This window comes from Barbus barbus, assembly GCF_936440315.1.
Source record: "Barbus barbus genome assembly, chromosome: 10".
Lineage (NCBI taxonomy): Eukaryota > Metazoa > Chordata > Actinopteri > Cypriniformes > Cyprinidae > Barbus > Barbus barbus.
In genome coordinates, this window is record NC_136738.1 from 18572963 (window position 1) to 18633910 (window position 60948).

Consider the following 60948-nt stretch of genomic DNA (forward strand, 5'->3'; position numbering starts at 1 on the left):
CATGGCATCACAAAATTAACTCCCGGTCCTCCTCGGAGGGAGGAAGCGCGGAGAGTTTGATGACCTGAGCTCTGAACGGAGTGGAAAGTACCTTAGGTACGTATCCATGCCTTGGTTTTAGGACGACCTTGGAGTCGTTTGGCCCAAATTCCAGGCAGGCGGGGCTCACAGAGAGCGCCTGCAGGTCTCCTACTCGCTTGACTGACGCTAGTGCTAGTAGCAGAGCAGTCTTCAGCGACAGTGACCAAAGGTTCGTGGACTGGAGCGGCTCAAAAAGGAGGGCCCCTCAGGGCCCTCAGCACAGTGGGTAAGTCCCATGTAGGGACAGTAAGGGGCCGAGGCGGATTCAGCCTCTTGGCACCCCTTAGAAAACGGACGATAGCATTGTCCCTGCCCACTGATTGGCCCGCAATAGGGGCGTGGAAGGCCACTATTGCCGATACGAACACCCCGAGTGTGGAGGGAGAGCGTCCTTTATCCGGCAGTTCCTGCAGGAAGGACAGAATCACCGCCAACTCAGATGTAGGGGGGTCCTCACCGCGGTTTAGACACCATTTGGAGAAAACCGCCCATTTAAGGGCATAGAGGCGTCTCGTAGACGGGGCTCTAGCCTCAGAAATGGTATTTAGCACTCGCTCTGGGAGGCTGGTAGGCTCCCGTTGAGCGGCCAGAGGTGAAGCGCCCACAGTTTGGGAAGAGGGTGCCACAAACCATTCACCTGAGAGAGGAGATCTCGTCTCAGGGGCACGGACCAGGGGGCTGCGGTTAGCAGCTGGGTCAGCTCTGACATCCAAGGCTGGTTCTCCCACAGGGGGGCCACCAACAAGACCTTGTGTCGTTGTTCCCTGATTCGCCTGATGACCTGAGGAATCAGAGCGATCGGAGGGTATGCATAAAGGAGGAGGTTGGGCCAGTCGTGGGCCAACGCGTCCTTGGCCTTCGAATAATAGGCTGGGCAGTGAGAGTTGTCTTTGGAGGCGAAAAGGTCTACTTCGGCCTTGCCAAAGATTCTCCAGATCATTCGAACCGTCTGCGGATGGAGCATCCACTCTTCTGAGGGGACGTTGCTCCGTGATAGCATATCCGCTCCTCGGTTCAATCTGCCCGGCAAATTTGCTGCTCTCAGCGAGCGCAAGTTGAGCTGAGCCCACTCCAGAAGTCGCTCTACCATAAGGAAGAGGCGCTTCGAGGAGAGACCTCCCTGGTGATTTACATAGGACACCACTGACATGTTGTCTGAGCGGATCAGCAAATGTCGTCCCTTTAGCTCTGGCAGGAAAAACTGGCAGGCTCGACACACTGCTAGCATTTCTAAGCAGTTGATGTGGAGGTTCTGCTCCGCCTTCGACCAAAGGTCGGTTTGCCTTCGCACAGCGCCCCCAACCCATGTTGGAGGCGTCTGTTGTGACAACTTTCCTGCTTCAGACCATCCCTATGGTCACACCCTTTCTGAACCATCGTGGGTTCTTCCAGGGGACCAGGGCTGTTACACAGGCCTGGCTCACCCTGATATGTAGGCGATCATGTCGCCATGCGTGGGGTGGAACCCGTGGTTTCAACCAGCGCTGAAGGGGCCGCATGCGAAGCAGGCCCAACTGTAGCACCGGCGATGCTGTGGCCATGAGGCCCAGCATCCTCTGAAACGCTTTGACGGGGCGAGCGGTGCCGCTCTGGAAGGAGGCTGCGAGCTTTTAAATGGCCAGAGCGCGTTCCAGCGCTAGCACAGCTCTCATCTGAGCTGAGTCCAAAACTGTTCCCAGAAACGACATCCGTCGGCTGGGAAACAGCGCGCTCTTGGCAAAATTGACCCTGAGCCCCAGGCATTCTAGGTGGCTGAGGAGGAGGGCTCTGTGTGAGAGTAGTTGTACCTCTGACTGGGCCAGAATGAGCCAGTCGTCGAGGTAATTGAGAATGCGGATTCCCATCTGCCTGAGAGGGGAAAGAGCCGCGCCCATGCACTTCGTAAAAGTGCGTGGGGCCAGGGACAGTCCAAAGGAAAGGACCGTGTACTGATAAGCCACTCCCTCAAAGGCGAATCTCAAGAATCGTCTGTGATGGGGGGGCTATCTGGACGTGAAAGTATGCGTCTTTCAGGTCCAGGGAACAGAACCAGTCCTCTGAGCGAATTTGCGAGAGGATCTGCTTCAGTGTGATCATCCTGAACGACCTCCTCACGAGGGCGCGATTCAGGCGTCTGAGATCGAGGATGGGCCGGAGGCCGCCATCCTTCTTGGGAACGAGGAAGTAATGGCTGTAAAGCCTGATTCGCTCTGAGCTGGAGGAACCATTTCTATGGCTCCTTTTTTCAACAGCATCATCATTTCTGAACGTAGAACGTGAGCGTTCTAGCCGTCTACAGAAGAGGAGACCACGCCGCTGAAGCGCGGGGGTCTGCGAGCGAATTGGAGTGAGTAACCTCGTTCTATTATCCGTATAACCCATTCTGACACTCCGGGGATGGCCCTCCAGGCCTTGGCCCGCGTGGCAAGGGGCAGGATAAACTCGAGTGGCAGGCCGCCAAGCGGGGACCTGAAGCTCGTGATAAGAGGGAGAGGAATGTACTCCCTTTTGAAAATGTTTGTGTTTTATTTCCTTGCTATAACAGCGATCAGTTGTGTGGGCGCTTTTTGAAAGGGCCCAGTGTTCACAACAGTATTTACCACAAACTCATTGCCATCGGCACCCGGAGCTAAACGGGGTGTTTGGAGGCATGACAGAGGCCATTTGGGCCGTGGGCACAGCCCAGAAGCGTCAGGAGTCTGAAGCTGTCAGTTATAATCATAGTGACAACTTGCTTTCGATCTGCCTAAAAGGATCAACCACTCTTAGAAGAGGGGTATTAATTACCATTGTGTAAACACACCAGCAGATCAAAAGTGCCGCGCGCATCCTCTCAGATCCGCTCGTAGCGGACGAGGGGAGGGGCCATCTTCACTGAAGCAGGCGAGCCAAGATCAAAGAGTGAAACGCGGGGCTGCCCTGGCGTAAATTCACTCAAGCTTGATCGCGCGAACCCTGGAGCTTGCAGTTTCTTCCCCGAGATAACTGGGAGAGTAGAAACACTAGAGCAGGGGAGGCGTGGCCACCTTCATTGAAGAAAGGGACCGTGAGCGCGGCAGGGACAGACTGAAGCTTTCATAATGAAAGTAGCGCTGGCAGATCAAAGAGCTGCAAGAGGCGCTAATACTTAGTGTAAACACACTGGCAGATCAAAGACTGTATGCAGAGTGAAAAACGCGGGGCTATGCCGGCGCGAAAAATCACTCAAGCCTTTTTTTTTTTTTTTTTTTTTTATCCGTCTCCTTCTCCGAGCTGACTGGGAGAAGAGAAACGCGAGAGTCGGGGCCGCCCAGTGCAGCATGTTACAATGTGCACAGAAGGATTGAGCCACTCAATGTAATGAGGCGCGCTAATCCACACGCGCTGGCAGATCAAAGCGCTGTATGCAGAGTGAAACACACGGGGCTATGCCGGCGCGAAAAATCACTCAAGCCTGAACGCCCAGCCATGCGATTTTACCGTCTTTTTCTCCGAGGTGACTGGGAGAAAATAAACGTGAGTGGGTGGCCGCCCAGCGCAGCATTTTACAATGCGCGCAGAAGGATTGAGCCACTCAATGTAATGAGGCGCGCTAATCCACACGCGCTGGCAGATCAAAGCGCTGTATGCAGAGTGAAACACACGGGGCTAAGCCGGCGCGAAAAATCACTCAACCTGATTGCTCAGCCTCACTCGCTGTTCCTGTCTCCGAGTTGACTGGGAGAAGAGAAGGGGGGAGGCGGGGCCTGCTACATAGAGGACCGCGAGCAAATCAGAGTAAAGCCCGGCTTTCGGTGAAAGCAGGCTGCCTGTGTGAGCGCAGTCTCAGTGACGCACACACATAACTTTCCACTCCGGTCCGCCAAAGAGAATAGAGCCGCCCAATGAAGGAGGAGCTCTGATTCTCACGTGTGAACACCGGCGGATCCGAGCGCTGCAGGAAGCTCCGTGGCTCTGATGTTTCATTCTCCGAGCTTTGCTGAGAGAGAGGAAACGGGAGAGCGGAGCTGCCTCCACAGAGACGGACAGCGAGCGGGAAGAGCGAGACTCATACTCGAACGAGCTGTCTCAGTAAGCGCGCAGTCAGTGCGTGGGCGAGACCCAGACAGGCGGCACGCGCTCACTGCTCTTTGCATCGTGCCGGATCCCCTGCACGAGCCACACTCGCTGTTGCGGCATTTGCAACAACGCCGATAAATATGCATTTTTATAGCACTCACCGGATGGCGGCAGCGAACAGACCGGGGCTTCTGCGGGGCTGGAGCGCGGTGAAAGCGGCGTCTCAGCTGGCAGGAGGTCTCTGGCTCAGCTGCGAGGCGTGTCAACGGCGAGGCGGCTTCTTGGGATCAGCGAAGGCGAGATGTCGTCGCTGAAGGAGAAGAAATCTGAGGATCCTATGGCCAGACGGCCGATTATATAGCCAGATAACCCCGCCCATTCTGGCGGGATCTGGCGGGCTCCGTCGCCATAGGCTCATGCAGCTCCGCTGCCGACACATTGGTTCGTTTTTAACACACTGCACGAACCAATGATCGTGCAGTTTCACTGCGTGATTGAATAAGGCTTCAGTAAAGGAGAAAAAAGGCTTTTTCCCATAGCGTCTTTAGCAAGACGCAGTACGAGTGGAGTATCGATAGGGAACTATTATTTTGACCCATACAATGTATTTTTGGCTATTGCTACAAAATATATCCCAGCGACTTGGTCCAGGGTCACATATTTTCCAACAATTACTGTATTTTTGAGAAAAAAAATCTTACAAACCCCATACTTGAACGGTAGAGTATGAAGGTAAAACAAATCATTTTGGCATCTAATCACTGGCATTAGAACGAATGTCCTGCCAAATCAATCCATTATTCAGAATATCTGATATTATTTAACCTTGACGTTGCCCAAACCATTCCCATAAAACATGACACAAGCAATATTATGTTTTAATATACTTTATTTTAATACTTTAAAGAATTTAAGAGCCCAAGGTCACATTTAGATGCATTCATCCAGAAGTTCTGTGTCCTTATCCAAATATTCTCAATGTAACATTTTTTGATAGTATGAATTGGCTGTAAGATATGATAATAGCCCATCTCTGGCTGGGATCTGCCACACCTGAAAGTTCAAGATCTTTTGTGTCTCTCTAAAGAGAAGCTTTCACACTGTTTGAAAACCTGGGGTCACAATTTCACAGTCGGACCATCACGAGTGGGTCTCCTTTTGACAACTCTGTTTTGCATCATGTGACTTTAATCAGATTTCACACATCGTTTTAAATGAATCATTAACATGCGAGGAGAGAACATGATTTGCTTTTATTATTACTCATGCACTCTTGTCGAAGTGATCATTGTTTTTTTTCTGTCACACTCTCAATCTGAGAAAAATTGTGAACTTTTCATTTTATGTTTTAAGAAACTTTTTTTTTTTTTTTACATGCTTAACATCTACCAAACAGGTGCAGAATCTGTATGCTGCCACAGTAGCCTATTTAATGAATGTTTGGAGAAATAGTAATGCAACCGAGGCTGTCGCTAAACTTCACTGTGCCCATGATACATTTGAATGTTCCCGCAAGGACAGTAAAACCACACAGTTTCTGTGAGGGTTAACGTAGTTCTGTATAAAAACAATAAATGTCAAAAGAGTCCCTATAATGTTAAACTTGTGTGTGTCAGTTAAATAGTCAAAATTACCTACTAAATATGGTAAAAAAAACCTCACATTTAATGATGTAAGTGGGAGAAAGTTCCTCTAAAACATTCTAATTCAAGTTAGCAACTCATGACAATATACAAACTAGCCTCTCAGTAATTGCTTTAATGGTCAGTCTACTTATAGGTTATGCCATCACCTCTGAGAACGCTGTCAGAGTCTAGCGTCAGAAAACTCACTTTGATGTCTCTCAGTGTCCATCTCTCATGTTAGCAGTCAGACTTGTTCTTGATATTTTCTACTGCGTTACATGGGCGCTCTGCGGCAAATGATGAAAACAGCTTTCATTTTACATCAGGTATTCTCACCTTTTATCAGATAAAGCATTTGTCAAAAACTGTTCACGTTGAGACGCTTTAATGTTAAATCTTCAGTTCAGGTTATTATGCTCGGCTGAGTTTTTTGTCAGACCTTGAAGTCACTGATATTAAAAACAAGTGCCTGTACTTCAGCTCCCATTAACAAGCACTTTCACATGCATTTTAATCATCTGGACTTTAAATAGATGTTTTAATCATATTTCTATATGTTAAGCACACTCAATGGGAAAAAAAGAGGAAGTTTCTTGAGGGAATCTCTGGAAATCCAGTTAATTTGCTCCCTGGCTAGAATTAAGCCCGGAGCCATCATAAATTACCATTTCATTAAGATTCAGAAGCCAAACAGATTTAAATATTCATGGATTCCCTCCTTTCTCTGATTAGATTTTAATTACACGATATTGTCTTAAACAAATGAGGGACGTCCGCGTAAAGGAGCTATTTGTTTTGAAGGATAATGAACACCTGAAAGGTAGAGCTGCTTCAAAGAGCAGAAGCATTTACCCACCGAGACACAAAGGGCCCCTCCGAGCCCTGTGTTTTGTCTTGTTTCTGTCAAAGAAAAAAGACAGAAGGGAAAAAAAAGAGTCTTATACCCCAAGCACTCTGCGTCATACCTGGTCAGAACCTGGTTCATTCATTTCCTCCCTGCCTTTGTTGAAAATTTAACGACCTCTAGCAATTATTTAGTATGTTGCGATATGGGACTCGTGAACATGATTTTTTTTTTTTTATGATGCAAGTTACACCCATTAGCTTCTGGTTCTTTTCCCCCAATGGGTATTCCGATATGTATATAAATTTCTCCATTTTAAATTCAAGGCAAGAGAAACATGATGCACCTGTCGTGACCAAGGTCAGTGTAGAGGTTGCTGTAGACACAACGTTTGCAACAACATTAAGGGCATTTACTTTCTGTTACCAGAGCTGTGTGATTGTTCACTCTTTTTTTTTTTTTTTTTCTTTTTTTTTTATAAAAATTTGATTTTTACTTCCCGATTAAATATTTACAAAGCTCTGCATGGCCATTAATTTGTATAATAAAATGCCTTTTTCTGGTGTCATTTCAGCTTGTTTTTCAGGCATGATACTGTGATGTTAAACCAGAAGCAAACTAATGAACGCTTTCCGACTTTTACAGATTACTCTGGTTTGATGCCAGGCTTCACACAAGCAATATCCAAAGGTTACAAATAATTGCTGTGATACAGCATTTTCATCTTACTGCCACAAATACCTCTCTTCACAACAGAGATGTCAGCTCTTCGCTGTAATGGCCTCATTAAATTCACTTGCAGGTGAGCAAAGTGTACAATGCTGTGAAGACATATCAAAGCCGCAACGTGTTTGCCACAATAACACTGTCCAAAATCGCGAACAAGCACTTAAATGAGCATGTAGCTTGTTTAGAGCAATATGTATGAAGTATTCACACAGAGCTGAATGTCCAGGGCGGCCACATCCACCCATTACAGATACAGTACTACTTTCCAAATAAACAAACAAATCGCCTGCTCTTTTCCATAAGGAGGTTGTCTCGCCCGGCCAGCACTCTTGGTTTCAAGGAATAATAGGCTGTGATGAGCGGAGATAAATCAGCTCATTCAGGTAATTGTGCCTTATGGGGATTTGCAGCCCCTGTGTAATGGCCCTCTTAAACACACAGCATAAGATGACCATGGCTGACTCATCAGGTTTGAGCCAACTGCACACATTTTCTTTCTCAGAATTTATCCTCTGCTCGAAACTGTAAGATGGTTTTACTGCACAATGTGTGCTTGAGAGACTGTGATTCATGCAGAGCGAGTGAGAAGGTGGATACTTTGAGTTATATGTTGAGAGGCTGTAATGGACTTTAGTTTACAGATGTAATTACATCATTTTTTAAGATAAGATCATGTAAGACATGTAATAGCATTGTTTTTTTTCATACATTGGTCAATTTTGAGATTTTGGCCAGTTTGGTTTTTCATAAAGTGTTGTTACAGAGTAGTGGTAAGAAAATATCAGAAAAACACTTGTGTTTATTTTATTGCAATTAACCTATGTGTGTCTGTATAGATTTCAATTGCAATACATATTCAAACGTTGTTTTCTCAAAATTAGTTTAATGCATTCAGTGAGAAATCTCCACTAGAAGCACTTGCATGTAAACTTTACAGATTTATTCCTATCTATATTGTGAAGGTTTACAGAGGAGTTTATTCTTATATATATATATATATATATATATATATGTATATATATATAGTCCTGATTTTATATAACATTTTATTTCTAAAATATATAGTACATTTTAATTTCTGATAAAGATAAAAAGAGATTTTCAAAATCCCCTTTGTAAAAACCTTTAACACATCAATAAAATAAAACAAATATTTTGAACCTGTCTTTATCCAATGTTCAGATTTTATTCTGAAAATGTATGCAAATTACTGCATATTTAATAGCATAATACTTAATTTGCATATTTAAACAAACCTTTCTTAACAATTCCTAATGTGTTCTATTAATTACATTTTTTTTTTACACTATTCATTTGGGGTGTCTTAAGTGCTGTCTGCACTGTTTTCAGTTCACTTAAATAATTATGCAAATTAGGCAATGATACAAACATGGCCAAAAAATTTGCACAAGGCAATTTGGGATCTGAGTATAAGGTTAGGAGGATGCAGCAGACTACTGCAGTCGAGATCGGGTTGATACTTAACAGTGACTGAAGAGCATTGCACTGCCACTTGAATCAGGTTTTTTTTTTTTTTTTTTTTAAATGACAAGAATGTGCTCAAATACATCATACATACATACATACATACATACGGGCAATTCATTGGATCATTTTTTTTTTGATGAATTACTGCTGCCATGATCTACAGAATACGTGTTTCGGACCAAGTAAAAATATATAAAGAGGCGTGTTTGTGATAAAAACATGACACTGACTTAATTTAAATGCAGCAAAGCACTATTTAAGCACAATTTGTTAAGATGGTTTGTAGAATGTTATTTTTATTTATTTTTTTGTGATAAAATATTGGCAATTATTTTAGAGTTTAGTAGCCTACATTTGAACCTACACACCAATGTTTATATTAATTCATTACATTGGACCCTCTTTTGAACAAAGAATATATGGCCATTCTTTTCCTTAAAGGAATAGTTCACCCAAAAATGTTAATTCTGTCATCATCACTCATCCTCATTTCATTCCAAACCTGTAAGACTTTTGTGGCCTAATGGTTAGAGAGTCAGACTCATAATCCAAAGGTCGCGGGTTCGAGTCTCAGGCCGGCAGGGATTGTAGGTGGGGGGAGTGAATAACCAGCGCTCTCTCCACCCTCAATACCACGACTGAGGTGCCCTTGAGCAAGGCACCGACCCCCAACTGCTCTCTGGGCGCCGCAGCATAAATGGCTGCCCACTGCTCCGGGTGTATGTTCACTGCTGTGTGTGTGTTCACTGCTGTGTGTGTGCATGTTGGATGGGCTAAATGCAGAGCACAAATTCCGAGTATGGGTCACCATACTTGGTCGTATGTCACTTCACTTTATTCTCATATATATTTACAGAATCATTTTTGGGTGACCTTTCTCATTAAATGTAGCTTCAGTACTTAAAATTATGTCATAAAGAACCCAAAAGTTCTTAGTGCAGTGAAACCTAACCATTCTTCAAGAAGAAATGGCTACAGTTTTCCGAGGTGGAAATCTGCTTTAGAATGTCCATTAGAGGTTCAGATCTGGTCACTGGGGAGGTAAGGAAAAGTTATTTTCTCAACTTGGTGCTTATAAAACCAAATTCGCGGTTTTTATGGGGGCACCATCGCACTGGTATATTGAAACATCATGAGGTAACTGTGTTAGGAACATATCATGTACCTGATCCTGTAAAAACCTCATATTACGTGGCTGAGCAAATATCAGATATAATGACTTTGCCAAGATGACTACCCACACTAGTACAGATCCCTCACCACATTTAACAGCTAACATCCTTTGTCCAGACGTAAATCTGTCCGGATGTAGGAAACAGCCTGCGAGCCTTGGTTACAAACGGTTTCCTTTTTCATATTGTGTTTATGTTATTTCATACATCCCCTGTACTGTCTAATGATCTGTGGTGAGCAGTTTGTTTCCTCAAGAGAGTTAACACTGTCCTAGAATGCTGACTCAATATGGAAATTTCATCAGGCGTTTACAAATGGCACTGCGCAAGTGTCCTTTAAGGACCATTGGCTATTTCTAAGTATTTTCTATCTCAATTTGTTTCTGAAAAGACAATAAAAGACTGCCAGAGAATCGCTGTCACTGGCATCATTACTGTGATTTACAGTAAATATCTGCACACTGAAGATTACTGTCATTTGCAGCAGATTGTTTGCACGAACAGGTGACATTTTGAGTTTAAGATTGAAAATCTGCAACAACACTCTTAATAAAATAAGTAAAATTAAGGAAAGGTTCCCCAAAGAACCTTTTTTGTGTGTGAAGAACATTTTAAAGATCTAAAAAGAACCATTTTCTACTATAAAGAAGCTTAAAAGTTCCATGGATGTAAAGGTTCTTCATAGAACCGTCAATGCAAATAAAGAACCTTTATTTTTAATAGTGAAGGGTAAAAGAATATGGTCTATGCATGTGAAATTTTAAAAACAAAATGTAACTAATCTTTAGATAAGACTATAAACAAAACATGACAACAAGAATATCATCGAAACTATCTTTTTCAAAGTGAAATACCAGTTGAGTTCATCTGAGTTGTCCTTTGATCATCTTGATTTGAAAAACTGAACCAAAGAAGATTAATTTCATTCATGTCTGATAAGCTGCTCTCCACCAACCTGAGTACGTATAAGTCCTCTGACAGAGGAGGATTCAAAGCACCTTGGCTGTGGATTTAAGCGAGTTCAGTAAACGGAGCCAGGCCATGCTCTCCTGTGGAGCTGCAGAGGGCATCAAGGTTGCCCAGAGTCACAGTCATTTTCAAGATGAACAACCTTGTCCTCATGCTCTAAATATATCTGCTGGATTTCCAGTTGTGCAGAGCAGCTCCCTCAATCCACCCCCACTAAGGACAGATGTCAGCCTTCTGTGCCACAGCTCTGACCCTGCCAGTGACACACAGCTGGATGGAGCCAGCAGATCTGGAACAGTCTCTGCTGAGCTGTGGCTGGAGATGCAATGTTGTTTTCAGCATTATGTCAGAGAGGAAAGAGTGCGATCCCAGTGCACCGATGGCTGAATTCAGAATGAGGAGGGGAAAGTAGGTTAATGGAAATCACAGTGTACTTCACCTCTCATCTTCTCTTCCTCTCGCTCTCATACAGGTTTGTAAAGACATACAGTGTGGTTCATTATGGCTACAGTTACTCTTACAAATCTCTCTTATTTGAAACACTGCAAAATGCAAAGTTTAGAGATTTACATCAGAGGATGCGTGAAGCCCTCTGAAGCCAAATGCAGCTGTTTTGCTGCCCAGTCAGTCAGTGACTTCACAGGCAGCATGTTTGTATGAAGGAACCTCCTAGGGAAACTGCTTCATATAGACTTACATGGTGTCATAATGTAATGTCTAATAATCAAGAACAAATTCAAGTGCGCTTTAGTAACCTGAAAAACAACATGGCATTTTTAATTGAATTCAAACATCTACTAAATGACATGTGTTAGTTTATGGCAGTGGTGCCAAATCAAAAAAATCAATGGTGCCTTCAAAAAACTATGAAGGCATCTTAGTAGAAAAGGATATTATAAAAACTTTGGATTCAGAATTGATGCCATACAGATACAATCAGACAGTTCTCAAACGCATATGTCTGCAGGAGTTAAATAGCATCTCAGATAATCAAAAATATGAAAGGAACCATTTTTATTCTACCAATTAAAATATTTTTTTATTGCTGGAAAATAAAATAAAAAGATGGCTGAAAGAAGTCACGTATGCTTACCAATGCTGTATTTATTTGCTCAAAAATACAGTAAAACATTAATATTGTGAAATATTATTATACATTTAAAGAACTGATTTCTATAGTAATATATATTTTTTTAATTTTCGTGATGCAAAGCTGAATTTTCAGCAGCCATCCAGTTTTCAGTGTGACATTATCCTTCAGCAATCATTGTAATATGCTGATCTGGTGCCCAGAAAACATTTCTTGTTAATATTAATGCTAATAAAACAAGTTGTGCTGCTTAATATTTTTGTGGAAATTGTACTCCACAAATATGAGTAAAAGTACAAAAGCACATAATTGAATTTGAACTCTTTTTGTTACACTATAAATGTCTTTACTGTCACTTTTGATCATTTCCTGCTGCTTACTGACTCCAAACTTTTGAAGAGTATAGTGTAAGTGCCCTTGTGGTAAAAAAAAAAAGAGCAAACTTTGAAAAAGATGAATTGGGAAAGCAGCTGCTAATAGCAAAAGCCTCTGTATTGAAACTGTCGCTTTGATATTCAGCACTTGGCGGATTTAACAGCCTGTCAAGCTTTAAACTCAGTTGGGGACAGTCTTGCGACTTTATTCCCCTCCAGTGTTATTTTAGTAAAATCAAAATGTTACAAAAGCAATTTGTGCTTGGCAAGAGCTACTGTACTTTATGTAAAGAGAGATTCTGAATACTCAATCATCAGAAATGTCACAGAGGAGCGTTCTGCTAGAAAAGTGGAAAACTGATGTGCTGATGGCTTCTTTGTGTTCATTTGACGTAGTTTCTGTTCACTTTTGTATTGTATTCTTGACAAATCCCTGTCTTATTTCAAGTCTGCTTGACTTCCGCACACCTGAAAAAGCTGCATTATTGACGTACCGCTCATTGCAGTAGATCATTTCTCTCTTGTCTAAATTATGCTATGTTAATGTTACAGGCTTTTCAGTCTAATATTGGGGAGAAATGCACCCTTAAAATATAGCTACACAGAAGACTGCTGCTCTAACTTTTCAGGGCACGTCTTAGAAAATGACAGCCAGGTGCAAATTAAAAGAACAGTTAACCTCAAAATGAAAATTTGCAACAAATGTACTACCCCCCCACCCCACCCCCAGGTCATTCAAGATGATGTTTCTTCCTTGTTCCTTCTTTATCACATCAGATTTGGAGAAATTTTGCATTACATCACTTACCAATAAATCCTCTGGAACGAATCCAATGACTCCAGTCCATCAAGTAATGTATCGTGAAGCGAATAGCTGCATATTTGTAATGAACAAATACACCATTAAGATGTTTTCAACTTAAAACCATTGTTTCTGGGTAAAATACGACTCCTATATCCATGATATTGTTTTTTTCCAGTCAAAAAGGCGTCCTGTCTGAATCAGGATAAAATATGCTCAATAAAAACAGAGCTGTTTTAAACAAATATGTCAGCAGATTGTGATGTGAGAGGACAACAGAAGATGGACTTTTTCACTGGAGGAAGCGTTATTATGGATTATTGACTATTGTAGGTATTTTTGCCAGAAGCTATGGTTAACATTTAAAAGTATTAATTATGGATTTGTTTCTTATGAACACAGCTTTTCACTTCACAAGACGTTAATTGATGGATCGGAGTCATGCTATTGTTGTTTGGACTCTCATTGTAATGGCACCCATTCACCTCTTCTAGCATTCTTCTTCTTATTCCTCTATTCTTCTAGCCTTCTTGTAGCCTTTTTGAAAGTATATTTCCACTTTTTTTTATAGTTCGCTGTTGTCAAAACTCTGGGAACATGTTTAAAGTTTCGAATGTTTTCAGAAGCAGTTAAGAAATGATGAAGTGATGTGACTGTAGGAAACAAACATTTGTGTTGGAGCATTGTGGGAGGCGATAATTGTGTTCTCATGCACACTTCACTCCTGTTTGTGGATGATTAATCATAGAGGTGTCAGTGTTGATTATCAAAATGTAAGAGATGGCAGGCAGTCTAGCTGTTACACAAAACTGTCCTTTCAGATGTTAAATTTACGTAAAAAAAAAAAAGAAAATGCAGCAAAAACCTTTAGTGGTGAGGTGTCATTAATCAAGAGCGTTGGATGTAGGAAGAGGGGGGTGAGAAGGTGAGATGAGATTTGGTGCTCAGGGCTTATTTTCAGCCTCTATCCTTGAAGCAAAGAATTAATCAAAAGAAAAATATCTTTCACTCGTGTCGGATTCTCGTGGTGTAGCTCACCTCCAAAGTGTCTGGCATTTTCATTTTGTTGCATCAGCATCTGTACTGGCCTTTGAATAACGTGTACATTTTTTGGTAAAAATCTTCCAGAAGAGATCTCATGGAAACATGATATATCATGGTGCGCATCAACTCTCCACGTCCCACTGCAATACGAACTGTTTGCATGAGGTAATATTTCAGTATTGTATTTGCACATTCTGGTTTCCCAGGAGTGAATAACGCAACACCTGTACTAATTACTCCCCCGTGAAGGGGAACTGAAACTATCAATGGCCCGAGGCCTGGTTGTTTGATCCAAAAATCACTAAACTGAGCACAGCATGAGCTCTCTTTACTGCCAGTTGCTGTGAGCTTAAAGGAAATAGTTCACGCAAAAATGAAAATTCTGTCATCATTTACTCACCCTCACGTTGTTCCAAACCTGAATGACTATGTTTTCTCTGTGGAAAACAAACGATTTTAGCCAAACCAGCACCATAAAAGCCCCATAAAAGGAAATATGACTCACTGCATTCAAAGTCTTCTGAGCCATTTGACAACTAAATTTAACTTAAAATCTTGCTTGACAGCTATATTTTCTTTTACTTTAGCGTAAAGAGCAGCTCAGACAATACGCTATAAATAAGAAAGTTTTGAAAGACACAAAGGTGAATAAATGATTACACACTTTTCATTCTGGGGTGTACCATTTCTTTTTCTTTCTTTCTTTCTGTCCTTCTTTCTTTCTTGACTTATGAATAAAATTGAGAAATTGAAAAACAGGCAGCTGTAACAATAACAAGCAATATAATTAATTTTATTTGTTGCCAAACGCATTACTATAGATAAAAATTAAAAAGCTAAGGCATCTGAAGCATACTTTTCTCATTTATTTACTCCACTGACTAATACTGCTTCTAATTAGAAAGCAACATTTTATTAGATTAGTCTAACAATTAAATCTTAGACATTCTTACATTTTTTTCCCCACACAAGCAGAAAAATAGTTACATTTAGAATCATCACAGTAAAAACAGAACAATGTACAAAAGCTTCAAAAGGAAGTAATATGTGTCGTTTAGATACTGATATGTACCTTTAAGGTATTAATATGCACCCTTTAGGTACAAGTTTTATTTTAAAAAGGTACCACCCCAGTGACAACATTTTTTTCCTTTTTTTCTAAAAGTGTATGTACACATTAATATGGATAAGATATATTTCTGCCTTCATTAACACAGTGGCTTTTCCCTCACTATTTTTCCTATTGCCTAAAGGGGTAGTTGACTAGTTTTTTTCTAGGCTTGATTGTGTTTATGGGGTGCATTCAAACATTTGTTCATGCTTCATAATTTTCACATAATTTACCTTTATTCTACACCCCGATTATTTCCTGGTTTTATGAAGGCCCTCCCTCAGAAATACGCGATGGGCTCAGATTGGTTAGCTGGTTCAGTGTGTTGTGATTGGCTAAACCGCCTCTAGTGCTCGTCGAAACGTCCCGCCCCTCAGCTCCAGTTGTATTGTAAACAATGACGTCGTCAATATTGCTTATCAATTTGAGCCTTTTTGACTTTTATATATGAAGAGCTCTTTTCCAAAACGCGATAAACGCCAAATAAATAAAAAAAAATAGTTAGTCATGCCATTTTGCTGTGTACTGAACCTATTCACTGCTCCATCAATGTTTCATGCCAAATCGCTATATTTCCTTGTTTAAAATGTACTGCAAGATACAGTTCCTTTCCAAACTTTCCAAAGCGCCGAACCTGTTTTTAGCCTAAATGCGATATGTCCTCTCGACCAACCAGAATTCGTTCGATGCAATCCAACATGGCGACGCTTTGAAGCGTTTGTTTGTGCTCAACACTTTTGATGGCCTGGATGAGCCAGTGAGACCTACACCTGGGGGTAGAAAACGCCAACTGGACAAAGAAAATCACAAAAAAAACAACAACAAAAAAAGAAGGTTCGTCACTCAGGTGGCGCTTTAATACCCACTGTCGGATGTCAACAGGCTGGTGCGACCGGTTTCTGTCAGGCCGAGAAGCTGTCACCGGACGACCTCTCTCTCTCTCTCTCACACTCACACACACACACACACACACACACACACACACACACACACACACACACACACACACACACACACACACACACACACACACACACACACACACACACACACACACACACTCACTCACTCACTCACACACTCACACACTCACACACTCTCACACACTCACACACACACACACACTCTCTCTCTCTCTCTCTCTCTCTCTCGCTCTCTCTCTCTCTCTCTTGGCAATGTAGTGGACAAATTGATCCTACTTGTTACAGGTTTGACACTTTACTAAAAAAAGTAACTTGCCTATTGAATATTGTTATCATTACTATCATTACTTTTACAGGTTCGGCACTGAATGCCTATTAGCCTAAATGTGTTATTAAATGATTTGAACTATTTTACTATTTAGTTTGTTACTATTTATTTTATTTGGCTGTTATTTATTTCATGCATTTGCATTTATTTGATTTATATTCATTTATAGTATGAGTCCCTGATGTCATATGTTGCATGTTCTCTTGTTTTTTAAAAAAGACAAACCAACATTTAAAAAAAAAAGGATGGATTTGTAGCTTTTTGAAAAAAATAAACTTGACAATATTGTTGTTTCATTTAACAATCATTGTTTAACATGTTCAGACTGAGCCAACAGACCATTTTAACAGGATAAATTGAATATTAACTAAATGTATGGGTCTAGGTAAAAAAATGTCATTTTCATGAAAACTATTAAAATGGATTTATAGCGTTTTGGAAAAGAGCTCTTCATATGCTGTTATTTGTAAGTGCTACTGCTTCTAGCTTCTAATATAAGGTTTTATCCTGATTAAAGCATAAGCCGCACGCACATCCATGTATAATGCTTCTAATTGCTATGTGAAAATAAGTGTATAATTGGAACAGTTTGTTGGAGCTGACCTGACTATCTGAATGAGAGAGAGAGAGATGCAGAGCAGGGGGATGTGAGGAACAGTATTAAGAACAGCTGCTTTATATATGCTTTACATATGATTTTGAAACTTGTGAATCCATTAGAATTGTTAGAAGACAGAATCGCGATTCATACAGTATATGAATAGATTTTTACGTGCACCCCTAGTTCTTCCTCTTCTCCAAAGCAGTGCAACATGGCCTCGTCCCCTTCGTTGCATGTTCCCGGGGGCAGGGTTTATCTGGGTTCGTGAATCGTGACGTATCGGACCCGGGAAGTAACTCGTTCTAGTCCCTACAAGCTGTTTTTGTAGGTATTAAACTGCCAGAATTTTAAAAGACATTAAATAGCTCCTTTTGCATTGAACTTTCAGCGCCGCAACTTTGCAGATATTGTTTATGCTCAAACATCAACATTACACACTAACTAAAATTTAAAAAGTGAAATCGCCATCAACCACCCCTTAAAGGGATAGTTCACCCAAAAATTAAAATTATTCCAAGATTTACTCACCCTCAGGGCATCCTACACTGTAAAAAATGATCGTGATTTTAACGGTAAAAAACTGTGAAAATGCTACGGTAAAAACCTGTTACACGGTTAACGGAAAGTTCCTGTAAAATTTACAGGGAAAACCCGTAAATTGACGTTCCCAGAATTCCCTGCGTTCCATTTCAAATTCTGTTTGAATTTGACGTTTTTTCTTTGAAATAACTATGTTTCTTCTTAGTTTTTTCTTATCAGTTATGTTTATTAGGGTTGTATGTTACATCTTATGTTGTTAAATTAATGTTTATAGCATATTTCAGTTTAATGAGTCTCACCATGATGGTGTTTAGTGCTTGTGTGAATGACACTGTGCACCTTCTGTATATTCTATTATTTATAAGTTACTTGTGATGGGCTTTGGCTCATCATGTGACTTTCTCATCATCACCTGCATATGGCGGGTATCAGTGAATTTCAAAGGAACAAAACAGATTTCAGTACTATAATAGGTTGGTATATTAAGATTATATCAGTTAAAGAAATTACAGTATTTAACTGTAAATTTAAGTTAAAACCGTAAAACCTAAAACGTTGCTACCGTATTTTTTACGGTAGAATTCTGGCAACCACAGCTGCCAGTTTTTTACCGTAAATTTTACGATTTTTTTTTTACAGTGTAGGCATGTCTGACATTCCTCTTTCAGACGAACACATTCAGAGTTATATTCCACATTGTCCTGTCTGTTCCAATCTGTATAGCCTAATTGCAGTGAATGGTGCCCCTGTTTCTGAATCAGAAATGCATCCATCACAATACTACTCCACACGGCTCCAGGGTGTTAATAAAGGCCTTCTGTAGCAAAACGATGCGTTAGTTTAAGAAAAATGTTGATTCTTAAAACTTTATAAATTGTAATGTTCAGCTTCCGATCTCTTAAGCAAGCGTGTTCGCAACAAGGTGGTGGAGCGTATGACGTGGGTGTAACGAAAGGCAAACGTAAGATCCGGAAAGAAGACTGTAGTCTCGCGAGAGTAAGCTCCAGGGAGAAGCATGTAATCTCGCAAGAACCAAATTGTGTGTACAGCACAGGGAAACCATGTGAACAAGTAAATTGTATTTATTGTTTTGCTTAAAATGGTGGGTAACACTTTATTTTAAGGTGTCATAATACATAGTGATTACCTAATTAAGTACTTAGTAGTAGCCATTGTACTTACATGAAACAAAATGTACTTAATATGTAACTAAATTATGGACAGCCTGTAATTACAGCTTGTAGATGTAATAGGCAGCTACTGTTACACATATGTAACAGGCAGAGTCTGTTACACAGCTACTAGTACACTTAAGTACAATCTTTACACACTTTTAAGTAGCTTATGCCTGTGTAATAGTCTGTAATTTTAAGCTGGATAAGGTGTACAGTATAGATACACATGAAGTACACTCTTGATACACTTTATTTTAAGTAGATTATGCCTGTGTAATATTATGTAATTGTAGTGCAATTATAAATTAATTACATGTATTTTAGCTGTTTACTTGTCGGCTAAATCAAACTAAGGTGCAGCTGGATAAGGTGTACAGCATAGATACACATGAAGTACACTTAAGTACAATCTTGATACACTTTATTTTAAGTAGCTTATGCCTGTGTACTTACATTTATAATTACGTTGTATAAAGCCTGCAAAACATATGTAACAATATTTTGGTTACATAAGTAGCTGTGTAACAGACTCGGTCTGTTACATACGTGTAACAGTAGCTGCCTATTACATCTACATAATTAAAAACTGTAATTACAGGCTGTTCCATAACTTAGCAGTGTTGGGGAAAGTTACTTTTAAAAGTAATGCATTACAATATTGCGTTACTCCCTAAAAAAGTAACTAATTACGTTACTTAGCTACTTTTTATTGAAAGTAATGCGTTACGTTACTTTTGCATTACTTTTTAAATATGAGCAGGGCTTGATTGTTTTTAATACAAGAAATTACATTAATACAAATGTAAAAGCCCTGTATCTTGTGAAAGAAAAGTAAATTCACGTCTGTAAAGTAAAACTCAGGATAAGAAGGTTTAACATTCTTCGGCAATAAAAAAAAACAATGAAGTACAATTGTTAGTTTATCTAAAGTCATTTTTGCTTATTAGTGTGTTACTTGAAAAAGTAATATTATTACGTAACTCGCGTTACTTGTAATGGGTTACCCCCAACACTGTAACTTAGTTACATGGTAAATACATTTTGTTTCATGTAAGTACAATGACTACTACTAAGTACTTAACTAGGTAATTACTCTGTATTATGGACACCTTAAATAAAGTGTTATCAAATGGTGCAGTCGTGTCAATACCGGAGATGTTTAAATAAGTTTGACAGGTGTTTTGTTTTGCTTTCTCCTCTGTGCATGCACCTGCTTGAGGGACTGGAAGCTGCACATTTCAGTTTTTAGTATCAACATTTTCTTAAACTAACGCATCATTTCACTTCAGAAGTCCTTTATTAACACCCTGGAGTCATGTGGAGTAGTTTTATGATGGATGCATACTTTTTTTTCTGATTCAGAAACAGGGGCACCATTCACTGCAATTATACAGACTGGAACAGACAGGACAACGTCGAACATAACTCGTGAATGTGTTCGTCTGAAAGAGGAATATCAGACACGCCTAGGATACCCCGAGGGTGAGTAAATCTTTGGCTAATTTTCATTTTGGGGTGAACTATCCTTTTAAGTAAAGATTAGGGGTGTACCCGACTAAGGATTTTCATAGTCGAATCGGTATTTTCAAATCTTGCCGATATTCGACTGATAGTCGAATCATATGTTTGGGGGCGTGGTCAAAATACATTACCAAGAGTCAGACACAGTCATAGTTACTGACGTTAACACACAGAGAAAATGTGTAATGAACAACTCGCAGATACAAGCGGGGTAAATAATGTTTTATGTTTTGATTAAAAGATAGTTAACATTAAACATCAGCGAAACCCTAGAATTCACAACAGTTTTTTTTTTATTATAACGTTATGTATATGACAGTAGTTATTCATGTTCTGCATTTCTGTTTTGAGCTGCGGGCGCTGAAGATGACCATGTAGAATGAACCTTTTGAAGGTTTTTAATCAATGGGATTTAACTCATCATTTATCTCATATAGAATACGCTTGGTATTTTTAAACAACATAACGTTATATTACGACGTATAGGCTATCTGTACAAAATGACATTTACAGGCACCAAAACGTGACGCTAAACGAAACAAACTATGATTGGTTGTTTGACATGGGCAGGCCTTGGCCAATGAAAGCGGACATATATTCCAGACCGTCTGCCGTCAGTCTGGCTACCCAAGACTAATCACCGTAGTACTACAGTGACTACGTTTACATGGACATAAATACTCCGATTTTAATACGATTAAGACAATACTCTGACAGAAATTTTTGATTACCATAATCTGGCTAAAGTCATAATCGAAGTAAACACAAATCGAATTAAGACATGTGGAGTATTCCTTTAGTCGCATTATTGAAGTGCAGTACAGACATGTAAACACCTTAATCAAACTATTACCGTCGTGCAGGACTTTTCGCCACATTTTGCGACAGGATACACGCACGGCAGTGGTCAACTGACTGCAAATAAAAGAGCTTCAACACCGTTGTCGTCTGTACAAATAATTAACTGCACTTGAAGCTTTCATAAAATTAAAAAGGAAACACCCAAAACTGTATATGGCATCATCACGAAGACGAACTATATGTTTATATGTGAAATTCTGGAGGGGACGTCGGATGGCGTCGCGTGGTGACGCAATGACGTGTGCCATTAATCGATCTATGTACTATAACATGTAAAACGGGATTATGAAAGGATAATTCTAAAAGCAACTCATGTAAACACCTTAATCAATACTGTTTTATTCAGAATAAGGTTAATAATTAGATTACTGATGTCCATGAAGTGCTTTACTGCTGCGTAACTCAAATGCATTTTATACGAGATAAATAATATATACAAGATATACACATAAACAAGCTGAAATGTTTTGAAATCGGTAAGTTACCCTACCTGATCGAAAAAAATCCAGTCTTTCACATGCCAGTGTCAATTTGAGTCTTGTTAAAGATTTAAATCCCTGTCACCAAGATCCTCTGTCGGTCACAGATCATGGAAAGTGAAACTTAAATCTATAGGGGTGGTTGGATTTATTTTCAGATTCTTATTTACAGCATTATTTTAATAAGCTGTATAATGACTTATTGGGAGAAAACTGGTAGTTTATGTGAAATCAAAGATTTGAGTACCCCCATTTAGCCAAAATGGCATGATCATAACACCCGTGAATATTTGATTGTGAGATTGGGAGTCGAATCAGGCTCCTCATATCGAAGCATCGAAGCTTCGACCATTCGGGGTCACCCCTAGTAAAGATTCTTAAAAGCTGAACTGCTGAATAACGAGTTTTATGTTCTGGGCCAAGTAAAAAGAAAGTTGAGATCTTGAGACAGGCTCTTTGAAAGTAACTATTTAAAAAAAACAAGGAGCATTAAAAAATGTGACTGCGTACTGAACTCCCGTAAATCCAGTCACTAAGAAAATAGTGTGCATGTTTATTATGATCATTAGCCTAGATTAATCTGCAGGCAGAGCAAAAAGATGCTTTTGAGGTGTTGTGAAGAACTGCCATAACTTTAAAGGTCATTTTCTCAATATTTAGATTTTTTTGCACCCTCAGATTCCAGATTTTCAAATAGTTGCATCTCAGCCAAATATTGTCCTATCCTAACAAACCATAAATCTCTATTAAAATTGACCCTTATGACTGGTTTTGTGGTCCAGGGTCACATACGTGTATATGAGACCAATTAATATGAGACCAATTAATTTGACATTCTTGTTTTTTTAACAGTGTTGATTTCAATGTCTTCATACGTCACCTATCATTCACATTCTGTCTAATGAGATCAAAGACTTCCCTTCCCTTCATCTGAATCCCATCTCATTCTCCTGAGCTGATGTTTGTACAGACACTCAGATTTACAAGGAGTGTGGCATATTTTATCATCTGTACTCAGTATTACCTCTTTTTGAGGAACAAATAAATATAAACGATCTCAGATACTGAAATATAGAAGAAATTTCACAATACTCTTCGTGTTTGTTTCTGTTTGCGGGGAGCTCAGTCAGTTACTTCACTGCTCCAGTAAACTGGATTGAGGCATCATGTGTGCCTGTAGGAGTTTATTATGATGTGTATAAAGGGCCAGCTATTGTGTCTCATATGAAATACTCTTTCTTGCTCTCATCCATGGTGTCCTGCAGGGCAGGGTCTCCACGCAGAGCAGCGTCTGCTGTCTCTGCGAACTCTGTGCCTTTGGCCTCATTGGTATGATATGTGCCCTTGTGCTTGTACATGTATCGCAGAATGACTGCCAGGAGGAGGAGCAGGACCAGAACCACCACAGCAATGACAACTAGAACACACAGACACAGAGAAAGAGAGGTTATATTAGAAGATAACCTGTAGCATGCAGCTATAAGGTGAGACAGAATGTCCTGAAATAAACTGACTACACTGTTTTGAGTTCAGAGGAGCACTGCTGGCTTTATGTGTTTTTGTCAGTGGTTGATACAGAAAAGGGTTTTTAAAAGGATTATTCTGGGATCGTTATCACAATGAATGTTGATTACCATAAGAAGAAATTTAGATAATCAGGAAATTATTTATTGTGGTATTAGTCAATAACATGCCACAAAAGCTGTTGATTGAGCTTAACTTGTACTAAATATGAAACATATTTCTGATTCAACAGCTGATGCCGATACCAATTTTTAATGGTGGTGTGATGGTCATAATACAAATTCATGATTGTATTTTTTTCAGTAAATAAGATGTATACAATTTACATAATATTTATGCAAAAAAATGTAAATAATTTTTATTAGTTAACTAAAACCATACAAATTTGAAAAAAAGAAAGAAAAAATACTTACTTAAAATAAGTGAAATAAAATTAAAAACTAGACATTTAAAAAAACTATCAAACAACAAAATGACTAAAACTTTAATTAAAATAAAAATATACGGAGAAAATATCAAAATTAAAAGTAATTCAATTATTAATTAAAACCTATGATAATGAAATAGAGAAAGACCAGTTCTGTTGATCAGTATCTGCATTTCCCTGGTTGGCCCGATTATGTTAGCCAATTATGTTATGTATAGCCGAATATTGGATGATTTATTAGGCTATGTCTTGGTCTACAACAAGTTTTTGTACTTTTATTCTCAACCCAACTTATATTTAGCTATATTCAAGTGGGAATTTAACATAAACCATGTCCAACATCATTATATTAAAGTGTGAGGACATGCGAAACTGACAGACTTATCCAGTGAAAACTAATCTTCAGGGTGCCCTGTCTGCAGAGAACAGCACTAAATCACACAGCCCTAACAAACTAATATGCACAATGAAATACACATATTTTCTCCTGATATGCCAGACCAGTTTCCTGAAAAAGGTTTTGAGGGCATGTATCATTAGAACCCTGCTGAGGTTTACTGATTCCAATTACTTCAGTGTTGAGAACAAACCCACACACTGATTATTCATGTGTAAATGAGCTAAAGTGAGACCACTGTGTTACTGGTACTTTTTTTTTCTTTTTTTTTTCGCTCAGCCAGAGATCTTCTGAGGCCAGGAAACATCTTGTGCACAAATTACCTCTCATTTGTACAGAAATCTTCCAAGCCTCTCTGACCATCATCAAAGTGCTGTTCTCAAAATGTTCTTGTAACTACACTCTCTGGAGGCAAAAAGCATCTTTCACCACTGACAGCCATGTACTTTGAATAAGTAACATATTGCTAATATGTCATTATCATATAGAAGATATTTTACCAGTGCCCAGTTTTGCTCTGGAAAGCTGGATATTTGGAATTGAAAATGGATATTATCCTCTGCCTGCTGCCATTTATATTGCTGTTTAGAATCGTTGTTTTGGACTGTCCGTGTTCCTATTTTGTCATCTACCACATAATTTTTCTGTGCCTCCGGAGTAATTAGTCACATGACATTTACAGCTCAGGTGACCGGCTCAAAAAACAACTATGTCCAGACCTAAATGCCCATAAGCTTAAGTAGATTGCAGAAACAATTGACACCAATGGTCTCTACCTAGGCTTTACGATGCTCTCGGGAAAGCAGCCCTTACAAAAGTAATATTTAACGGTTCAAATTAGGTAGAAATATTGACTTAAGGTAAAAGATGCACAGTTTTACAATGTAGTGAGATTAAGGCATATTAGATATGTGAAAGTATGTGAGCTACTACACTTACCTCCAACTATGGCTTCAAAGTATGGTCCCTCTAAAGACAAGAAGAAAATATTCCGATGAAGCAAAATTGGTTATAGTGTGACAAACTGAATTTTATTTTTGAATAAGAATGCTCATATCACATATTAAATTTTGTCCATTTTGTAATATAGTGCCAGTTCTACTATTAGCCTCCACTGATTTTAAGCATAAATGTCTCTACATTTTATCAAAGGAAACATGTTATCAAAGTTAGCTCTGTTCGATCTCTTCTAAATTAGTGTTTTTTTAGGAGTGCTGCAGTGCAGCCATCTAACTCTACAACAAGATCCTTCCCGCCTCACTGATCCCTCACAAAACACGTACTGTTGACTTTCCTCCTGTGTTATAATAGCACACGTGAATCTTTCATGATGCTTTGTTTTTATAGACAGCTGTCTCCTCCCATTGTATTGCAGTGAGACTCATTCTCTTCGTCACCATGGGGACAAAAAGCTCATTAAAGAAAGTGATTGAAGATAATCATGAATTATTGCAAAGGCAACATCTGCTGCATTGACTTGACTTTCACTGAAGGACAGGCAAATCAAACATGTTGCTCTCAAAATGGAGATAGATCTAGTGAGACCCCCAAACTATTTTTAAACAGAAAGGATAATGCAGGTTTGACCAAGCAGATGCCCCCCAAACATGAACAATTAAGCTCCCTCATTAGAGTCTAATAACCTGTTACATTGTGATTAAAAGCTCATTGTGATATGGTGTTTACAGCGTGATTATATTTGGAGTAATTAAGGAGACACAGAACATTCACATTTGGGTAAGGTGAAGGGCATGAAGGTGTGTTTGAAGGTATAACAACCACTCATGTGATCTTTAATGTCTCATTCAATGAGTTCAATAATTAGTTGTCATTTTAAAAAAGGTGTAGTGATATGAAAATATAAATAAATAAATAAAAACGGCAACCTCTGCAGTATCTTTCCTCAAAACTTTATTACAACTATGAAATATCTCTGTAATAGAGTTTCTGGTTTGTTTCACAAAGTAGCACATGCTTTTACTGTGAGTCTTCATCATTGTGTGTGACCTGCTAACCTCAAAACTGTCCATAAAACCTCTCTTAGCTTCTTCTAAGAGCAGTGAATCAGTAGTGAGATCTAATGAAGCCAAAAAAAAAGTACATTGTACTTTAAATTGTACTTTGAATCCTCTGGACTCCTGACCATATTATTTAAACAGTTGGAGAACAGTGTGTGCTGTACACTCTGAGCTCTTCCAGAAAATAAAGACAGATGCCTTTTCAGTATGATTATTAAAGTCGGAATGACATGAAAACGTCTATTTTCTAAATGCATGCTTTTAATCTTATTGAGAATTATTCATCCACTTTTTTATTAAAATATCAGGTCGCACTTTATATAAGGTGGCCTTAACTACTATGTTCTTACATTTAAATGAATAATTTGATACAATGCACTTATTGTGAACATACATGTTTTTACATTGTACTTATATTTGTAAAAATACCTATATGCAATTACATCTGTAATTAATTTCTGTAATTGCATTTATAATTACACTGTTGACCCATCCCTTACACCTTAACCCAATAACCATATAAAAAAAAAAATTATATCATATACACCAACATGAGTTGTATGAGCAATCTAATAAAAGCTGTTTTTGTATATGGAACAGGCCACCTTATGGAGGTCATGACTGAGGTCACGTGATCATCACGTTTTCTTATTCCCGTTATTGGACAATTTCCTTTCCAAAATTTCTACTTTCCTTTCACTTTCACTTGATGCAATAAATTAATTATGGGTTGGGTGACTGTAAATTTCTTCATTAACATTGGTAATTGAAAACCTTTGCTTCTGTAATGTACACAAGAACCTTTAAGAATGCTGGTCGAAAAAGTTTGGAAAGTTGAATCCTTCAAAAAGGGCATGAAGGACATGTTTTTATATCTCACAGGTCACGTTTTTGTTTCCATTCAGTGACTAGAGAAGCAAAATGTTGAAATCTATTTAGGACTTGTAGCTGAAGTGTGGAATTTCTGCACCACTGGCTTCACCGAGCTGAATTACTAAAATAATGGTCGCTTTCAAACAATTTTGCCACAAACTCACCACTGGCTGAGCCGATGTTACTCTATCAAATGCTGAAACAAACAAAGCAATGTTTTGATAGCGCCACAGCACAAATGGCTTACTGTTACCCGTATCTGCGTATTAAATTAAGATAGATTTAAAGCTGAAGAGTATAATTAGAAATCTACTATGACACGCTGTGTCATGTGTGGCACAGGGAGACCAGAAATTTCAGGCTAAAATATATGGTGGATTACGGATATAGCTCTTATTTTAGAACATAAATTCTTGGTATAGTGGATGTTAAGCCCATTATAAAAGATCTTTCTAAGTCACACTCAGCGTAGAGCCACAGCACCCCAGGACAGATTAAATCTCTGCTAAATTTGCCATGCAAACACGAGGGAGCCTGTCTCGCCTGGAGGCGTCCCCTCGTTAGCCTCGTTAGTGAAATCCACCAGCCGCTGTGACATGGAGGAGGACATCTGTGCTGTGTGGCCAGATCTGAAGAACAGCTTCTTTTTTTTCACAGCCTGCCATGAAAGCCGACGGGCTGGACCTGAAAGATGATGAGGGCCAAAGGCATTCCACCCTCTCTCTCACTTCTGCCACACAGACCCAGGGCAGAGCAAACCCAGCAGCAAGACATTTGCTTTCATCACCTTCCCAGAAGTGGAGCTAATCTTGCCCAAAGCCGGCTTTTGAAGCGCACTGGTAATTGTCTCCCGATGGGCAGCAAAACCAGGAGCCAGAATGAATTCCAGTCCCTTCAGTTCTTGGGTGGGAAACGCATTAAGCTGATAATTTTCCAGCTTGAATTAATGCAAATTTATCATTGTTGCTCTGCCCAGTGTCCAAACTGTAAATCTGTCCAAATTTCAGCAAATTGGAGAACTACCAAAGCAATGGCATTTAGCTCTGATCTGAACATTTTATTCATGGGGACAACCAATGATCTGGCTCTCACCGTTAGCCTCACACACACTGGATAACTAGGGTAAAACTAGCCCTAAATAGCCTACTTTTAGACATGTAATGTAGTTGAAATTGATTTATTTATTCTTCATCAGTTCTTGAAGAAGACACCAAATATACAGCTTCCTCTTGTTGTCCAGAATCTATATATTTTTTCATGCTGATTCTGCCGCTCTCTTTGATTTCACTAAATGTACCACAGAAGTCCCATCATCTCCCTAGGCAGGCTCTATAGTACATTGTCAAAACCGCAGGAATAGAGGTCCTTGTCTCATCTCTAAGGTGATGAAGTGTCAGGGCAGGCCTTCATGTTTCATGTAGAGAATTAACAGCGCCGATGTCTGTCAGGAAAGCACTCGACTGTGGCCAACTGCCTGTGCCAAAGTAAGAGTGAAAACAGCCACTAAACGCCTCACTAAACTCGCTCTTAGACACTCCTTTCTTCTCACTCTCTTTCTCTCTCACTCACTTCTCAGATGATTGGCTGTTGTTTATTATTCATCATCCTTTTAAAAGAGCAGCTTACAAATGGACAGACGCAGGTGCACTTGAAACCTTAAAGTCCATCTCACTTAGGCAATTTCTGTCATTTATATATATATACAGAGACATTTGTTTTCAGTGAAAATCAACCCAGCGGATTTCTTATAGTTGCTACCGAATATTACAGTAAAAAATATTTTAAAAAATTTAACAAATTACACACTTCAGCTTTAAATCAGCCGGTTGTAAAATGTAAGCCTAAATCCTACTATGTGAAGAAGCATTAAAAGCTAAGCAGCTTCCCCTTAAATAGCCCATTGCCAGTAAGGACATTGACAATAGATGATAACCCGAGGGAACTGCAGAGAAGCCTCAGCTTATAATGAACCTCTAACAAACCATACAAATGCTCAGTACTAGTTAATCAACATATTTTAATTAGATACATTTTTCTGTGGTGCAGCAGTCACAGTGAGGAAGAATAAGGCCACCACATAGTCGAAAGTCTATGTCGAATCCTCCAAAAATTCCTAATGCATTTCACACTGTTTGACATATTTTCTGCTCTTCAGAGGAGATAAGAATGAGAATTCATTCCCACAGTCCTTTAGTGCAAGGTTGTTCAAGAGAGTCCAATGGGAATGTTGGGGAGTCCTTGTAAAAGTTTAGTCAAAATTTAAAAAAATTTAAATAAATGATATTTCTTATTTTTACAGAACCGATAGGATGAAAGCATGGCAAGTGTGATACAGTATATTATAACTATCTTTACAGTCATACATCTGTATAAATGATAAATAAGAAATATAATTGTCTTTAAATTTTGGCAAAAAAATCATATTTTGGTGCCTATGTGTCATGATCTCCTCATTCCTGTCATCTCATAACACTATGAAATTAAAAAGTTTGAAGGTTTAAAGTACAACTGACCTGCTGTCTTCACAGTAATATGTTTTATGTGTTAAGCTCAGAATGACTTGTAACCTCTTATCAGACTTGAGATTGTAAAAAGGAAATATTGATTATCACATTATTTACTATGTCTGCAATGCACAGATCCACATCAAGAAAGGCCTCAAAACAGCCTTGAGTGAAAGCATGTAAGCCCATCAATAAATCTCTCATTTACTGGTCAGGAGCTCTTCTCAGATTCCTCTATGCCACCAAGGCTATTCAGACCTTTAAATCCTCCTCTTAAACAGGTTTTACGATAGTCATTTCTATCAGACTTGAGAGGACCAGTCACTGTATTTCTACACTGTATTGTTGGTGCTGTAACTGCCCTGCAAGATCATATCAGAAAATTGATGATTGAGGAAGCTTGTCTCAAGGCCAAAGGATGCTCATCAGCCTTCCCATGTGATGAAGAATTGTCCTATTGATCCAGAAATCACTGACACCTTTAAGGTGCAGTCACATTAGCAAAAATTTGTGGGCAAAAAATGTGTATTGTCTACTGTTAATGTAGTGATGTATGAAGCACAGCTCACACAGAAGGCACTTTAAACCAAGCAGATTTCTGTTTGCATAATCAACTTTAACCCATAGGGAAATCTTTCACCACCACTAAAAATTCCCGATTGCATGGATTCCAATTAAAATTATTGGATTTTGCCCACGAAACTGTGCCTAACTACGGTAAATGTGATGGCACATATATACGGAAACAAAGCATTGCTTGGCAGTGAGATAACATGTTGGGTGGCTGACACAGCAAAACAAAGCAAAAAACAAAACACAATCTGTATGTATATTTGCTTGAGAAACCAAAAAATTGCATTAGAGATATTGGCAGAAAAATATATCTTATTTTATTTTCTTGTCTTATTGCAAGTTTGTTGTTGTTGTTGTTGTTGTTGTTTTAAGCATACATTTTATCGTACAAAGGAAAATTGTGCCAATGCTGTAAGAAGTTTTTCTTAGAAAATGTATCTTATTTAAAAATATATTTTTAAAGGGGTCATATGATGCAATTTCAAGTTTTCCTTTCTCTTAGGAGTGTTACAAGCGGTTTGTGCATAGATAGGATCCTTGAAGTTGCAAATACTAAAGTCTCAAAACCAAAGAGATATTCTATATAAAAGTTAAGACTGTGCCACGCCCCCCTGAAACGGCTCATTTAAACACGCCCCCACATGTCTACGTCACGGTGTGGGGAGATTTGCAAAACACAGTCCAAAGTTACACACAATGAAAGAAGGCAGAACTTTTATTCTCGCTGTGGTATTGTTGCTACCGCCAGCGCCATGTTGTGGAGACGCTGTGTTTCGTAGTGAAAGCGAAACTGCTTTGTTTGGGCTTCCAAAAGCGGACACAACTAGCAATCAGTGGTTAAGTTGTATTTACAGCACTGTTCCAGAACAGTTCAACCCAAATATTAGAGTGTGTGCACTGTGCAGCGCATTTTACGGAGTACTATTTCCTGAACCTGGAAGAGTAATGTTAGCCTACAATGCTGACTTGCACAAAGGCTGTTTCTATGAAATGAGGCAATTCCAACTTTGCAGGACAGTCTGACTGTTTGACTCACAGCCTGTAAGTACGTTTCTGCTACTGACTATTCAAACACGAGTTTTGAGCAGTGTAGAGTAGTGCTTGTTGTTTGTCGTTTCTCTGATCACAAATGCAGACATGGTAATGTTTACGCAGCGCGATGCAACGTGACGCATAAAAAGACAGTATAAGTCATTATAATCAGTAAGTATGTCCCCACTGGATGCAACATTTATAATCGTTTATAATGGGTTTTATTGTTTTTGTGTCATCGCGCCGGGACACGCATCACAATACGGTAAGGGGTGTAACATTTCCGTCACACTCTTGAGGGATTCGGCCAATCACAATGCACTGGATAGCTGGCCAATCAGAGCAGGCCTCGCTTCTCGGAACGATGAGCTTTGAATAAATCGACGCGTTTCAGAAAGGCGGGGCATAGAGGAGCAAAAATAATGTACAGTATGTGGAAAATAATGTGTTTTTTTTTACCTTAAACTGCATAAACACATTGCATTACACCAAATATACAAAATAATGTTCTTTTTAGCAACGTCATATGACCCCTTTAAAAGAAAATAAGAAAAATAATTAATTTTTCTTACCATTTTCTCCAATGCAAAAAAAATTTCAGTTGCATTGCTGTCTATGCAGGGTCAGAGAGCTCTTGGATTTCATCAGAAATATCTTAATTTGTGTTCTGAAAATGAACAAAGGCCCTTTAAAGTTAGTCATCTAATTTTTAATTTTGGACATAACCTTTTGAAGTCAGTTACATAAAAATGTAGATTGGTCTAATTTTAATACAAAAAGTAAGACTGATTACCACTTGGTTAACTGCTAGTTGGTCAAACCACTTCCTCAAAGACACTGTCTAAACAAAGTAAGTAATGTATATGCAGCCGGCCCATTATGTCCATGCATAGTTCATGAACTAATTTATTTCTGGGTTAGAAGTAAGTGAGTTATTCATTGAGTCAGTAGGCCAGAGCTGAAGTAGCATAAGAAGGTTAATCACATCAAGCTATTGCATCGATTTGCATCATGCAACACACAGACAGGGCAGCCACCAGGACAGCACAGGTGCAAGCATATATTACACTATGAGCTCAGTGGTGATTATAACCCTAAATTCATAACAGTACTGGGCTGAGATGGAGGAGACAGAATGAGGAAACCACATGCTAGTCTCCCTCCATTCCTAAAAGAAAAATGAGCCAAGTACAGAAGACAGGGAAGGAAACGGGAGTAATGGATGTGACTGATAGAGTGAGTTTTCAGCACGTCTTGGAGGAGGAGAGAGGGTGGGAAGCGTGCTGAAAGCTTGTGCTGCACAGGAGGGGAGAGAGGGACAGATTTCTGTTATTGAGCTGGGCAGTCTCATAAGGGAACCGGCGCTGGAGAAAAATTTATCCTGCCCAACCTCAACCCAGATCTGCAATTTCAACTCTGTTGAGGATTATATTACAGCAAACGGTATAACACAAAATTTTAACCCTGTAACCCCACCCCTTAACCATATTGCATAATGCCCTGTTCACACCAAGAACAATAACTGAAGAGTTTGGTTCCAAAACACTATAAATACATTTGGATTAATTTGAGTAAAAATGTGTTTTCTTTACCAAGAAAGTGGCAAGATGAAAACCAGTATTTTCTGTTTCACATAGCATCTTTAGGTTATAATAACATTAAAAATTCAAATCCAGATTTTGATTTTCAAATATTTATTATAAAAACTCATCTTTTTTCCCCCAAAATGCAATAAATCCATGACATGGTTTTTATTTTATTTTTCTTCAAATTGCACTAAATCCATTGAATCAATATAAAAGTTATTTTTTTATATTGAAAATACACAACCAAGTAAGTTGATCCACATATGACAGCCTCTGAACTTGGTCAATACTAATCTTATAGGCCTACAGGCACTGGACTAAAAATACATTCAATCAGTCTTTGCCATGTTATATTAATTTAGTTGACTAGTGCTATACACTGTATGCTATATAACAAAAACATCAATGGCATTAATAAAAACACACACTGACGAGCTACGCGATATCACGTTCATAATCGAATGCTATTCATCTGCGATTATGAAAGCGATAATGGTGTGATCTACTCTGTGTATTAAATGCCGCTCCATCTGAAAGCACGTGACGGAGATCACAGAACCGGCTTTACTGAAGAGATGTGGATGACAATCACATGCGATTTATCGTGCAGCCCTAATTTTTGTTTGTTGATCACAAAGTACAAAGCGTTTATCGTGTTTTGGAACCAAACTCTTCAACTATAAAGATAACAATAATGATGACTATATTAGCACCCATCCATCACTATTATTATAAGTGTGTGCTGCACTTTTGTCAACTGCTTTAAATGCTCAAGCTCTTTAAAGTTGGATTTATTCTGATGGGCTGTCAATGTTTTATCAAAAAAAAAAACTGATTCCATCAATATCGTTCCTCTGTGCTGTTGTCATTATACAGTGGTTGTGGGACTCACCTATTCTCATTGAACTGGAATGATTATTAAAACTTTATGGATACAGATATCATTATTATAGTCCTTGGTGTGAACAGGCCTTAGTAGGCTATATATATATATAAAAGAACCATCAAAGTTGTCTATGTGGCACATTCCAACATATTCCAAGTCTTTTGAAGCAATATGATTGTTTTGGGTGAAGAAAAGTTTTTCACTGAGAATCTCCACTGCAGTTTGCAAATTTATTCAAATGTGTCATAATCAGACACAAGACACACAAGAGCCAATGGCATATGACACTGTTGACATCAAAACTGTCATGCAGCCACTTTCAAATGCTTCAGTGAGTATGAACAAGATTTGAGAGCTACCATTAAAGGGAAAGATTTTCAGCGAATAATGGTCTAAATGTTTCATTGTTATAGTTTGACTGCAAAAAATAGCTGCAAAAAACTTGATGTGCTTTCCACTGAATAAAGAAAAGGGTTTTGAAATGACCAAAAATAGGGTGAACACAGCAGAACAGTGATATCTTAAAGCCAAATTCAAACTGCCAAAAAAACTGCCAAATGTTAGAACAGTTTGGTACAAGTGTAAAAACACTGAATTATGCCCTCATTTTCTGACCCATGACCCAATTTTTAGTTCCATTAAGGAAATCATCCTACGATTTGAACTTCATCTCACTCAAGCTAAAAACATCCAGAATATGTGAAGTGACATACTGCCAAGTATGGTGACCCATACTCGGAATTCGTGCTCTGCATTTAATCCATCCAACGTGCATACACACAGCAGTGAACACACACACACACAGCAGTGAACACACACACAGCAGTGAACACACACACAGCAGTGAACACACACACAGCAGTGAATATACACCCGGAGCAGTGGGCAGCCATTTATGCTGCGGCGCCCGGGGAGCAGTTGGGGGTTCGGTGGCTTGCTCAAGGGCACCTCAGTCGTGGTATTGAGGGTGGAGAGAGCGCTGGACATTCACTCCCCCCCACCTACAATCCCTGCCGGCCCGAGACTCGAACCCGCACCTTTGGATTACGAGTCCGACTCTCTAACCATTAGGCCACGACTTCCCCTAACACACTACTGTATCCACCAACTAAGAACACAAGCAGCTCAATCTTCCACCCCATTACACAGCCCCACTCTTTACTTCTATAACACCCTCACTTCCTATCTATAATCTTCACACAGACTCTTTAAGACTCTGTCTGTAAGTGGTCAGTAACAATCATTTATATTGTCCATTGACATCCATAGATTAGAAATGTCAGTTGCAGTTTCTCATTTTGCTAGCATGTCTGTATTTTTACTCTGGTCATAACAGGTCACTTGGCTTTGTCAGCGTCCCAAAACTCTTGACTCTTTTAACCCTTACATAAACTGGTGTGAATCGTCCTTGAGACACTGTACGCACATCAAAGAGCGAATCCAACATTTTCCTTTGAGCGGCGACACAATGAATTTAGAATGGCCTCTGCTGCCTAGATGGCTTCATTCATCATCTGGATATGCCTCACAATGCCATGTGCCATAATCAAAGCAGCATAATTATTTTTATGATATTCATTTCTATAGACAGCACTTGCCCTTGAGAAGGTCAGTCTATCATCTTTGGGACTAGGACATCTAATCTATGCGAGCGATTGAGAATCGCAGAAAAATATGTAAGAGAAGAAAATTGCAAATGACCCTGAGGTCACTTGGCCACAGATACAGTTATTCAGTGGCACAGAAATCAGATTGTGGTGCTGAGGGGGAGGAAAAATCAAATTGAGAAAGAGGACTGGAGGCGACAGAGTGCACGTCTATGAAGATAAGAGGAATGTGGAAATATCCTGAGGGACCTAAACCTGAGTGTACAGAATGGGTTTTAAAGTTTTCAGACTTTCCATTGCAAGTTTATAAGTACAGACATGACATTACCATCTTCATCCGCCTGTCCTGCAGGTAAAGGATTAGCCGTTTCACACCACAAGCATCAGCAGAGCAGTATGTGAAGCAGCAGCATAGCTGCAACAGCATAACTTTTGTGCCTCTCCTCCTCATAGATGCAAGAATGAAAACACATTAAAGCTCAAAGTACTGTATACTTCCCTTGTTCACGTTCAGCTCACAGACAATCCGCATTACGTAATTTTCAGCAGATTTTCTCGTGATTTAAGCGACCCAAATCAAAAGGTCCACTAGGTTGTGTGCATGCACCAAACATGTCCGTCTGTGCTCACAGTTAATAGACCAATTTTGGTGTTTGCATTGCAAAAATCGATTACAATTTTTGTGGGCGGAGCCTATGGTGGCAGAAAATGACAATTTTAAAGTAGCTATGGAAGCAGTCTACTTTTTTCTTGCAACTGAAAATTAATGAAAAAAATGGAAAAAAGTGAAAAATATAATGTTCTTTCAGCTTTCACTATTCAAGTGAATCAGATTTTTGTATGTAGATCTACACAGTTCTACATAAAAACTTGCCATTTTATGCATATTTATGTCATTTGTAAACTTTCTGTGTAACAATGTGTAGCATTATGAAAGGAAAAGTTTACCCAAAGCCTGTCATTTCCTCAACTTCATGTCAAACACACCCCTAGGAGGCGCACCACAAACTTAATAATACCTAAGAAGGGTAACGTAATAAATACATGCTGCTTATGTGACCTTAAAGGTGGTTAAAGTCGCAATGAAACGGAAGTGAAAGATAATTTCTTTCATATTGCGACTTACATGCAAGTGAATTTTTGAAAAATAAAAAAGGTAGTGCATTGACTGCATCAGTCAGGTTTGAGGGATGTTAAAATGTGGTAACACTTTATTTTAAGGTCTACACACACACACACACACACACACACACACACACACACACACTCAGTCCTGTGGGAGTCTCAGTTAAAGAGCTCTTCACTATTCCCCTATCTCTGCTTTTCTGCAACTGATTTCCTCAAACAATCTGGTGTTTCTCTCCGTCTCTCTCTTTCCTTCATGGCCTGAGGTCACATCAGCCTGGGATTTGAGGCTCAAGTGGTAACCGTTCCTATCTCACCCAACCATATGTCACGCATCTCACCTCGAAAGAATACCTCTCCCTCTCTGTTCTCCACCACACTCTCAGATTCCCTCATTCAAGCTGAGAGTAAGTGATTCTCTGTGAGAAAAAGCCTTTTCAATGAGTTTACTAATGGGCATGTGCTCTCATGAGCCAGTCAAGTGACTGCAGGGACAGCTGGTTGAGAACAGTGGCTGTTTCCGTCAGTAATAATATAAAGAGCCTGCTGTTGATTCTCCAACATTCCTGTGGACGGACATACACATACAGTATCACATACAGGAAACTGATAAATATGGCAGCAAAGAGACAAACTGTTTTAAAGCTGGATTTCATTCCTAATGATATCATGCTGGTTCAAAAGATTCATAATAAAACTGAAGAAAGCAGCTTAATTAACTTACTGCATTGCATCTGTGTTTTACCTGTTTTTTTTAGCTGAACTATTTTTTTTGTCAGGTTTCTCAAATTTGTTTATTCATAGAGTAAATGGAATAAGCTGATTTTAGATGGAGTTAATCCAAAATTTTATTTTAATTTAGAAGACAAAGAATCTTGTAGTCGTGTAGCCAATACAATGTCTTGTAGTGGTGTTAGAGATTTCATATTTCAGTATTTTTTGCAGTGTTTTTTGTTTTGTTAATGCTGAGTATTTGAAATAGATCATTTCTGTAATAATAATGATGTAAAAATAAAAACAAAAATCATTTTGTGCAATTTTTAATTAGTGAAAAAGTTTCAAAGTTTATAAAAAATTTAAATTAAATTATTAAAATATTATTAAACAATTGTTTTTCTCCTTATTATTATTGAAAGTTTGTCAAACATAACCATCCTTAAACTTGGCATAACGCAAGATAAAATGCAGTCTACTAGCTTATAACCTCTGTGGTCCATTACAGCTACAAACACAGATGTGCAGACTGCCCTTCATTTAACAGTTCCCAATTAAAAACAACGTCATGGCGTAAGTGTCAATGCAAGGTGAATGCGCATGCAGCTGTTGGACTGTGGCGGGATACAGACCAACAACCGTTTTGTTTGCTATGTTTTCCAATCACATACTGGGGGACTTGGATGCGAGAGCTTTCAGAACAGAAGATAAATCAACACTTTTGGCTTGCTGTTTTGTTGCTGTGAGGAACACACACACACACTCACTCAGTGTTTGTCCTGTAGCTGGAAAACATCTACAACCCCTCTGGTTCTAACTTTGTTTTATCCTCCACCAAGAACAAAGCAATGTCTTGTCCTATTTCCCTTATTTGTTTTCTCTCTTCTCTTGGCTTAGCTTTTACCTCTAATGTTTGAGCCATCTTCTTACTTGTTTGAGATCTATTTACTTTTAATTTTTTTGGTCAGATATTGGTTTAATCAACTAGTCAAATTTGTTCATTAAACTTGAATCATTACTGCTTGCTATGGTGATATGACAGTGTGAATGTCGGCGATGATATAAAGTGTAAATCGATTGAACTTTTCCTATATCGTTTCTATATCGTCGTGGTATGCAAATATATCTAATTGGCATGTCAGAGTGATAAAGAAACATGGATAAATGAGTAATAAACAGCTTTCTGTGTGTGTGTACCACAAGACAAAGATTACTATAATGCTAATAATAAATAAAAAATAAATACAAAATTGTTCTAAGGGAATACTCACACTAGGCACAGCTGCCTTGTACTAAAGCCCAAGCACGATTGTTCTTTCGCTAACAGACAGATATCACATTATAGAGGCAACTGAGGATAATGGTGGAATTTGCAGCTTTACTCGCAAACTATACCTGTTCATCAATAAGATGAGAACCAGACCCATTCTAAATCTAAATGTACTCAAATTAAATTAATTGAAAAGTGTGATATCCAATTAGTTGTAAAGAGTTTTGCTGTCATAATGATAACAATAGCAAAAATAGTAAATGAACTGTTCCATGCTCTGGCACGGTTAGCAATCACACTACATGTGTATTGCACCCGAGCCACCTCTTCAAGCGATCAGGGCATGGTTAAACGAACCACACTGGACATGGTACAGTCACAGGTCAATCGCGCTCAAGCATGGATCAGATCCCTGTGTGAGTACATAGGAAATCTAATTGAATAGAAGATAGCTCACCACAACTATAACCATAACAGCACAAAAAATGATAAAAACACTGACAGCCAATCTGAATAATTTCTGCTTTAAAGAGCTTGAGCATTTAGTGACAGATGACACAACTGCATTGTATACTTAGACTACACTAATATAGTTACCTTTATAATTATCGTTCTTGGTGTAAACAGGCCTTAATAGTGTTACTTCACTGGATGGTCAATTTCAAATGTATTTTGTGTATTTTCAAAATACAAAATACTGTATTTGTATTTTTTCCACACAGTATTTTGTATTTTTACTTTAAATACATTTTGATGTATTTGTGCCCTATGCTTATGCCCCCTTTTGAATGTTTATTTAAACACACCACTATGCCAACACGCTTCTTTGAAAACTGATCCTAAGCCTGTGATTTAAAATACAACCTTGAAACTGGTCGCAGTTTCTGTGCCATCTGTGCCATGACTTCAACACAATGCACACAGCATCTTTTTAGAATTACAAAAAACAACAACAGAAAAGTATATCAAAAGGGTATAAATAGGGATTGTTCCTGAGGCTTTCATGAATCCTTTTCTAATAGTCACTTTTAATTTTTTTGGTCCCGATGGAGTTCAATAAAAATCAGTATTTCTTCTTTTGTGTTTTTTATTGTGTTTTCATAATTTTAAGAGACAGCAATCAAATGAAAGAAAGATGCAGAGTGGAAGTTAATTTCAAGTGCTTTACAACATCTATGAGGTTCAGTTTTTAAAACTTTCTTCAGTATGAAATACTATTTAAATACCACAACATAGCTACTGGGTATTTCTAGAAACATCAGAATGCACGACTATCCAAGGTTTGAAATGCCACCTATAGAAATTTGTAAAGATTAATGGGGAATAATGAATGGCAGGAAATGCCAGCCCCAAATCTTGTTGGCTTGGTCTGGAAGTTGAACATTTAATGTAAAGATTGCAGGTCCTTAATTTAGTTTGCTATGTATTATTAGATATAATTACGTTAAATATGATTAAATATGTCAAAATGTAAGTATAAGGTTTCACATTATGTAACTTTTCTTATACACATTAATCTGTTCTGATGGCTATTTTAATTGTTTTAACAGGGAATAAACAGGCACAATTAATCAACCTCAATGTTCTAGCACAGTTTTTTTCTGTCATTTAACTTTAACATCCTGTGGGTGTGAACAATGCAATTCAAATTCCAAATCAATTTTGAATTTTGTCTAACTTTGTTCAGAACATTGTTCATATGGATTATGATATATGATGCCCTTTTCAATTGCTTTTTGCATGTTATCTCATCCCTTTTTTAGCATCAAGTATTTCCAGACACTAACTCACCTCCTTTTCATGCAAATTAGCCTCACTACAGTAAAAGCTCATTCCCAAAACGTGCCAGACACAGTAGTCTTCTGCAGCCCCCACAACCCTGAACTGGCCTGTAAGATCGGAAATTTCACCATGCACGGTAAACTCAGCACTCATTTTCGGGGTATGTTTTCATTGCTTTCTGATTTGCATAATTCTCTCCAGTGCTAAAACAGTGTAAACAACATGTGTAAACAAAGGATGTTATCAGCTGGTACAATTCATTCATGGCGAATTATTCTCAAAGTGTACTAATACTGATTTCTGTTGATTATCAAGAGCCTTGCTATATTTTGACTCTTATGGGCTTGTTATGCGGTCGGCTATGTTTTCACAGCTGGTTGTTCCTGATCTAGTAAACATATTTCATATCTCATATTCAGAGCTGTACCGCACCACCATCATGCTCTGTCAAACAGATCTCTGATATGCCAGCAGTTCCAAAACTAGTACAACGCAACAGTTAGGGAACAACAAAAGGTCCACAAAATAGTTTTATGTTTCAGTTGTTTCACTATACCTTCTCGTGATTAAGCACATGCGATTGATATTCATATACTATACATAAGGAAAATATAAGAGAGGTATTTTTTATTAATATACTGTTCTAATGTTTGGGGTCAGTAAGATTTTTAATTTTTGAAAAATTTTTATTTAATGCATTGCTGAATGAAAGTGTGTATTATCAAAAAAAAAAAAAAAAAAAAAAACCTTTTTAATTACTTAATTTTTTTTTTTTTTTTTTTTTGGAAAGAAATCAAGGCATAGTATGCCTTGATTTCTTTCCAAAAAAATAACAAAAAATAAAAAATTAAGTAATTTAAAAAGTTTTTTTTTTTGATAATACACACTTTCATTCAGCAATGCATGATATATATATATATATATACATAGCAGTGAATAATGTAAACTACAATCATATATCATACCTTACACATCGTCATTTCTGTTCCAAACAGTGTGTGAAATTCAGAGCAACTCTTCTAAATGTCACCAGTCCACATCCAAACACACCCATTTGATAATGCTGCACTTTGTCGTCACAGCAGTATAGTGCACATAACTACAAAATACTTACGAATAGATATGAGTGATGCGCCAAATTTGCTTTCAGTAGGGGTTACGCTACGTTCTGTGGAGTTGGCCATTGCAGACATGTGAAGGAATATTTGGCAGTGAGATTGAGGGGGACAGCTGTGGGAGAGTGTTCTCAGGGATGATGAAATGTCTGTAGAAAGAGAGAGAGGGCAATTGCTTCACTCCAATGTGCTCTCAAGGAAACAGAGCGAGGAAATAGCAGGAGAGTGTCGCTTATGTTCCAAGATAAAGCACATAACAGATTACATCATCCAAATCCCAACGTGAATACTGAAGAATATTTGCACTTGGTTTTCTAATGTTATCAATTATTTACGTAAACTGCACTGCATGTTTAGATTATCATTAACTTATTATTTATGTTTGTTTAGTAAGTTTTACTTTGGCTGAGACCAATAATTGTAGGTCAAATATCTCTATAATGTAAACAGAACCTGACTCCCAAACACAATGTTCTTCCCATTTAGACCATAAAGAGAATGTAACAAAAAGGCAGCAAGATGCCACATCTCTAGCCAGCAATGTTGATCTGAGGCTTGTGTGGCTTTCTAGCTATTTTATGAATCTATGTTATGAAGTTCCTTAAAATTTCTGGAAAAAGCACTGTTTTGTGACACAACAGGCGGTTGATAACTTCCTACTGGATTTTGACCTCAGAGGAGCGTATTCAAATAATTTGAAGGGACAAATCAGAGGCTAATTTTAAAGCTGCAATTATTATTTTACATGTACATCACTGTAAATCAGTCAAATGAATCTGGGCTTTTTAAAGTGGATGCAACCGTCTTGCAGATTTCAGTGAGTCAGTGGTGGATACTGGCTCACCACCCCCACACAATGTGCAGTCCACTTCTCTATTGCTTATTGGTTTTATGCGACTTCACTTGCTCTACACTATGTAACCATTCGCCCCTCTCATTGAAAATAAATTGGATCCTGCCAACCTAATCTGGGTGGTGTTGAATCCTAATGCATGTTATACACTAACATCAAAAAGTTTGGGTCAGTAAGACTTGTTTGAGCAAGGTCATAAACTGATAAAAAGTGTCAATAAATGCATTTATATTGTTACAAAATAATGTTACAAGGTCACAGTGTTCACAAAAATATTAAACAGCAAAACAGTTTTTAACTGATAATAATAAGAAATGTTTATTGAGCAGCAAATCAGCATATTAGAATGATTTCTGAATGATCATGTGACACTGAAGACTGAAGTAACGGCTGCTGAAAATTCAGCTTTCCCATCACATAAATAAATTACATTTTTGTTTACCTTAAATTGAAATATGTCACATTATTAATGTTTTTACTGTTTTTTGATCAAATAAATGTAGCCTTGCTGAGCTTCTTTTTTTTTTTTTTTTACCGACCCCTAACTTTTGAACAATAGTGTACCATCAGGTGGCGAGGGATTTAAACAGGTCTTTTGATATAGCAACTGAAATATTCAGAATTAATTTGAACTGAATTGAGGGCTTATGAATCAGAATCAAATAAAATTAGGAAGTCATTGCCTTTGCCCAGCTGGTCAGCTCTAAACGATATGTTTAGGTGCTTTACTCTATAGATCTGATCTGTTGATGTGTACACAATATAGTGCCGTGTGACACATTCGATTAAACTCCATTGGCCTTATTTAGCCTTTGCTGACTTTTCTGGCAGTTACTAAACAAAGGAAGAGGCCTTTAAAGACCTTGGGCCTTATCACTCACTGTGAAACAAAGGAAACATTCACAGTATTTCCTTCTCTCATCAGCACACAGTGTCCACACCCTGTACTTCCTTCCTGAAACCAGCGATGGATTTCTTTTATTTACATATATCAAAACTATCATACACTGACATTCTCTTGTTTTTAGTTTGTAATACTTGCAAGATAGAAGTCCTAGAAACTTCAGTTTTAACACTGTGATTTTAAAAAGATGGGTTTGACGAGGCTACTAATTGATAAACTTGTTAGACTCTATGAAGTTGTGTTTATGCCTGCACCTGAAGGAGGAGCTCTCATAAATGTTATATGCGATGATGGAAAACAAGTTCTCATTCTTACTCTCTAATTTAAGATCACTTTTATTTACTTCCCTCTTCACAACTCAGTGCTAGAATAAAGCAATTTTAGCTTGTTTTAATTTTGACTCTCTATTGTTAAAAAAAAGCAGTTAATGTCAGCTGTGCTCATATATAAGCTTTGTGTACCAGTACGACTGGCTTTTACTCTAATATTTACACTTGAAGCTTTTATACAAGCCTCAGGCAACAGGACATACAGTACTAGTCCCAGCATGAGTAGCAAAGCCTCCCAATATAAATGTGGAGGAGTCAAGACAATTTAAAAACATCCCAGATGGCACCTCATGAAACTGGTTAACAGAATGACCAGGGTGTGCAGAATCAAAGCAAAAGGTGGTAACTTTGAAGACGCTAACATATACAAAAGTTTTAATTTTGGGTAATAATACAAAATTATTTGTACAAAAATATAAGTGTTAGATGGATAATGACGATTATATAATCTTTTACTCACCCTTATGTCATTCCAAAACTGTAGGACTTTCTTTCTTCTGAAGAAAATAAAAGAAAATATTCTGATGAATGTTTATTTATTTATATTTTTTGGTCCATACAATCAAAGTCAATGGCATTTTCGAAAATATATTCTAGTGTTTAAAAAAAAATGTTATGCAGGTTTAGAATGACGGGAGGTTTAGTAAATGATTAAATAATTTTAATTTGTGTGTGAACTACCCTATTAGATAAACATCATTCAAAGAGTTTACTATCAATGAATTAGAGAAGTTACTTGAATATTGTGAAATATTTTTTTTGGAGTATATTGGAGTACGTGTGAAGCTTAATATAGCAGGGCAGATGTCTCTTACAAGTGTTTGTGGTTATTTGCTGACCTGGCTTGTTTCATCTCTGTCACTCAACACTTTTAAACTACACACAACCCAGACTCTCTTTTAGATATGAAAGAAAGCCACATATTTAGATATGAAGTTAAAATGAGTTCTGATGGGAGAAAAATTGGGTGTATGTAAATAGTAGAAAAACATTTGGACAGTTAAAGAATAGTACTTGTCACCATCTGAAAAATCTTTTAACAATAATGTACCATGATTTATATTTCACATTTAAATCTGCAGAGCAGCACATTTTATGACAGCAGGCTTTATTTTAAATATGAAATGAAACCTAACTCACCAACTTTTCTTCAACAGTCTGCAACAAGTTCTCCCACAGCCTGCAAGCTGTTCTCCTGTCCTTTTTCTAGGAACAGAAATACTTCCTCTGCTCAGTTGTTCTTTTACTTTCTAACAGGATGGAAATATGATCATGAATCATATCAGAGATCTGTTTTTAGATGCGTTAAGTTTAAAGGTATAGCACGTGAACTTCCCCTTTCAACCCACTCCACCCTTTACATACTGCTTTACTAATAGTTTCTTGTGTTCGACCAATGGCTGGGCAGACTCCTCCTCCTGAATAAAGCACATCTACTCAGACTCCTCCTCTGGAATAACACACAGCTGTTGTCAGACTGAGCTCAGGGAACGGGGAAAGACAGAGGAAAGACAGAGGCAGACAGCAATAGTTATGTAAGGGAAATGTGCAATTGTTAAATATGCAGTTGTGAAATATTGCATTTGTTCTATTTTTGAATATTTTAATACAAATTAAAATATTAATAATTATGTGTAATTAATATTTTAAACTAAACTTTTTTCATTAATAATGGTTTTATTTTGGTTATTAATATTTTCAGTGGAACTGTCAATCCATTGGTCAAAAATTGGTAACACTTTAATATAGTACTAATTGCTTGTTAGCATGCATATTACAAACATATTGGCTGTTTATTGGTGCTTATACAGCACATATTCTGCATGACCATATTCTACATCTCTAGCCAATACTTAACTACATTACTAACTATTAATAAGCAGCAAATTAGGAGTTTATCAAGTCAAAAATCGTAGTTAATGGTTTGCTAATGGCGAGAATTGAACCTTAAAAGGAAGCGTGACCAAAAAAACTCTAACAAAATGCAAATTATGTAGAATGCAATTAATGAATCAAATAAGCTATCTCACCATTTGCTGAGAAAAACCCACATATTAAGATAATCCAGAACATTATTTTTGGGTTTGCTGGTGTTATTATTATTTTCTCAGTACCAATATCATCATATAAGAAAAATGGGTAACAATTTAGAATAAGGAACACTTATTCACTATTAACTATGACTTTTCCCTCAATAAACTCCTAATTTGCTGCTTATTAATAGTTAGTAAGGTAATTGTTAAGTTTAGGTATTGGGTACGATTAGGGATGTAGAATAAGGTCATGTAGAATAAAGCATTAATATGTGCTTAATTACTACTAATAACTACCTAATATTCTAGATATATGCATGCTAATAAGCAACTAGTTAAGAGACCCTAAAATAAAGTGCTACCGAAAAATGTATTTTATGAGGAGGCCATTTTGTATGAATTTGAATTAAAATGTTTAATTAAAAAAATAAATAAAAAATTGGCCAATGACTAACCCTACACTAAAACCTAACTGTTAAGAAATTAAATGAAATAATATAAATATATACAAATGGGATTGTACAAATTCATGAGAACCAATCCATAAGCCATAAACCATTGATTTGGAAAAACGTAAAAAAAAATATCCAAACCTGACCAATATCCAAAATCCTTCTGTATGCCCAAATATTGTAATATTAAACATTGATGCTGCTCTAATTAAATCAATGAATTTGTCTAGATGGAGCAACTGCAGATTTGGTTGTCCAGCAATGGTGTCAGAGAAAGCAGGAAAACAAAAGCAGTGGATTAAGGACTAGACTTCATGAATGCAACCAGTCACACCTGCTCATGTTCACGCTGGCCAACTGCAATCTCACACCTAGAAAAATATGCTACAATTCATCAGACAGTGACTGTAGCACTTGCCATCTGTCCTTGGATCTATATGCAGGTTTCCCTGTATGTATGAATTCAGGTGTGTTATCCTGCAGAGCCATTTAAAATAGATGACCATGATTCTCTGTATAATTAAATAAATATTAAAAAAGCTCTTAAGTGCAGCAATTAATTTGTAGTAAAATATATAGCCTATTAGTAAACACTGCAGTGTGCAAATCCACAATAATTGAATACAACAACTATCCCCACACTTAATCTCAAACACAAACTACTGCACATGTTTTTGCTGCTGGTCCACACACACACACAAAAAGAAACTGCACATGACTCTGCAGGAAAAGGAAATCATCAGATGCACTGATTGGCTGATGGCACCATAAGAACACGTCCCAAACTTCTCACTACAGCAACTATAGTGAGATGTGACATGAAAGACAGCAGGCAGAAGGAAATCAACAATGCAGTTCATGTTTTGAAGAGCTCTCAAAAATAATCTGTGACTGGTAAAATATTTACTAAAATATAATTACAGTAAGTACTTGCAGTTTGTATTTTGCATACAAAAATGATTTTGTCAGAATACTGGGCAACTTTTGAACAGAATTGTGTTACAACATCTACCCAGCCAAACCTTGACCCTGCATCACGTGTGTCTATTGATCGCCGCCACCTGTTTCACAGGAATGAAATAACTTTTCATTTAGTCCTTTCATCTGTGATTCGTTTTGCTTTCTCATTTTAGAGGGGTCTTTATTTTTAACGATGGTATATACATCAGACTAACTTTAATGGACTTTGAATGAAGCAATTCATTTTAAATGTGATTATTTCGGCTAGTTAAGCATGGTGTGACAATACATAATAAGGGCTTTAATTATTCATCAAATAGCAACACCTAGGACATGCCAAGCAGTATGGTTAATTTAATATTATTAAATTAAACATATAATATCCTACTGGCCATCCATCCACCCACCCCTGGCCTGAGATGCTGGGATAGACTCTAGGCCCCTGGTGACCCTGAAGAGGATAAAGTGGTTTGGAAATAGATGGATATATCATCTTGATAATACAGTGTGATTAGTATAAATATAAAGAAATAAATTGGTTTCCAATGCATCCTCTTCATTATGTGTACTCAGAAGTCTCAGTGCCATTTTGATTGACTTTGAGACTATGATATGAATTCAACTTGGTTATGTCAGAAGAGACTGGGATTTTAATTGCTGTCATTTTCTTCCCTAAAAAATGAGGGGTGACTTGTGACTGCTGGATAGCACATATGCTGTGCAAACTGTTTTTCATTTCTGCTTTGCATGGACCAGATGCTGTCCCATTCTCTCCCTGAACTCCATCAATGACTTGAGAACATTTTTTCTGCATACGGTGCTATCTTGAGGGGTACCATATCTGTTTAAAGACTTCTTAATTAATGATATCCTTCATTAGCACAGAAAATCTAACACAGAATAAATTAGCCTGGCTGTGAAAACTTCCTGACACAAGCTTTATGAAAGGATAGCTCACAACAAACAAACAAACACAAGTTTATGTCATTGTTGGGATATTTCAAGGTTGAACTGAAAACTGGGCCCCTTTGATGATATATTACATACATTTGCACACACAAACATAAATTCAATGCCATCGTATACTTGTGTTATGTTGTTGAAAAATCTGCATTATTTTCTTGTATGAACCACAAAAGAAGATATTTAAACAGCCTAGGCTAATTGGTAAAACCTATGTGTCACGGCAAAGCAAAGACAGGAAGCAAGGATGCAAGCAGCCAGTTTATTGGGGAGGATATAGACAAAGACACAAAGTACAGCTCGATCTCCCGGATGGGTAGGTGACGCAGAGACAAGACGGTCAGCGTGAGATGCAGAGGTGAAGGTAATCCGATGAGGGGGTGATCCAGCTGAGGTAATCCAAGGTGAAGACAAGACACAGACCAGGAACCAGGAGAAACACGGAAGACACTCGGACGACATCAAACAACGATCTGACAAACAGGAAAGAGAGCGATGAGACTTTATAGAGCGGTGAATTGACAGCAGCTGGTGCGGGAAGTGAGATCAGCTGGCGCGCTGATGAGCGATGACGTAACTCACGCCCACACACACACATACAAACACCAATACACGAGACATGAAGAACACAGTGAATTCATGAACCGTGACAGTACCCTCCCTCCTAGGAACGCCTCCTGGCGTTCCCAGACTCCCTTACCTGTCGATTGTAATCATCAATAAGGGAGTGATCCAGGATGTCTCTAGCCGGTACCCAACTTCTCTCCTCCGGACCGTAACCTTCCCAGTCCACCAAGTACTGGAATCCACGTCCCCTCCGCCTAGAGTCCAGAATACGATTGACCGAATAAGCGGGTTCCCCTTCTACGAGTCGCGGCGGTGGGGGAACCGGGGCTGGCGGATTTATGCGTGCATAAAACACGGGTTTCATTTTGGACACATGGAAAACGGGATGAATCCTCCTGTACACTGGAGGGAGTTTGAGGCGGACTGTCACCGGACTAATGATCTTGGTGACAGCGAACGGGCCAATGAATTTAGGAGCAAGTTTATTAGACACGGAGCGGAGAGGAATGTTCTTTGTAGAAAGCCACACTTTGGAACCGACGACGTATACGGGAGGTCTAGACCGGTGGCGATCGGCCTTGGCCTTGGTGCGCGCTCCCACCTGGAGTAGAGTCTCGCGGGCTCTAGTCCAAGTGCGATGACACCTCTGGACAAAGGCGTGGGCGGAGGGAACCGCGACTTCGGATTCCAGACTAGGAAAAATTGGTGGCTGGTAACCTATACTGCATTCAAACGGAGACAGGCCCGTAGATGACACTGGTAACGAATTGTGGGCGTACTCCACCATTGACAGTTGTTGGCTCCATGAGGAAGGATTCTTGGAGACCAGACATCGCAACGTTCTCTCCAAATCCTGGTTGGCTCTCTCAGTTTGACCATTGCTCTGGGGATGAAACCCTGAGGACAGACTAACAGTAGCACCCAGCAACTTACAAAACTCTCGCCAAAATTTGGACACAAATTGGGGACCTCTGTCGGAAACCACGTCCGTCGGGAGGCCATGTAACCGAAAGACGTGGTCAACGACTGTTTCCGCTGTCTCCTTGGCTGAGGGTAATTTGGGCAAGGGAATAAAGTGGGCCGCCTTCGAGAATCGGTCCACCACGGTTAAAACTACCGTGTTACCCTGAGAGGGTGGGAGGGCGGTGACAAAATCTAGAGCGATATGGGACCAGGGTCTCGAAGGGACTGGCAGCGGTTGAAGGAGCCCATCTGGGGGTCTATTGGAAGTCTTACCAGTGGCACAAACTGAGCAAGCCAAAACAAAACTGTGAACATCACGAGCCATAAGTGGCCACCAAAATCGTTGCTTGACTAAAGATGTAGTGCGACTGACTCCTGGATGACAAGCCACATTGGAACAATGACCCCTCTGAATAACGTTGGACCGTAATCCCTCCGGCACAAATAACCGGTTCGGTGGGCAGCCGACCGGAGGCGTTACCCCTTGTAAGGCTGTTTTGACCTTCGATTCGACCTCCCATGTGAGTGTGGAGACAATTAGTGTCTCTGGAAAAATGCACTCGGGAGTAGACGGGCGATCGGAACGGTCAAAAATACGTGATAAGGAATCGGGTTTGATGTTCTTGGAACCCGGGCGGTACGAGAGAGTGAAATCAAAACGTCCGAAAAAAAGTGCCCACCGAGCCTGCCTGGAGTTCAATCTTTTCTAATGTATTCCAAGTTCTTATGATCGGTCCATACGATAAAAGGTACCCCCGACCCTTCTAACCAGTGACGCGATTCCTCCAATGCTAACTTGACTGCCAACAACTCTCGGTTACCAATGTCATAATTACTCTCGGCAGGGGACAAACGATGGGACAAAAACGCGCATGGATGCATTCTGTCATCCGCCGGAGAGCGCTGGGATAGCACTGCACCTACCCCCACCTCTGACGCATCGACCTCCACCACGAACTGACGTGATGGATCAGGGGTGACTAAGATGGGGGCTGAAACAAAGCGGCCCTTCAGTTTGGCAAACGCAGCCTCAGCTGCGTTTGACCACCTGAACGTAGTCCTGGGGGAGGTCAAGGCGGTCAGAGGCGCGGCTAGTTGGCTGAAATTGCGAATAAAACGCCGGTAGAAGTTGGCGAAGCCCAGAAACCTCTGTAGGGCCTAACGGGAATCTGGACTTGGCCACTCCACCACAGCCTTAACCTTGTCAGAATCCATGCGCACTCCCTCGGACGACACAATGTACCCTAGAAAAGGAACAGACTGTGCATGAAAAGCGCATTTCTCCGCCTTGACAAAAAGCCCATTCTCTAGCAGCCTCTGAAGCACTCGCCGGACGTGCTGCACATGTTCCTGGAGAGATGAAGAAAAAATCAGTATGTCATCCAGGTAAACATATATGAACTGATCTACCATATCTCGCAGCACGTCATTGACGAGTGCCTGGAAGACCGCTGGGGAGTTGGACAGCCCGAAGGGCATGACCAAGTATTCAAAGTGCCCCCTAGGGGTGTTAAAAGCAGTCTTCCACTCATCCCCCTTCCTAATGCGGACCAAATGATAAGCATTACGTAAATCCAATTTCGTGAAAATAGACGCTCCCTGCAATCTCTCGAAGGCTGAAGACATTAACGGCAAAGGATAAGTATTCTTTACCGTGATGTTGTTTCTTGCTCCACCCATAACATTTCTTGCTCCACTCAGACACAGATTTCAGCTGCCAGTCAACTCTGGGGTTATGTTCGGTGAGCCAGGGGTGACCTAAAACAATAGGTGCGAGGGGGGAGTCCAGGATGTAAAAGGAGATGGTCTCAGTGTGGTTACCGGATACAGTGAGTGTGATGGGTTCGGTGGTAAAAGAAATGATGGGCAAGGTCTGGCCATTGAGAGCATGGACTGCTATGGTGTGGGTGAGGGGTAGGAGGGGAACTTGAATGCTGTGCGCAAATCTGTTGTCCATAAAGTTCCCCTCTGCCCCAGAGTCCAGAAGGGCGTGGCAGTCGTGAGAGTGGGCTGACCATCTTATTCTTACCGGAAGGAGTGTGGAGGTCGATCTAGATGAAGTCCTTTCCGCGGAGATCCCACCCGACAGTAGCCTCAGACTTCCTGCCGGGCTTGCCCCCTTAACCGGACAGTCATGGGCGAAATGTCCCGCCGTACCGCAGTACAGGCACAAGCCCTGGGATCTCCGCCTCTCCCTCTCCTCCCGAGAAAGCCGAGCTCGCCCAACCTGCATGGGTTCGGGATCGTAGACGGGACTGACCGCGTCTTTGTCGCTGGCTCGCGGTGTAGACGTTTCCCCTGGAGGCCGAGTGGGTGGCCTCCGCCGCTCCACCCGAGAGAGTCGGGAGTCTACACGCAGAGCCAGATCGACAAGCCCGTTCAGGGTGGGGGGCAGGTCCAGGGCATAGATTTCATTCTGGACGCGATCAGCCAGCCCATGCAGGAATATATCCCACTGCGCCTCCTCGTTCCACTGACACTCCGCCGCCAAGGTCCTGAACTCGATGGAGTAGTCGGAGGCGGATCTCTCCCCCTGTTTGAGATCCGCCAGGATCCGCGCGGCCTCTCTCCCTGCAACCGCGCGGTCGAAAACTCTCCTCATCTCGGCGGCGAGTAGCTGAAACGAGGCGCAGCATGGATCCCGGTTCTCCCACACCGCTGTTCCCCATAGCGCTGCTCTCCCAGTCAGAAGGGTGAGCACAAATGCCACCTTGATCTGCTCGTTGGCAAAGGTCCTCGGCTGTAATGAAAAGTGCATAGCACAACGAGTCAGAAATGCGCGACAAAAGTTTGGCTCACCGTCGTATGCCTCCGGCACAGGTAGGCGGGGCTCTGACTGGGAGACATAGTCCGGTGGTACGAGGGAAGCTGGCGGTGTGGGTGGCGCAGCGGGAATCTGCCGATGTTGAACTTGCTGGGTGAGCTCGGACACCTGCGCCACCAGAGCTCGAATAGCCTGCCCAGACTCCTTCAAGCTATTCTCCTGGGCATCCATCCGAGAGACGCTGGCTCGAACGAATTCCTCCCACGGAAAAAAGGCTGCACTTGCTGCTTCCATTAATGTTCAGATCGTTCTGTCACGGCAAAGCAAAGACAGGAAGCAAGGATGCAAGCAGCCAGTTTATTGGGGAGGATATAGACAAAGACACAAAGTACAGCTCGATCTCCCGGATGGGTAGGTGACGCAGAGACAAGACGGTCAGCGTGAGATGCAGAGGTGAAGGTAATCCGATGAGGGGGTGATCCAGCTGAGGTAATCCAAGGTGAAGACAAGACACAGACCAGGAACCAGGAGAAACACGGAAGACACTCGGACGACATCAAACAACGATCTGACAAACAGGAAAGAGAGCGATGAGACTTTATAGAGCGGTGAATTGACAGCAGCTGGTGCGGGAAGTGAGATCAGCTGGCGCGCTGATGAGCGATGACGTAACTCACGCCCACACACACACATACAAACACCAATACACGAGACATGAAGAACACAGTGAATTCATGAACCGTGACACTATGTGCAAGCACAATATGCTGCTTGCACATTTTACAGCACAGTTAAAGTGAAATATCACTAAAAGTGCCACTAAAAAGCATGTTCAGTTTAACAGATAAATGTGAATTTGATAAAAAAATAAATAAATTGTATATACATATATTAATAAAAACAGTATTCTTCCACCAAACAATGTAGTTCCACAGAAACAGTTGTGGTTCCAACAAAGTGGTTGCCAAGCAACACACAAAAGTAAACAAAGGTGTAGGTTTGTAGAGTAATTTACAACAACTTCGAATGTGGCTCAACCAATCAGAATCAAGGACTGGAACTATCCCTTTTATAAAGATTAATTTACAGCATCTTAATTATTTTTGTATTATTTACTGATCATTTTTATGATTTTTTCAGCTAAATGTGCCTGTCCTACACTTTTGAGTCCTTACCACTACAATGAAAAAAGGCTTTTATTATCACATTTTATTAAAGACAAGCAACTCTAGTTTCTATGGAAAAAGAAATTATCACATGAGCACATTGCGGATAGATTGGGCCACCTCACTCAAAATATCCCAAAACTATAAGGTAAATATAATCTTTTCTGTGTCAGTATTTATTGTGTGTCCTTACCATACTTTCACGAGTTGCCTTCTGTGGCAAAACTAGGAATGAGGAGATGTGAGGTAAACTTTAATCCAAAATGGGGAGACACAAGGCAGGGAGAACACACATGAACACAACATCGACAATCAATACCGGACGCTAGACTAAGTAAAACACAGGGCTTAAGTAACTCAAATAAAACAAGATAATTAACAAACACAGGTGGATACTAATGAACTAATAATGAAACAATGAGGACAGAAATAGGAAGATAACCAAATATGGGCATAATGACACAAGAGGGAAAACTAGGAGCACATGGGAGATAAAAACACAAGACATAACACAAGACAAGCCTGACATGACATCCCCCTCCGGAAGGTGCGTCCTCACGCGATACAACATTCAATAGGGAGGGGGGACGTCGGCGCTCTGGAGGCTCCTCAGGACAGACACACCATTCCGGGACCCATGGCTGATCAGGCAGTTCGGGGCACCATGGCGGAGAAGGGAGCTCAGGAGGCCATGGCGGTGCAGGGAGCTCGGGCGGCCATGGTGGAGCAGGGAGATCGGGCAGCCATGGTGGAGCAGGAGACTGGGGAGGCTATGGTGGGTCAGGAGGCTCGGAAGGCCATGACAGATCAGCCTCCGAGGCCACAGCCCCAGCCCCGGCCTCTACGGCTGGAGCCATACTACCCCCCCAAAAAATACTTGGGGGAATTTACGGGGCTGAACTTGGGGATTGGAGCCCTTCCTGGGCTTAACGGGGAATCAGGAGCCCTCCGTGCGCTAAACTGGGGAACAGGAGCCCTCCTTGGGCTTAATTCAGGAACAGGAGCCCTCTGTGGGCTAAACCCAGGAACTGGAACCCTCCGTGGGCTAAACTGGGGAACAGGAGCCCTCCATGGGCCAAACTCAGGAACAGGACCCCTCTGTGGGCTAAACTCAGGAACAGGAGCCCTCTTTGGGCTAGGCTCGGAATCTGAGGCCCTCTCAGGGCCGGATATGAGACCAACAGGCCTCCTTGGGCTGAACATGGTGACTGGGGCCCTCTCAGGGGTGATCTCAGGAACCGCTTCCATCGAGGCACCAAGAGAAGCAAGCGGTTTGGGAATGGCCTCCGTGGCCATGACAGGAGAAGCAGCCTGCTTTCGAAGAACCCAAACAGACAAGACCGACTAGAATTGTTCCTGTGGACAATACTTCAGGGGACATGACTTTACTCTGGTCAGGGGCTGGAGCCATCTCTCGACTCTGGACAGGGGATGGAGCCGACACTGGAGCGAACTCTGGGGCTGGAGCCGACAGCCTTTTCCTCCTCCGAGTCCTCCTTTGGCTTGAGGTGAGAGACACAGCTGCTGTTGGCATAGGGCTTGACAACGGTGTGGCCAGCGGGCTTGAGTGAGTAGTGGCCGGAAGACTTGACTGACAAACAGCTGGTGGACATGACTGACAAATGGCCAGCAGACTTGACTGACGAATGGCCGGTGGGATTGCCTTAGCATGGAATGAATGGGTGATGCTTCTGGGTTGGCAGCGAGGAGACGGGATCCGCTGAGGGACCAATCCAGGTTGATGTAATTGGGCAGGGTCCACTGTGACCTGGCCAGTCCCATCCGTTGAGCGATCCCCTCCTCCAGACCACCCCGGAAACAATCCACAAGAGTCCACCAGTCGAGGGAAACATGCTTTCAGCAGGTGAGGAATTCACTGATGTACTCCTTCAGGAGGAGGCTGTCTTGATAGACCGAACATAAGCGGTTGAGGGGATCCATATGAGAAATCAAAAGAAAACATGAGTTAAAACGGGAATATAAAGCGTAAGGTAGATCGCTGCTCATTTTGTATAGGTCCAGTATTCTGTCACGAATTGCCTTCTGTGGTGAAACTAAGAATGAGGAGACGAGAGGTAAACTTAAAAATAAACAGTCTTTAATCCAAAATGGGGATACAAAAGGTAGGGAGAAAACACAGGAACACAACATCGACAATCAATACTGGACGCTAGACTAAGCAAAACACGGGGCTTAAGTAACTCTTTAGCTTAAGTAAAATAAAATTAGATAATTAACAAACACAGGTGGATACTGATGAACTAATAATGAAACAACAAGGATAGGAACAGAAAGATAACCAAATATGGGGATAATGACACAAGAGGGAAAACTAGGAGCACATGGGAGACAAAAAACAAGACATAACACAACACAAGCCTGACACATACAGCTTAGTAATTCTGTATTTTGAACTACATTTTAAAAATAAATGTAAATTCCGGTTTAATTCGTGTATATTAAGATGCTAAGATGTACTAGACCTTGCTAGCTGCCAATTAGCTGCAATATTAGCAAAAATGTCATTTCCGCAGCAAATTTAGGTGTTGAGGTAAAGACCTTTTGTTGCGGTAGAGACAAGTTCAAGGTTTACTGTATATTAAATTAAAAATATTCAGTCTATTGCAGGGGTATCAGACTCAATTCCCAGAGGGTAGCAGCCCTGCAGAGTTAAGTTCCAAACCTAATTAAACACACCTGATCCAGCTAATCAGGTCCTTTAGACCTATTTGAAAACTACGGCTGTGTCCAAATTCAGGGTCTGCATCCTTCGGAGTACTCATTTGAAGGATGTTACGTCACAGCACCGCGACGAAGGCTGTCCAAATTCGTAGGATCCTTCAAATGCGGCCCACAAATACGTCCTCCTTTTCCCCGAATTGGAAGGATGGGTGTGGTGGATCCTTTCCCGTCCTACCTATCCCATAATTATTTTCGGCAGAGCGTAATGGCGGACGAAGCGAGCGGTAGCGGAGTGGGAGAGGAGTTTCTCTGACAAAACAAGCTAAAGTTTATGCTTCGGCTCAATGAATTTGTAGGAGAAATTAGTAGAATACTTAAAAACAAATAAAAATAGGCTATAATGGCTTACCTGGATGTGACTGTCTTGTAGTCTGATATAAAAAACTCTCCGACAACGAGCAAAGAAAGTATTTAATTTATTTAATTGCTTTATTTCTTCCAAAAGAATTAAAATGAGGAGAATAACTCTTTGTTAATAACTCTGTCACGGTTGCTAGGCGACAGGATATGAGCAACGGGTAAGGGAGGGAACTGAAAGAAGGGTAGGCTGTCCAAATTCACAAACACCGACTTCCGGGTTTTGCAGACGTCGGAGGATCCCTCCTCCTTCAACCGGGTAGGAAGGATCCTAAGGAGGATGCAGACCCTGAATTTGGACACAGCCTACATAGTTTGTGTGTTGGGGCAGGGTTGGAACTAAACTCTGCAGGGTTGCGGCCCTCCAGGAACTGAGTTTGACACCCCTGGTCTATTGTAAATTATATTTAAACATGACATTTTTTAAACCTAGATGAGACCAAATTCATCAACAATAAGATCAAAGAAATGCAGAGAGGAAATTATAAATGACCCAGAGAGGTATGCAGAGTATCTGCAGAAGGAAAAAGAACATTACAAAAAGAGAAAGGAGAATGGGCAGATAAAGAGTATCTCCCAGCTGACAAAAAGAGAGAAAAATCTGAAAAGAAGGCAGTGGAGGATAAATAAAAGAAACCAGAGGGCAAAAGTAATGCATGCCTCAAATCAGTTTGTTTCAAACACATCAACTTTAGGAGATAATATTTTTTAAACATGAAAAACAGTTTGAGTTCTTTACTGCAAAACTACTACTATCTTTTACACATGCAATACCTTCCGTTTTCTGTTTATTTTACTGTTGTTCTGTATAGTAGCCTGTTTTTGATTTCATGGCACTTTGTGTCCTTTCCGATACAAGATGTCATTATCGCAGCTCTGCATTATTATTATTTTTTTTCCAAATTTTTTTTTAATATATCAGTATTTACAAAACTGCACAAAATTTGAAAGCTATTGAAATATTACATTTTTTATAGAAATTAAAAAATAAAAATGGATATAATGAACATTATTGTAACATTGCGGTACGGACAGCTTAGAGGGGACCGTGCCTTTGCTGAGGCAGCTCCTAAATTATGGAATGATTTGCCTCTGCCCATTAGGCAGGCCTCTTCATTGTCTTCATTTAAATCATCTCTTAAATCATATATTTTTCCTTGGCCTTTGACACCTGATGTGATATTTGGTTATTTATTTTATTGTTCTATGTCTCTTAATGTGTTTTAATTGTATTTTATGTTTTGTATGAGTTTTATTTTTCTGTACATCACTTTGGTCCACTTCGGTGTTTTTAAAGTGCTGTATAAATAAAGTTTGATTGATTGATTGATTAAGAAGAAAAGTTGAAAAACATAAATAATAAACTTGTGACTTGGTTTTGTTGACCATTATATAAATATTATAGGCTCTGATGGTTAAAATGAAAAGGGGTTGATTTTTCAAAATTTTGGAGAGTCAAAAGTGCTCGTAGTTGCAGAAACACCCATATATACATTTGCTGATGCAACTGTGCCATTTTAGCTTGCTTGTAAACGTCTTTGGGCTCTTTTATCCTGACTAGTGTTTCATGGGACTCATAACGGAGTGCTCTGCCTCACAAGTGCTGTATACCAGGTGAGCTACAGAGCAAGTTTACTACATCAGAAAAGCCACATATGTAGCTAGTAATGTGATACAAGCTGGTTATATTAGTTTACAAACTGTGTATAGTAAAAGTGTTGAGGTCATAGCATAGTATTTGAGTTAAGAGGACCAGGTACATCCACGATCAACAATCCCTTTCATCATAACGAAAAGAGAAGAAATAATGAATAAGTAAAAGTTGCTATCTGACAGAATTTTTATTTGTAATATTGCTTTAAACTGTATGACATCAGTGTATTATCTGGGACACAGATAAAAAAAATGTGTTAATAGATTCAGTCAGTTTTCTGTGCTAATTAAAAGTTAAATCAGTCAATATGACACCCAAAAGGAATACATATACAAAACTTCTCTAAGCAAGCGCAGTCAGTTGTTTGGATGACCAATCCAAACAACTGGGTATCTTTGCGTTTTACCTAAAACACTAGATTACAAACATTTATTTCAAATATATGTCCCCACAAAACTCCCCACTAATCCTCGGGTGTATCTTGGTTTTTGCTCTGCTTTTGCCACAGTAATTGTCTTCCATTAGTGAGATGGGTGTTTACAGTAATAACAGAGAACAAGATCCCTCATACTCTAAGGCAAGATGGTTTAGACAGACCTCTGATTGGCTGCCAGTGAGAACATTACAGCCTCCTGACACATAGACAGAGAGAAATTGTACAAGAAATTACATTAGCACTTCTATTTGCAACAATGTGTTGATTATTTTAAATGGCAAACGTGCTAGCAGTGTGTACTTGTACTATAATGACCTAAATTTAAAGTGTGCTTATTTTAGGAGCAAATGGTCTGATGTCTTCAGTAGAATTTGTAAAATTTTAAAATATTGGAAAGCATTTTTTCTCCCGTCCCTCCTCCTTAGACTCGATGCTCAGGTGAGTTGCCAGATTGAGGACATGCAACAGGAATATGACTCGGGTCATAGAGCTCTTTAGGTGGATGCAGAAGTTGGACAGGATATGCATCTCTGACCAATTTTGTTTGCTGGGTTCTCTGACTGCAATATGCTGTGTTCCCTGCCAACTGGCAACACAGGGTGTCAAAATACTATTGGGTAAATTGGAAGTGGGCGGAATCACACAGACCAAAACCAAAATAGACATTCCAGAACAGAATGCATATTTCAAAGTAGAATAACCTGCTGTGGCCTTTTTTTTTTCTTTTTTTTTTAAGAAATAAGCATGTTTCCTAAAACATATTATGGTATTTTTGTGCTTTAGTACAGTAAAAAAAAAAGAGATATATACAGCACCTTTAATTTAAGCTTCTTAAAATATGCATGGGACTAGGTGCTATAAGTTCCTTTTCAAGGAAAGTCTGTTCACTCATTGGCCATATCTGCAACACCTCCAAGTAGCTATTTCAGGCATGCAGTACCAACTCCTATCTATTTGATTAGGGAAGTCCTGAAATCTTAAAAACTGTTTTCCACACTCACATTTAAATAACATATTTCAAATCAGTAAAGGGGTAAAGGGGTTTTCACAGCAATTATTGATATACCGTTTGCAATGTATTCTGATTATGAAATTAAATTAGTTAATCAGCATATACATTTAGAATACAATTAAAAAAGGCATTTCAGCAAATGTAACATTTTTAATGCATGTTAATCTACTTTTTAAAATTTGCATTATCTGAATGGAATTTCTCATCCCACCATTTCACATAATCACTACAACCCCCACAACAAACAACCTTGAGAGGAAAATCAATTTTAATTAGTTATGTAGACAAACTTCCTATCTTGATATTGGTTTGATGGTTTCAATCAAGGGCAGTGAAACTCCTTCTGTTTAAACTGCATCAGAGCACGCTTGAGGGTATGTGTACCATGATCAAAAGCTGGACAATGAAAATAGCAGCCAAGACAAAATATAATATACGTGCATTGCTGACGATATAAAATCTGTGCAGGTAACACAAGAAGAGACAACCATTAAATTACTGGCAGACATGAGTATAAAGAACCATGAGATTTGCACAGTCTACCAGACCAAGTCGGTTCATCAGCGATAAAAAAAACAGGACTATAATGAGGTAAGACTCCAAAACAGGATTTCACCTACACTCAGCTTTTATGTCTCCCAGCATTGATAGAATCTGGATGATCCATATAGATCACTAAAAACACCACAAACAGCAACAATGCAACACTTTACTGTGATGATGCTCCCAGTAGGGGGTGCACTGGTTTCTCATCACAGAACCATGAGGTGCTTGCAACTGTTTTACCAATCTACCAGCCTAACTATTTTCGCTAACTCTAAAAGGGTTAGTTCACCCAAAAATGAAAATTCTGTTACCACTATCTTACTCTCATGTCATTCCAAACTGCAAAATATAGAAGACAGAAATGTCTAATTATTGCTTACCATACAATGGAAGTCAATGGTCACTGAGACAGTTTGGCTATCAGCATTCTTTAAAATATCTTCTTTTGTGTTCAGGTAAACTATACCCTTAAAGTCAAAATTATTGATCTAAAGTTACTATAAAACTAAAGTTGAAGTTAAAAGATTAAAAAGTGTAAAGCCCACTGTCAACATATTGTCAAGTAGAACAGGACATTTAATAAGAAAAACAATGTAGGCAGGGACTTTCTATCACTGAATTGACTGAATCATGAATAGTGGCTATTATGTACCAGAATGAAACCGGAATAAATGCAAGTTTGCTAAAACAACACCTAAACAGCTGGCTATTGGTTAACGTTACCATTGTCAATGCAAAATCTAAGTCATTAAAAAAAAATAATAATAACTGTTAAGAATTATAGGACATAATTAGTAGATTAAGGAATTACATGCCTCCGTAGAAACACGTTCCCTTTTGTCTTCCTTTTACATATTCCCTGTCCTTTTTTCCAGTTCATTCACTTAAATCCCTCCCTGCTTTCAATCCATTTAATTTCAAAGTCTCCTTCACACACTCACAAAGATTCCTCAATCTGTGCTGGAAAGTTGGAACAAAAAGGGAATGTAAATATGCGATGAGGACGAGGAGTCAAAGGGCTAAAGACAGATGACTGGAAA

The 60948-nt window shown here is 39.6% G+C and overlaps 1 protein-coding gene across 3 annotated transcripts; it reads right to left on the minus strand.

Annotated features, from left to right (window-relative positions):
* Positions 1 to 15008: 15008 nt before the first annotated feature.
* Positions 15009 to 44769, minus strand: gypc (glycophorin C (Gerbich blood group)). Of its 3 annotated transcripts, XM_079427601.1 has the most exons (5): positions 44434 to 44769; positions 43754 to 43790; positions 41207 to 41356; positions 25062 to 25091; positions 15009 to 23191 (listed from the first exon to the last, which is right to left on the minus strand). In XM_079427601.1, the coding sequence occupies exons 3-5, from the start codon at positions 41283 to 41285 to the stop codon at positions 22995 to 22997; spliced, it is 306 nt and encodes a 101-aa protein (XP_079283727.1). In that variant the 5' UTR covers positions 41286 to 41356; positions 43754 to 43790; positions 44434 to 44769; the 3' UTR covers positions 15009 to 22994. The 3 variants fall into 3 exon arrangements, with proteins under 3 accessions (XP_079283727.1, XP_079283729.1, XP_079283728.1); XM_079427603.1 differs by lacking the exon at positions 43754 to 43790 and having other exon boundaries at positions 41207 to 41322; positions 44482 to 44659; XM_079427602.1 differs by lacking the exon at positions 43754 to 43790 and having other exon boundaries at positions 44434 to 44656.
* Positions 44770 to 60948: the final 16179 nt, after the last annotated feature.

Coding starts and splice junctions, on each gene's coding strand:
- gypc (XM_079427601.1), bottom strand. CDS start 41,285: ATGTCTGCAATGGCCAACTCCACAGAACGTAGCGTAACCCCTACTGAA. Junction 25,092..41,206: donor CGCATCACTCATATCTATTC/GTAAGTATTTTG, acceptor TCTTGTCTTTAG/AGGGACCATACTTTGAAGCC. Junction 23,192..25,061: donor CTTTGAAGCCATAGTTGGAG/GTAAGTGTAGTA, acceptor TGTGTGTTCTAG/TTGTCATTGCTGTGGTGGTT.